Here is a 70492-nt window from a genome sequence, read left to right on the forward strand (position 1 = left end):
AAACCATTCCATGATCTCTTTAAATGACATCTGTGGGTTGTGGTTACCCCCACCAAGAGCTGGAGAAACTCCTTGTAACCATCACAAGATCTGCACTGTGACACCCAGAGAGGCTGCACCCTCCTCTTGGGGACATCAGCCAGTGTCACCTGCTCAGGGTGAGGCAGCAGAGTCATCCCCAGCTTTTGTGGCTGTGTCATTCCTGCTCAGGGAGCAGCTCTGTCCAGCACAAAGCCTTTAATTAGAGGAACAGAAGCTTTCCTGGCAGCTCCCTCTTAAGGACACCCACAGCAGGGAAACATCATGTTTGGAGAGAAAAGATTAAAAACGTCTAAATATTAATAAAGAGAAAGACAAAATGGGTAATTATTGCTGGCACTTATTGATTTGCAGTCGCTGGGGACTCGTAAAGGTCTGATTTATGTCTCAGTGTGCCGTGGCCCGGATCCATCACTTACGCTGTGCAGCACAGGGAACCACCCCGGGTTGTTGTTCAGGTGTTTTGTATTGTCAAACTAAAATCAAATCAAACTGGCAGTGAAAGGTGGTGCTTCTGGGTGCCCCATGCCCCCATCCTGTCAGTAGCCCTGTCTACACTCTGGAAAGATCCAGCACCAAGCCCCCAGCCTCAGGGAGTTCTTCCATGTGTTTCATTTGCAAACAGAAATTTAGATACAAGCTTTTGGAGCACAGGAAATAAATTACTGTAAGACTTAGAATAGCAAATGAAATAATACAAGTGAGCGACAATATGCTGCCAGCTTTCTCCTCCAGAAGGACATCAAGGGTCAGATGTCAACTCATTGCTTTCTCCCATACAATAAAACATCATTTTTACAGCTTTTCCTCGTTTCTCTTTGGCCAGCTCTCCCTCTCTCTGCTCACAGAATTGCTTTTTGTAGCACCGGGCTTTATAAAACACGTCAGGGTCCTGGAGCAGCAGAGCCGTGCATGACATTACCATAACATTATTCCTGTCTATTCAAACACCCAGCCTGGCCCAATTTACTTCACTTATAACTTTCTTCCCCTCCTTAATAATAATCCTTTTATGAGCATGGAGCAACAATAACTCTCCTTATCGTCCCCTCTGCGCAGGGCAGCTCGTGGAGCCCGGCAGGCAGTAGCTGCTTTGCTCAAAACTAGTTGTTTTTTTTTTTTTTTTTTTTTGCCTGGGGAAGCTTTCAGGAGCTGCTGCACCGATAATTAACTCTGTCCTCATCAGGGATCGACTGCACACCCTTTTATTTCCCCCCTAATTAAGGTGTTGCCCTGCAGGAGGGGACGCACTTTTATACCCCCCCCCCGGAGGAGGGTTTAGTGGGGGTACAGCGGGGTTTGGGGGAGACTCTGCTCGTGATACTGCAGAGTTGCCTAAAATCGTGTAAAAACCAGGGCAACAACCTAAAATCGTGTGAAACCAAGAGAAACACCCGAAAAGCGTGCCAAACTGAGGAAGGCACGCAGAGCACCTGCTAGGGATGGAGGGGAGGCAGCTGCAACATCGTCGAGCCTCCCTACAGGGCTGGGGGCGGCAGAGCCCCCCGGGACCGTGCGGCGGGGAAGGGTGGTCGCAGCCCCTCTGCGGGGGAGGGGGGGGATTTTGGGGGGCTCAGCACCCCCAGGGCCTCGAGCTGCGCCGGGGACAGGGCAGGGACAGCGGCGGAGCCCAGCGCGGAGCAGCAGTGGGCTCTCGTGGTGGAGCCATCCAACTGCACAGCGCAGGCACCGCCGGGGCTGCGCCTTCCCCGGCCCGCCCCGGCCTCGGCAGGCACCGGGAGCTCCTGGAAGGCACCGCTGGAGGAGCCCGCAAGGCCACCCAGGTGATTCTTGATGGTGGTGGAGGATGAGCAGCCCAGCCCAGGCGGGAGAGGGTGGCACTGGGGGGTCACCTTCAGCCGGCGGTGGTTTTACAGAGATGAGCTCAGGGGGAGCCAGACCACCCCAGGGGAAGGTCCCTCCACCTCTTGCAGAGCTCTGTACCTGGTGTGAGAGGGGGAATCACGTCCTTCCTCCCGAGTAAGGGCCCCCAGGAACCTACCAGGTCCCTGGAGGCAGCTGAGGACAGGGAAGGTTGGCTGGGCTCCCCTGTACAGCTGCACCTCACAAACCTCATGCTCAGGGAGGGATTGCTGTCCTGCTGAAAAAGGGAGTGACACTTCTAGAGGAGCAAAGGCTCTCTTTGAAGGGCTGAAAATTTACAGAATCATGGAATATCCACAGTTGGAAGGGACCCACAGGGTTCACATCCTGTCCAGCCCCTGGCCCTGCACAGACACCCTGACAATCCCACCCTGTGCATCCCTGGGAGCAGTGTCCAAACCCTCCTGGAGCTCCGGCAGCCTCAGGCACTGGAAGGAGCTTTAAGGTCTGCCTGGAGCCTCCTCTTGTCTGGGCAAACATCCCCAGCTCTCAGCCTGTCTCCATCAGAGAAAACTATTAGGTTTGACAAAGCCTCTTCACTCTCATTTCAAGCTGCCCTCTGCTCCCTGCTGTGTCATGGCACAGCTCCTGGTCCCAGGCTAACACCGTGTCAGCCCAAAATGACAAAGTTTGAAGATCTCCAGCTGTGCAGTGGAGCTCAAAATAACCTGGTGGTGCTAGTCTTTGCCAGATGATGGACAGGGAGAGTGGTGCCTCCAGGACAGCTCTGCACCCCTGGGAGCTCAAGGTGTGCCTGTGTCCTGCTCTGGAGCCTGGACAGCAGCTGAGCTGCAGAGCCAGGTTTGCACTCCTGCAAATGGCATTTTCAGCTGCTCTGGGCACTGACAGCATGGGGCAGGAGCTGAAGGAAGCACTACACACAGTGAACGCATGAAAGGCTTCAAGAATTCAATGTAACTTTCTGAGCTTTAAATGAACGGGTTCAGGTGCAGTCTAAACCTTAGAGGGGGAATTTTGTGTTCATAGTCACCACAGTGCCTATGGAGGTCCTGAAGCACGTCAGGAGCCTGCTGGGGTGTGAACAGGAAACAGGAGGAGACACGTTTTGTTTTTAGCACCAGATCTCATTTCCCTGCCTGGCAAGTCTCAGCTCGACCCCGTTTTTCTTTCCTATTTTCTTGCAGTGTTACTTTGTCCACCTCCCTCCGTGGCACTGATTTGCAGCTCAGCCATGTTTTTGCAGCATCTCCCGCCAGCTGGGGATGTTCTGATGGCTGGGGGTCACAGGCCTGGTCTGTGGGGATTTATTCCTGAAGAATCATAAATAATTCATGCAGGAGCTCCTCCAGCTCCTCCTGGGCAAGCCAGACCTGTCACCAGTGCTGGGATCTGTACAGCCACGCTGGGGACAGTGCTCAGGGGGGTCACAGCCCGGTGACAGTGACTTCTCCCAGCCTTTCCCTGAGCAAACTGGTGCTCAAAAACACACCTGGTCCCTGTCTTTGGGGAGAAAAATGAGTGGTTTGGAGGTTTGGAATCCTCACAGCTGAGGGGATAGCACCAAGTGGGGTCTGGCAGGTGGGTGCTGGAGTCGGGGGAAATTCACCTCCTGTGGTGTCAGTGATGGATTAAACACAGGGCATTTGGGGAGATTGGTTTGTTCTGCAGCTGGACTGGGGGGTGATGGGAGAAGGAAACCCCACGCAGGGCTCCTCGGGGAACCCCCTCATTCCTAGGGTATCAGATTTATTTCCTTTCCCTTGCGATGTTCCAGCACGGTTCTTCTGTTCTGCTCCATCCCTGAAAAGAAAAAGCATTAAAAAACCGGGAGCTGGAGGGATAACAGTCACAGCAGAAGGAAATGGCCTTCCCACCTCCCCTCCCAAAATCGGGCACGGGCTGGGAAACATCCGCCTCTACACCCGGAGCTCCGCGAGCAGCGGCAGCGAGAGGGATCATCCCTCCGGGAGAGCCCCGGGCTGCGAGGGAGGAAGCGCCAGCACAAAGCAGGGAAATGACTTGGCAGAGGTCACCTGGAGCTGGGGCCGAGCCCAGGAACAGCACCGGGGCTCCAGCCACCCCCCGCGGCACCGTCCCTTCCTCCCGCTGGGCTGAGGGGACAGCTCGTGCCACTAGAGTGACTTCGGTTTTGCTGCTCCTTGGGGCATTCACCATGACAAAGAAAAGTGATGACAGCAGGGATGCAAGAGCCTCACCTGGGAAAACCAGAGCTGTGAGGGGGCCTGGGAGAGATTGGGAATAGGTTGGGGGGACAAGGGGTGTCCATCAAGGCTGGAAAAGCAGGAGGAGAGGGCGAAGTGGGCACAGGACACCAAAGGCTGCTGGAGGCTGCCTGGAATGTCTGGGGACACAAAGATGATGTGGCTGGTGGGGCTCCAACCACACCTTGAGGATGCTCCATAGCAGCCAAGGAAAAACTCCATGCGACCTTCCCTGTCCTGAATGCCTTCAGTCAACTCGAGACCAAAGCAAACCCAGCCTGGGGTCTGGGGGCTCTGCAGGCTCAGGAGGAATAGATGGATCCCCTTCGGACTGTGCTGCCGATGTGTGCACAGCTGGCCAGCTGTGGTGATACTGGTGCAACAGCTGGGCAGCCCAAGGGTGGGGGCTCAGGGTGAGGCTCTGAAATAAGACCAAGAAGGGATTTGATGGCGCAGGAGTGACGCCAGGGAAATCAGTGCTGAGCCAAGCTGGGATGGAGCACAGGGAGCAGCCAGAACAGGCGGATGCAGGGATGGGGAGAGGCCTGAACAGACACAGGTCGTGTCTGCAACCGCCTCACTCCTTCCCTCGTGCCCTCCCGACTGTGTTTGATGTGACCACGTTCCTGCTGATTCATCAGCTCATTTTGGTGTGTCCAGCTGGAACTGGTGACATCATCACCTTTGTGCTGGGAAAGGTGATTTGGGCCCATTGCCCTCCAAAGGCAGAGCAAGGAGCAGGGATTGCACTTAGATTTAGGCAAAATGAGAATATGTCAAAGTCTGAGATGCAGAAGTGTGGGGAACAAGGCTTTGGGTCAGTGCAGGAGCAGGTGTCCATCACCTCTTCCCGAAGCACCAGAGGGTCCTTTGTGGTGGGTCAGGGACTGCAGGAATCCCACCTTCTGGGCAGTGTGCTCTGCAGGTGACAGCGGTGATGGTCCCCACGGGCTGAGATCGGAGGGCACTTCCATACCCGCTCGCAGCTGGGCCCGTGCCGCCCCACGAGCCCCCACCCCGCCCCGGCATTGCACCAGCCCGGTCCTCCCTTTTCCTGTAGGTGGGGTTTCCATAGGATGTCGGCCGCTCCATCCCCGGCCCGGCCAGCCGGCCGGTGGCTGCTCCGGGGACGGTCCCTCCGCTCCGGGGAGCGCTCCCGGCTCCCGCTCTGTCCCCGGTGATGACAGCGCGGGAGAAAACCATCAGCCCCGCTTGTGATTTCCCCTCCTTTCCACGCTCTGGCTGGAGCCCACAGCACTCGGAGATGGGAGAGGATGCCGAGGCGCTGCGGTGGCCCTGAGGACTCTGCGGGGATGCGGGGGCCAGCGGGACAGCCGATGGCAGCGCGGCGGGGCCGCGGGGGCTCTGCCAGCAGCGTGCTGGGGCTGAGCCGCTCGGCGCTGCAGCTGCCGGCGCTGTGGTGGTGGTACCTGTTCCTGAGCGCCGATGCCCAGGAGGTGGCCACGTTCACGGTACAGTACCAGGTGCTGGAGGAGGTGCCCCCAGGAACTGTCATAGGGAACCTGGCCGAGCACTTCGAGGGCGGCGAGAGCGGCGAGGCGGCCGAGACCTTCCAGCTGATGGAGACTCCCGGGAGGTTCCCGCTGCACGTGGGCAGCGAGGACGGGGTGCTGAGCACGGCCGGGCGGGTGGACAGGGAGCAGCTGTGCCGCCACAGTGATCCCTGCTGGGTGTCCTTTGACGTGCTGGCCGCCCAGAGCCCGGCCCTGATCCACGTGGAGGTTCAGGTGATGGATGTCAATGACAACGTGCCGCGGTTCCCCACGCCCGAGCTGGAGCTGGAGATCTCAGAGAGCGCATCCCTGCGGACACGGATCCCGCTGGATCGAGCCTTGGATGCTGATGTTGGCCCCAACGCCCGCTGCTCCTACGCCCTCTCCCCCAGCGAGCACTTTGCTCTGGAGGTCGTCTCCAGCTCTGATGGGACCAGGCACGCGGAGCTCATCATGGTTAAGGAGGTGGACCGGGAGCTGCACTCTTCCTTTGACCTTGTGCTGACAGCCACTGACCATGGGGAGCCTCCAAAATCAGGTACCGCTCGGATTAAAGTCATTGTCCTCGACTCCAATGACAACAGCCCTGTGTTTGCAGAGAGCTCCCTGATGGTGGAGGTTCAGGAGGACACCCAGCCCGGGACCCTCCTCGTGACGGTCACGGCCACTGACCCCGACCAGGGTCCCAATGGGGAGATCGAGTATAGCCTGAGCAGGCACGCGCCCCCTGAGGTGTTGAGCACCTTCAGCATTGACACCCGCACGGGCAGCATTCTCCTGAGGCTCCCTCTGGACTACGAGGAAACCCATGCCTACGAGCTGGACGTGCAGGCACGGGACCTGGGTGCCAACCCCATCCCAGCGCACTGCAAGGTCCTGGTCAAGGTCCTGGACGTCAATGACAATGCTCCCGATGTCCACGTCACCTGGGCCTCGCGGGTGCCCGTGCTGTCTGAGGCCCTCCCCAAGGACAGCTTTGTGGCCCTGGTGACAGCCAGTGACCCTGACTCGGGAAGCAATGGGCAGGTGCTCTGCTCCCTCAGCCAGGGCTCCGAGCACTTCAGGCTGAAGAGGACCAACAGCCACAGCTTTGCGCTGCTGACCAACGCCTCGCTGGACCGCGAGCGGCATGCCGAGTACAACCTGACACTGGTGGTGAGGGACATGGGGCACCTGTCCCTGGCCGTGCTGAAACACCTCACCATCTGCATCAGTGATGTCAATGACAATGCCCCAGCCTTCGAGGAGGCTGCCTACGAGGCTGCTGTTGCTGAGAACAGTGAAGCACCTGCCTTCCTGCTCACCGTCTGTGCCACCGATCCCGACCTGGGCTTCAATGGGAAAGTCACCTACAGGATCCTGGACCCCTCTGCTTTGGGGTTGGTCTCGGTCGACCCTATCACTGGAGATGTTTTTGCTCTCCAAGCTTTTGATTATGAGCAGGTGAAGAGCCTGGAGTTCCTGGTGACAGCAGAGGATGGAGGGCATCCCAAGCTGGCATCCAACATCTCCATCAGGCTGGCTGTGCTTGACCGGAATGACAATGCACCCATCATCACCACACCAGTGCTGATGGGAGGGGTGGCCACACTCTCTGTCCTGGTCAATGTGGACACTGGGTGCTGCTGGGTGGTCCCCGGGAATGGGAGCACCCAGGGGGCTGCAGCAGTCACCAATTCCACACTCATGTCGTGCCCTGCCAGTCCCTTGCTCTTCACCATCGTTGCCAAGGATGCGGACTCTGGCATCAACGGGGCTCTCCGGTATGATCTGGTGGGTGGGGATGATGCCAGGCTCTTCATCCTGGACCCCCTCCTGGGGCAGGTGTCCCTCAATGCCAGCAATGCCAGCAGCCTGGCCGGCAGCCAGCGGGAGCTGCTGGTCCGGGTGAGTGACCAGGGGGACACCCCCCTGCACACCCTGGCCCGGCTCCGCTTGCTTTTCCGGCATCACGGGGCCTTCTCCAAGATGTCAGCGCAGGATCCGGGCTGGCCCAGCCTCCCCGTGGTGCTGGTGATCTGCCTGGCCGCTCTCCTGGGCGGGTGCCTGCTGCTGCTGGCGCTGACCCTGTCCCTGCGCAAGAAGGACAAGAAGGACGGCATGGCCTACAACTGCCGGGAGGCGGAGGACGCCCGCAGGCAGCAGCAGCTCAAGAAGCCGCACAGGCAGATTCAGAAGGCCGATATCCACCTGGTGCCGCTGCTCCGGGGCCGCCCCCGGGAGCCGGAGCCCCCCCGGCCCTGCCAGGAGGAGCTGCCTGGCACAGCCGCCCCACAGGCTCCCCTCCACCTCACCCCCACTCTCTACAGGACCCTGAGAAATCAAAGGACACAAAAAGACTCAGAGGAGCAGCAGGGCGCCTTGGAGCTGCCCGTGCTGCAGCGCCGGCCCTGCCAGCCCCACAGAGCCAAACACCTGGGGAAGGAGGTCCTGGGCCCCCCCGAGGCCCCGCTGCACGGCAAGAGCTTGGTGAGGCCACCCCCGGGAGAGCCCCAGGTGCCACCCGAGCAGCCCGTGGGTGCGGGGGAGCCCGGGCAGTCCCAGCCCCACCAGCAGATCCTCAGGAGCCTGGTCCGGCTGTCGCTGGTGGCCCTGGCAGAGCAGAGCCCGACCGGGGAGTTCGCCATGGAGTCGCCCCCAGTGCAGGTAGGAGCTGCCCCGGGCATTCCCAGGGTGTGGACACCCCCAGTCCCTCTTTGTCTGGGCCTTGCCCACCCTGGGGTGGTGGAATGTGCTGCCTGATGGTCTTTGGTCCGTCTCTTCCCCCAGGCCTGGGCAGTGATGCCTCAATAGCCTGGGTAGGATGAACAACTCCCCCTCACCCCGGCAGGGTCACCCCACCAGGACACGCAGGAGCGGGGCTGTCACAGGGAGAAGGGGACAGTCCCACGGGCAGGGGACAGCAGGAGGGGTGTAGGGGAAGCTCGGGCCCAGGTGGGCTGCCCAGGGCTTGTTTTTCCCCGGTGTGGGGGTGCTGAGCCATCTGCAGGCGGAGGAAATGCTATAAAAAGGCCGGGGGGCTTGGAGGGATGTCCTGGCAGGAAGCAGCTTGAGTGGCCGGCCCGGGGCTCAACAGGCTTTTCCTGCCTTGCAGCAAATCTCCCAGCTGCTCTCCCTGCTGCACCAGGGCCAGTTCCAGCCCAAAACAAACTACAGGGGAAACAAGTACACGGCCAAGAACGGCAGCAGGTAAGGCTGGCTCCCAGCACTTCCCTTCCCCACGCCCCTTCCCCTGCTTCAGCTCCACCACTCCAAAACCTCCAAGGGCAGGAGACACTGGGAGACACAAGGGAAAGCCTCATACACTGAGACTGGAGGTTCTCCCTTCAGGGGCTGGTTGTGCTCCTCTGGTCCTGGCTCCCAGTGGTTTTCAGCTGCTCTTTGCCTCCTTCCTGGGGCACCTTTGCAGGTCCCTCCATACCCACCTGAGCTCCTCCATGGCCATATCTCTTGCCAAGAGCTTCGATGGTTCTGGGTGCTCAGGAGCACAGAGGGGCCCAGCTCTGGAGGCAGCAGCAATGATGAGTTCTCATCTCAGTGCCTGCCAACATGAGTTTGGGACACCTGACCCTGTGCCAGGGGGCAGATGAGTGAGGAACTGCAGCAGGGCTGGAAACGTTGAGATATTTGAACTGTGTGCCAAAGATATCCCCAAACTTCATGGTGTTCCCATTAACCCAGAGTAGTGTGCTCTGGGTGTACGCTGCTGAGGATGCTGAGTCTTCATCACTGCCCTGCCACATCCCCCTGTCCCCACCTGGCCAGGCCATGGGCAGACACAGCTTTCTCCACCTTTCTCACCTGCAGCTGCAGAGGATGGAGAGGGAGGGAGAGCAGCTCCAGGGTACCTGGGGTGCTCCTCACTTAGTCCTGCAGGAGGGAAGCTCCTCTGAATTCATGGGGAGGAGCCAACAGGTCCCTGTTTGCTCAGGATATGCCCCTGAATCCCTGGAAATGTTCCAGACCAGGTCAGATGGGGCTTGGAGCAACCTGGGATTGCAGAGGGTGTCCCTGCCCATGGCAGGAGGTGGAATGGGATTGGCTTTCAGGTCTCTTCCAACCCTCCTGTGGTTCTTGCTGCAGAAGGATAAAAACCCTTTCAGACAAAAAATATGGAGCAAAACTCATTAATTGATGGACACTCAAACATCTTTGATTCTGAGAGTGATACATGGGGAGGGTGCCCACAGCCCCTCTCCGGGGCATTTTGGGGAGATAGAGACCCTTCCAAGGGCTCATTGGGGCAGGGCTGTGCTGGGGGCTGAGGTGACCTGGCTGTTGTGACTCCTGGCAGGGCTGCAGGGCTGGACACGGGGCTGGACACGGGGCTGGACATGGACTGCCTGAGCACCAAGGACAGTGGGCATGGCGAGAGCGAGGCTGGGGACCGTGACTCCGACAGCGCCTTCGAGCTCTCCGTGCAGCAGCTTGTGGGAGAGGAGCTGGAGACTCTCCTGGAGCCACAGGCAGGTGAGATGACCTCGCTGCTGGGACAGGGTGGGGCTGGGTGGGCTCCAGCAGTGGGATCTCCCCAGGTAACCCACAGTAAGCCCATCTAGCTGGCCTGCAGCAGCCAGGGGCCACATTGCAGCTCCTGGAGGGGCTCAGGCAGGGGCAGTGCTTGGGGCAGCATGTCTGGACCATTGCAGGCTTTTGGTACCAGGCCAAGGGACTTGCTGAGCTTCATGTTGGATTTTCCCGTGTGTTTATGGCTGCTCTTCCCTCCCATGGACGTGTCTGCTGTGGTTTAGGGTTTAGTGATGTGTGAGCTTGGCCTTTGTTGTTGCCAAGGGGTGAGGCCAAGTTTCACATTGCAGCTTCCCACGCTGGCCTGAGCCTTCCCTTCATGGTCTCATGGTCCATGCAGAGTGAGAAAGGCAAACACTTGTCCTTGTCAAACCCCTCAAGATGTTATCTACCCTCAGAGCCCCACTGGGCTCCTCTTTCCTCTTCATCTCCTGTGACTAACCTGCTGCTAATTTTATCTTTTTTGAGGTGTGTGACCAGACTTGTGTGGAGTGTTTAGGATCCACTGGGGGTACAAGGAAGTTTTCTGGTTTGTTCCTCATTCCTGTCCTGCCCAAGCCCTGTTTGTTGTGACTCCCAAATCCCTCCTCTGTGTGGAGGGAGAGCCATCAACATATGACAGGTTGTTGTTCCCTGGGACAATTATCTGACAGTTGGTGACACAGGAATTCACCAGCCATCTTTTGCTTATGGCACTCAGCATAATCAGGTCCTTCAGCCACCCTCTGCTTTTGGGTGTTTTAGTAGAGTCAACACCAACATTGTCCCCTTTCCATGTCATTTATCACTGTGTTGAGCAGATACTCTGGGACTCTGCTAATGACCTCCCTTGGTGAGGAAGATTAATTATTCCTACCCTTACTTCCCAGCTTTTAACACATATTAGTCCCTACGGAACCTGGCTGTAAATTCAGGCATGGCTCAGGTCTCCTGCAAGCCTGGCTGGTGCTGTTCCACCAGCTCAGGTGACCTCTGCCTTCACAGAATTGAATTCTGGAATGGTTTGGATTGAAAGAGACCTTAAAGATCATCCCATTTCACCCCTGCCATGGCAGGGACACCTCCCTCTGTCCCAGGCTGCTCCAAGCCCCAGTGTCCAACCTGGCCTTGGACACTGCCAGGGATCCAGGGGCAGCCACAGCTTCTCTGGGCACCCTGTACTGGGGCCTGCCCACCCTCCCAGGGAACAATTCCTTCTCAATATCCCATCCAGCCCTGCCCTCTGGCAGTGGGAAGCCATTCTCCCTTTGTTCTAGAACTCCAGACCCTTGTTCGAAGTCATCCAGGACTCTCCATCCTGCCTTTCCAAATTTCCAGAACACAATTCCCCATGTGATAATGTCAGGTGCTCTGGGAGCAGCAGCTCCCTGGCTCTCTCTGCTGAGCCTTGCACAGAAGGATTTCTCTGAATCTTCCTGGGCTGGATTCACCTTCATGCACTTACAAACTCCTGTCACCATTTCCACCTCCCCTCCCTCTGATCCCGCATTCATTTGAAGCAGTAGTTAATGAACAGCAGCTAATAAACCAGGCAATTTCATATCTGAGTTCCTCTGGCACTCCGGGGTGAATACCATCTGGGCCTGACATTTTCTACATGTTCCTTTTATTGATTTGTTCTAAAAATCTCCTCTCTTGGCATTTCAATTTGAAAGAGTGTGGCTGACTCATGTCCTGTAGCAGAAATTTCATTGTGGAGCCTCTGTGCTCCTCCACAGAAGAGAAAGTCATTGAGCTTTGCTGCTGGGGTGGTTTGAATTCCAGAGCTGGGCATTTTTGGTGCTTTTCCTTAGGGACAGAATCTGCTACTTCTCCCCCTTTGCCTCCCTGCTCTTTTATTCCAGTAAGGAGCAAATGAAGGAGAGGCTGAGACCTAAAAGCTTCCTTGGATTCCAAGGTCCTGCAGCCAGGAGCAGGGAGCAAAGAGGAGTCCAGCTGCATCCAGGTGCACTGACATGCCCCGATCCCAGAAAAGGGACTTCTGGAGCTGCCCAGCAGCTCTGGATCTAGTCCTGCCCACACAAGGATAGAAAATCTGGGCTATAGTGAGGCTGATCCATGAAGTGCCATCTCCCGTGATTCTTGGATCTGGTAGGAAAAATCTGCTTTGGCCAAAGTCCTGGAAGTCCATAGGATCATTAGGGCTGGAAAAGCCCCCCCAGACCATTGTTTTCCAGTGCTGCCATGTCCACCACTGACCCCTGTCCCCCGTGCCACATTCCCATTCCTGGGATGATGATTCTACCACTTCCCTGGCCAGCCTGGTCCATGCCAGCAGGGAATGCTGAGGCTGTGTGGATTCCTGCTGGTCATGCCTGGCTGCTCTGTTCCAGAGGTGCCAAAGCCTCCCCAGGAGCCCAGACTCCCACAAAGGCGGCTGAGTGCAGCCGCCGGAGCGGCCGGGCTCCTTCCTCCTCTCCTAAATACAAACAGAGCCCTGGACTTGCATCCTGAGAGGGAGGAAGGAAGCACTGCTGGTGCTCAGGAGCATCCTAACAGCTGGCTGAGGCTGGCTGGGCCTTTGTGCTGTTCCCAGCGGGGGGACTGCAATCCCAGGCAGCTCTGGGATTGTTGATGCTGCGGGATGAACTCCCAGCACCGTCTGTTAGCTCTGATCCCCCAGCAGCCCAGCACAGCCCTCCCAGCAGCAGATGAGAGATAGAACTTTATGGATGATAAAAACAACCCCTGCTCCCCAAACACCATTAAAACAAGGCAGTAAAGAGTTATTGGTCAAATTAAACATACCTAATTATGAGGTTTTCATGGCCAAGGGACTGTCAGCCCAGCTCTCCCTGCAGAGAGTAAACCAGTTGTGCCTTGCTTCAGAGCTGAGGCATCCAAATATTCAGGGAATGAGGTGGCTTCTTGCAGACTGAGGGGGAGAAGGCTGCATGTTTTACAGCAAAACCTGCAGCACATTTGGGTGATGTCTCAAGGAACAGTCACTGCAACTCAAATACTGAGATGTGAAATTCTGGATGTGAAGTGACACAAAAGAATTTTGGGGTTTCAGCTGAAACAAAAATCTAAGGGATGTACCTGCTCATGTCTTGTTGCCAGGCTGGAGTCCCAGCTCTCATCCCCAGCCTGCCCCACGTCAGTTGTTTTCTGGAGAAAAAGGAGCAATTGCTTGGCTGGCTGAGGAAAGAGCCTCGTCTTAGCCACTAACTGCAGATCCCAGGTCCCAGCTGTGGCAGGGTATTGATCACCCTCTGGAATCAGCAGGATAAGAGCATTGGAATGGGGACTCTCCTTTCAGGTGCCACTTTTTAAGCCAGAGCCACACAATTATTATGACAGTGACATCAGCCCTTGCCACCCTGGGACTGCTGGGTTTTGTTACCAGTGAGTTTTGCTGCTCTCAACCCCTTTCCTGAACCGGGTGGTTGCTCTGAAGTCCCGTGGGGTTCTTGATTGTGCTTTGGGAAGGAACAATGAGGGGCTGGAATGCAGCCTCTGTGCACCACAGCACGGACTCTTGTTTACCAGCTACCTCAGAAAACAAGAATCTCTGTTCCCCTTCCTGCTGTCTGACGAGGAAGCTATTCCAGGCTCTCCCTGCTATGGGGTCCTTCCTTTATTTTCCAGGAGATGTTTATTCATGGACAGCTATAATCACTTCTTCTCTTGCCAACACTATTTTAAACATAAAGATTTCCTCTGCTGGTGTTTATCTCCTCAAAATAATGACAGGTTGCAGTCAGATCCCTGGAGAGCACTTGCTTCCTTAGGAGCAGCAACCCCCAGCTCTTGGGGTCTCCATTGTGTCCGTCTGGATCACTCCTGGTTTCATCTCCAGAGTTTTCCCTGCTGGTGTCATTTCAGCTCTCTCTTCCATAGGTGGATAATCAGATTTTTGTGTAATTCCCTTAATCAGACCCAGTAACAACCCTGGCTGTGCCTCCCTGCCAGCAGGGAATACCCTGACCAATCCTCTCTGTGATTCCAGTTGCCCATTTTGGGCCACAATCAAATTACTGGTGCACTAACGAGCCTGCCGCAGCCCCCAGCCCAGGCTCCCCCTGCTCCTCAGCTGTTTCCAATCGAGGAACAACTACTTTAGAGCTCAATTGTTCAGTCCCAGTCTCCAACCATCCAGCTGTGCATTTTATAATCCAGAATTTCATTCTGGTATTATTGTTTTCACAATAACCCATTTCTTCTCGGTCTCAATCTGCCTCCTTAGCAGCCAATTCCCACCCTGGAGTGACCCTGAAGGGAAGTCCACTATCTTTGTGTCCAAGGCTTCCCCCTGGAAAGCTTTTCATTGTCTGCTCCCCTCCGGCCAGTCCTAAGCCCTCCCTCTCTCAGGCTTTGCTAACAATTCAATGAAGTGCCAATTGAGACTGCAACAAATGAGAACGCACAGCCATTCTAATGGTTATTATATTAAAAACAAAACAAAACCCCCAATAGTTTCAAACCAGTTCCATTTTGTTTGGCTTTTTTTAGCTGCTGGTTTGCATGCTGTCACCGGTGATGTGTTTACATTCGTTCCTCTTAAAGGATTTTAGATATTTTCATTAATCGATATTTTTATTAATGTCCCTCCCCTTTTCTCTCCCGTGCTGTGCTCCCAGAGCTGGCCCTCAAGAGGCTGACAGCTGCAGACCCAGCGTGGGTGGCCCGGCTGTCCCTGCCCCTCACCAGCAGCTACAAGGACAACGTCTTCTCTCCCGACTCGCCGTGCTCCCCCGAGGACGAGGAAGCTGCAAGGCAGGAGAAACCAAGGACCTTTGAGACCTTTGGCAAAGGTGCTGGGGCTGACCCCGATGGCACTGGGACGAGGCTGGCCAGCACCTTCCTGTCAGAGATGAGCACCCTGTTTGAGATGATCCTGTCCCAGAAGGTGCAGGCGCACAGCGAGGTGGGCGCAGGGCTGCTGCGGCAGCTGTCGGCCCGTGGGCGTGGCCTCGGCCTGGGGGACACTGCTCCAGGGCTGTAGCAGCTCGGGGGCTGTGCCAGGGAGAGAGCAGTCAGAGAGTTGGGGTGTCCAACCCAGTCCCCAGCCCCAGCACGGTCAGTGTATGGCCCATGCCTAGACAGGTGTATTTCTTCCTTTGCCTCGCCCCATCGAATTTCTCCAACACTGATTTCACCTCTAGTTCCCCTTCACCTGCCTGTCTTTGCCTCCCTCCTCTCCCAGCCTGCTCTCCCAGTGCTCTGCCAACCTCCCACCCCAGCCAGCAGCACGAGGACCCTTTCCTCCCAGGGCAGGCCCAGGCAAGGAGGTTGTGAGAACAACCACAGCACAGTGATACATCCATGTGATCACAGACTGTGAAAATACCTGTCATGGACACTGCTGCAACTGGGTTCCAGGGTTTCAGTTATTTAAATAAAACACTTTTTTTCTAACACTACCCTCTCTGTCAGCAGTGTAGCTGACATAATATATGTGCAGAAAGCCTGAAGTGGCAGCTGGGGAAGGGGAGATGTGCCTGTTGTCTCCCATGGCTCCTTCCAGCTTTTGTGGTTCTGCCACTGGGAACATGGCATTTTGTAAAAGCCCCCAAAATCAGCACTGGCGTCTCTCCTATGGTTGCTCCATGCACCCACAACTTCCTTTTCCATTAGGACTGGATGTGGCACTCAGTGCTCTGGGCTGGTTGACAAGGTGGGGATCAATCACAGGTTGGACTTGATGATCTCAGAGGTCTTTTCCAATCTTAATGATTCCATTCTGTTTTCTCCTTTGAGGCCATGGGATTTTGGAGCACAGTCCTTATCTAAAAGCAGACACCAGATGGCTGGAGTCTGCCAAAGGTAACCTGGGAAAAGGGAAGTGTGAAAACACTGTTTTGAAATATTCAGTCACAGGCTTCACCCTTTTTATGGGTTTTCACTTTGATCTATCTGTCTGGGAGCTGTAAGACAGTTTTGGGATAATACCATGGGTGGGAAAACTAAGATATTGATGACAGAAGAAGCACAGAGGTGTTTGTGCCTCTGCTCTCCTGCAGAAGGGAAGGGCAGTGCTGACCCAGGGGCTCATGCAGCAGAGTGGGGATGGCAGGTAAGGGCTTCTGGGTTCTCGTGGACCATCTCAGGTATCCCACCTCTGTGCTTTTCCATGTACCTGAGGTGACAGTTCCCAGCTTTAAGTGTGTACACACCCAAGCCACAGCACCAGACAATCACACAGATCATTTACAGTAGAGTAAATGAGAAAGTTACCCCTTTCTGTTGCTCTTGGGACTAAATGACAAGAGTAATAGAGTAAGATTTCTCCAGGTGGAGTTTTTAATATCCACAATGTTCTGTTTTATTTCATATCTCCAAAATGCTTGTACAGATGAGCCCATGTCTGCCATCCATCCATGGATGGGTTTGGCCTGGCCTGCTCGTGCTGCTGCTCTACTAACACAAATCTCTTGCTGGTTTGTTTTGCAAACAAAACAGGTTCTTGCACCAAAACAATGTCAGAGAGCTAGATTCTAACTGAGATGCAGCTGTGCAAACCGTGAGGGAGGCATTTGTGACTGAGCCCTGTGGGATTCCTCTGCACCTTGGGAGCACAGGCAGAGGGACAAACACCCAGCACAACCTCACATCTCCCTCTGCAGAGTTGCTTTGATGTCCCTGTTAGAGGACAACTCTTACACAAAAATACCTTGTAACAGGCAGGTTTAAAAGGAGACAAATTCCTCCCTCCTGGTTCCATTTCCTGATTCTGCAAACTGCTTTCAAGCCCCCCCAGCCCCTCTCCCATCCTGACCAATGCGTAAGCATGCCTCTGGATTATCCCAGCATAGGAAATCCACCCCAGGAATTTCCTGTTCCTTGTATCCTGCTTGATAAAGGAAATGGTCTAAGAAAGTTTGGTCTGAGCAGAAGGAGAGAGCAGACCAGAAGAACAATCAGATGTGTTGATGGCTGGCTGTGCCCCTCCCTTGCTGCATGGAGAAGTTCAGGATGGGGCCATTGCCTTTGTTTTGCAGAGCCTGATCTACACAGAGCACCAGGGCCACAGGAAGCTGGGCAGTTTGCACCGATGCCCTTGAACCAGTTTAAACTGGTGTGAACAAATGCCTTTTTCCGGATTCAGCTGCCCCAGTGGAAGAAATTATCACACCAGCTGCCTGCTGCTGCTGCCTGCCAGTGGTGCCTTCCCGCTGGGAGCATCCCTTATCCACTCTGCTGCAAATGAGCTGGCGTGCTCAGCAAGCAGGGACACGATGGGTTTGGAAGCAAACCTTGCTCATTGTGTCTCAGAGAGGTGTGCCCATGGGAGCAGCTCCCTGCCAGGGCTGCAGGAGTAAGAGGGGGGACAGAAGGACACTGACACGATGCAGGATGACTGGGGACAGCTGTCACCTCACTGCTACAGGTGGATCTGTCACAGTCCATAAAAAACTCTGCCCTAATGATAAGAATTCACGCTCTTGCTTGCCCAGGTTTGAAAGCAGATTAAACTGCCATAATGGCAACACAGAGCCAGCCTACACTGTGCTGGTACCAGGAGCACTGTGGGGACTTGCCTTGGAGAGAGAGAGAATTGCCTCAGAGGGTGTGGGCCAGGACAATCCCAGGGTTGTTGCCAATGTCCCCATATGGTGGCACGTAAACCCCCCTGGGGGACCATGAGCAAAACATGCAGAGCTGCTGGAATTAGAACCCCAGATCATACCACTGTGGTGCAGAACCACAGAATGGTTTGGGCTGGAAGGACCTTAAAGCTCATCTTGCTCCACCCCCTGCCATGGCAGGGACACCTTCCACTATCCCAGATTGCTCCAAGCTCTGCCCAGCCTGGCCTTGGACACTGCCAGGGATCCAGGGGCAGCCACAGCTTGCTCTAATACTGAAATGCAGGTCCAGAAGCAACATCCCTGTGTGGAAGGTAGAGGACTTGGTGGTGTAGGAGACATCACAAGGTTTATTTTCAAACCCCAGGTATTTAAAAATGCCTCCTGTTCCATGAACAGCTTTCTCTTTCCATTCATTGACAGCCTGGTTCCAGCCAACCCAAGGGCTGCCTCTGCCTGCTTGTGTGACTTACTGCCTGCTCTACTGCCAGCACTGCTGGGGCTCCCAGCCCTGCAGCTCCAGTGGCACTGCCCTGGCTCCCAAGGCACGTCTCCATCCTGCACTGCTGAGCAGCATCACGTGCAGCCTGCCTGTGCTCCAGGAGTGGGGCAGGGTCAGGCCACACTGCCCTGGCTGGCTGCTCTGGAGACCTGCAGACACAGGCTCAATAGTCCAGAAATTGGGGCTGGAGGAGGAGGCTCTTAATCTTGAAGGGAATGGATGCTCTGTGTGCACATCTGAAAGTACAGAAAAACAAGGTTTTAGTGACACTGGCAAAGGCTGAACTTGATCATACAACCACAGAATCACAGAATACTCTGAGCTGGAAAGGACCCCTAAGGATCATTCAGTCCAGCTCCCGGCCCTGCAGACACCCCAACAATCCCACCCCATGCCTGAGAGTGTTGTCTAAATGCTTCTTGAAGTCAAGACAGGTTTGGTGCTGTACCCACTCCCCTGAGGAGCTTGCTCCACTGCTCAACCACTCTCTGGGTGAAAAACCTTTTCCTGGCATCCAACCTGAACCTCTCCTGACACAGCTCCAGCCATTCCCTCATGTCCCATCCCTGGTCACAGGGAGCAGATACTGGAGCTGGCCCCTTAGGAGGATACTGAAAACCACCATGAGCTCTGCCCTCAGTCTCCTCTCCTCCAGCTGAACAAACCAAGTGCCCTCAGCTGCTCCTCACAAGGCTTCCCCCCCAGCCCCTGTCCCAGCCTCATGGCCTCCTTTGGACACCCTCTAATGTTTTAATGTCATTTTTATACTGTGGCGTCCCAAACTGCTTGCAGGACTGGAGGGGAGGCTGCCCCAGTGCAGAGTAGAGCAGGACAGTCCCCTCCTGGCCCAGCTGGGCCTGGTGTCCCTCAGGACAGAGTTGGTCTTTCCAATAGAAATGATTCTGTGACACATCATACTATGGGAACAGATTCTCCAGCTGGACTGAAAGAACTGAGAAGGAGAAGTGGTGCCTTCCCTTCAGCACAAATAACTCCTTTGTGCTGTGGCCCTGTGTGACCCCTCCTGTGGCAATTCAGGCCCCCTTGTCCCGGGGTCAGGTTCCCAGGCAGTTCCCAGCCCTGGAGCCCTGCTGGCCCTGGTACCTTGCAGCTCCTGCTCCCAATCCTGCAGCCTCTCCCGGGCCTGTGTGTTCCCAGCGGCTGCCGACTGCCGGTAGTGCCTCAGTGCTTCCGCCAGGTTCTGCTGCACTCCCAGGCCCTGCTCATAGCAAACACCCACGTGGTACCTGCTCTGGGCATCCTGGCACAGCAAACAGCACAGGAAAGGAAACAGAGAGTCTTTAGCACCTTCTTCAGAGTCTACTGCTCTATCTTTGGTCATCTTCTTAAGTTTAGCTGCTCCATTCCTCAGTCTGTATCTTCAGTAATTTAGTCCCCTGAAGAGAAGTAGAATCTCTGTCTCTGCTCCTTCCTATCCCTTTCCAATTAAATTCACTGATATCCCTTCAACACCCAGGGCTGTGGCAGGGGAACAAAGGAGCAGCTGGCTCTGCAGAGCATCCCAGTTGTCTCAGAGGTCAGAGGTGAGGTGCCTTGGGCAGCCCCGACTGCGCCACATCCTGGTCCCACCCAAACTCTGAGCACACCCTGAGACTGCTCTAAGAGAGTTCAAGCCCAAGTATTGTAAAAACATCACAAATGGCACAAAAGTACTTACTGCCAAGGGCTCGGAAATTCCCCTTTAACACAAGAGTGCAGCACTCTCCTGCTCAGCCCCACCTCATTCTAGTCCAGAAGAAATCTCAGGCAGCAGAAATGAAGTAAATGAAGCAAATATGCCCTAGAGAAAAAGCACCTGAACCACTCAGACATATGTAACTGCTGGGAATGAACTGGAAAGCAAAGGTTGGCACTGCAGTGAAGCCAAATCCAAACCCATGACATGTTTATGTATCAGTTGTGCACTTCATCTTTGAGATGCAATGAGAGGCAAAGAGTCTCAGAGAGCAGGAAAGCAGGATGACACTCCTGAAGACATTACAAAGACTGCATAGACTTGTGGTCACACAGACCTTTCCAGCAACAAAACCAGCAGCACTACCTGAAGAGTATGACTGCCAGAAACATGATCTAAGCAAGGCTTAAAAAAAAAAAAAAGAAAAAGAAAAAAGAAAAGAAAAGAAAAAAGAAATAAAAGGAAAAAAAAAAAAAAGAAGGAAGGGAAAAAAAAAAACCCAAGTAAGTAGCAAGTTTTAATAAAGCCAGGAGAAAAGACCATATTGCAAGTGTTGCTGTCTGGGATGTAGCTGGTAGAGGCAAGTGAAGAACTCAGTGAGTGGGTGCTTTGCAAAATGTTACAAGTCTCGGTTTATGACAGCAATAAACTCCTTTAGAGATGAGATAAACACATTGAAGGATTGGCACTTCAGCTGTGACAAGAGATAGAGTTCAATCAGGAGAACTGCACCACCATCTCTAACAGGATGAACACCTCAGAGCCCAGACTGCAGCAAGGGGAGATCCCCAAATTAGCATGGCAGAGGTGACTGAAACACCCTCGGAAATCTGGAGGTCAGGCTCAGTTCTGCAACACAACTCTTTAATGGGGTTTATATTCTGTGGCTGCTTGTAGGAAATCGGGGAGGATAAAAAGTGGGAAACAAAGTAGAACATGGTTCTCGTGTTGGAAAAACACTTGTCAGAGTTCCCAGCTCTGCTCTAGCAGAGAGAACAACCAGAGAAATGCTGAATCTGTGACTTTTTGTGCTGTTTTCCGTTTTTCTGGATTTGTACTAAACAGTGCTGTCCTTGCTTCATCTATACCCAGCCTTCTTTCAGCCAACTAAACACAAATTCCAACTCCAGGGTAATGGGAAGTGAACCTTCCATGGAGCCCTTCTCCAGGAAAATGGGTACATCTCAGGGAGCCCACAATCAGCCTGCCCTCAAGGCTGAGGCTCTGCAGCATCCACAGCATCCACTGAGCAGCAGAGATGGGGAAGGATGCTTGAGGTCTGAGAACTCTGACCAAAACATGCCAGGGGTGCACCTGAGGACCTGCAGCTATCTGACAGATTTTGTATTATTAAGGCATTGCCAGTAAATGCCAATCATCTACTTAATGGGCTAACTCAATGGGATACCGTTCAGCATAAACCTGACTCCAGGCTGGAAAGAAGGAGCCAAGGACGAAGCTTAGGAGAGATCTTTAGCAGAATTAGAGCTAAATACTATGTATTGTGATGTCTGAGCTGCTGTGGCAAGTCAGGCCTTGCTCCACAAGACTGAGAGTGTCTCCATGCTGGAAAGAGGGTGAAAACCCAAGTGGCAAAGTTTACAATGATGTTATGCCATTCAAAATGGTCAAACTTACTATAAAGAATTAATTAAAGAAGATTTCACACAACTAAGGAGCGGGCAACACAATCACAAAGGATTGGATTTGTCAAATGCAAAGTAGTGCTGATAGCAAGAAATTTGGGTATCACACTGTGATAGTTCCCTGAGACCATCTCATCACTGCTCAGTGCCAGGCAAAGGGCAAGCAGGGCCAGGAATTATTGGAAGGGAATGCAGAACAAAGCAGAGGAGCTCATTATGTGAGATCCATGGCATACCTCCATCCTGAGTCCACTTTTAGTCCAAACACCTTAAAATGGTCAAAGGAGAATTAGAAAAATAGACAGGAGACTGACAGGAGAAGTAGAACAGCTTAACTACACAGAGACACAAACTAAACCAGCACTCTGCAGCCTGCAAAAGAAATGACTCAGAGAGGACTCACTAAAGGGCACCACAACCACAACTATTAGCCAGCAGAACAGGCAATAGCTGTTCATTATTTTCCATTGCACAAAAGCTGTGGGAACTGAAGTTAAAATGAACAAGTTCTTCAGGAAAAAACCCAACAAAAACAACTCTGGCCATTACAATGCAGCTGAAAACAAGGGGACAATGGAAAGAAACAGAACTGTGGGATGCAGAAACCTGGCTGCAAGACATGGGATCCACACTTCTGGTCCTCTAAATGCTCGTGGGGGTTCAAGAGAGTGCTGTGCCCACACTGTGGCACTGCCCTTCAAGAAAGAGAAGCCTGGGGGCCACTTGGGGAAGTGCAAGCCAGAAGATTCTTGGGGATCTGACATGACCTGTGAAGAAAAACAGCAACAATGGGGGAAGGCTGAATGGAGATTCAAATGCTTAAATATATTAAAGGTGCCTGAATTAAAAAATAAATCCAGAAATTTATAGTCTTTCCATCCTCTCTATAAAAGGAGAGAAACAATGGGCCAATTTTGAAGAACAGATTCAAGATAAACACAATGAAGTTCTCCAAGTGATGCAGTAGTGACAGATTTTGACTGAAGAGGGTGTAGATGCTCCATAATGGGAAACCTTACAATCCTGGAAGCTGGATACAGCCACTGGTGCTGCAGAACTCCTCCAGCCCAACAGGCTCTGTAGGGTCTGTGCCCAAGGCCAAGCTCCTCTCCAAGAGGCACCAAGGATCTACTCTGTCCCTTCACACTGAGCAGTAAAATCCTGACACAGGCTCCCATTTCCAAGAAAGCATGAAATCCTCCACCTGCAGATCCCAAGCCGAGGACAATCCTTGGCACAAGGACTACTTACCCCACTGTTTGCTGCCTGCAGCAGGTACTTCAGACCTCTCTTCTCCTGGGGCTGCAGCCCCCTCATGTAGAACACTCCAAGATAAGCCTGTGCCTGCAACAAAACCACGTGATCCAGATCAGCCAGGATTTTAATTATTTGGGTTTTTTACTGATTTTTCAAGCTGCTCAAATGCTGGGGTTACTGTGGCAGTGTGGTAAGGAGCCTGCCTGTGCAGGGCTCTTGGGAGAGGCAGGGCTGCCCTAAGAAAAACCAGCATGACACAGTAAACACAAAGAAATCCCATTTGAGACCCAGAGTATCATTTCAAACTCCCTGTGGGGGCCAGAGCCAGGGAATGGCTCCCACTCATGTCCTGTCCCCAAGACCCAGCAGATACACCCCCTGGCCAGTGAGCTCCAGCAGGCACTGCCAGCCTGGCATTCCCAGTACAAGTTGGCCCATGCCTAAATGCATTTCCTGGAGTGGGAAAGGAGGGCAGGAGACACAGATCTGCACAGATGAGTCATCTCAGAAAGCCACAGATACAAAATGAAGATCTGTTCTTGCTTCAAGCACTGCAAGTTCCTCCAGTACAGCGACCTGTACTCTTGGAATTGAGAGGGAATGAAAACTGAGCTATGTTTTCAAGCACAGGTCAGTTCTCCCAAGCCAAAGGTTTAATGTAAGAGCCCCATTAACAAGGGACAACCAACGCTGGCTCTGTCTGCAAGCAGGGCTGTCTCCCAGACACTGTCAGGAATATAAACACAGAGATTCAGAGAATGCTTTGGGTCAGGAGGGACATTAAAGATCCTCTAGTTCCACTCCCCTGCTGTGAGCAGGGGTAAATCCATTGGAGGGCTTTTCCTTCCAGTGTCACAGATGCTGCTTTCTAGGATGTGGCTCCAGCCCTGCAGTCAGGGCTCTGTGCTGGCTCCCTCCTCTGCCCTGTGGACACCAACCTCTGTGATCCCAGCCCCTGCTGCTCGTTCCAGGAGTGCCACAGCCTTGTGCTGCCTGTCCCAGCAGCTGCCAGGGCTGTGCTGGAGCAGGTACCTGGCGTAGCGGTACTGGGCCATGGGGTGATGGCTGCTGGCTGCCTGGCAGTAATAAAAACCTGCCTGAGAGAGAGAAATCCAGGTCATGCATGCCCTCACCATGACATGGCTCCCTTCAACCTTAACATCTCTGTCTAGACCCATCACAAGCTGCATCCCTCCCCAGAGCCCTCCCACACCAGAACATCAGCTGGGTCAGGTGAGACAGTGGACTGTGACTGCCCCAGAACCACCCTGCCTGCTCCACTCCAACTCCCTGAGCTGAGGGGGTGGCACTGGGCCAACCATGACTCAAACCAAGCTGCCTTTGCAGCTCTTCCCAGCTCCAGCAGTTGCTGGCCAGCTTGCACTAGGTGGCAGGCTGCAGTTACAGGAGCCAAGCTGGAGATCTGAGAAGCCCTGGGATGTGCGGTGGTGTCTTAAATACAGCAACATGACAGGTTTCTCCTTGGAACCCCACTGGGTGCTGGTAGCACAGCCTGTGCACCTGGAGAATCCTCAGAAGCTGTGGGAAAGGGATCTCAGAGCACCTCTCTGAGGGGACTGCTGACACTGAAAGCAGCTCTGCAAAGCTACAATTTTTGTTATTTCCAGCATTTTCTACTGAGTCTTCAGAGCCTGGGAACTGCCCAGGCTCCCCAGGGAATGAGGGAGGCTGCCAGAGCTCTCCTGCAGGGTTTGGACACTGCTCCAGGGATGCCCAGGGTGGGATTGTTGGCCTGGCTGGGCAGGGCCAGGAGCTGCATCAATGATCCCTGTGGCTTCCCTCCAGCTCAGGGTATTCCATGACTTTCCCACCCATGTAAAAGGAGCAAAGCTCCAAGCACCCAGCACAGATCCCTCTCCTGCTGAGCACTGCCCACATCCATCCCCCTGGCCCCGGATACCTTTTCCAAGTCCTTTTCTGTGCCCCTGCCGTGCTCGTAGCACAGCCCCACGTTGAACTGGGCTTTGCTGTAGCCCCGATCCGCTGCCAGTTTGAAGCAGGTGAAGGCGGCTCGGCAGTGCCCCACCCTCATGCTCTCGATGCCTGAGGAAAACACAGCCTAAAGCCACGGAAAACAGGGAAAAGCACAGGGCCACAACCCAGCCTCCAACGCAGCAACCTCCCCCACAGCCACTGGGCCTTCTTTGGCTCATGCCAAGTGCTCTGGGCCACTTCCAGCTGGCTCACCAACCCTCACTCCACAGTTTCCACAAGAAAAATGGCAACACTGCATTTTAGGGATTTTTCTGGGCTCGTGGCAGAGAGGGATCACAGGCTAACACAACGTATGGCTCACACAGAAACAACTTGCTTTTCAGTGTTGCAACTAGTGGTGTATATAGGGCAGGGACTTTTCTTAGCTCATTGCATCTTCCTTCTGCTTTTCTTAGAGTTGCAATCCTGCAATTGCTTTTTCAGCTTGCCAGGAAAACTGTGAGCTCAGACAATAAAAGAAGGATACAAGGATATGACATCTTGTGTTGCAAAAAAGATAGAGACGGCTTAATTTCCAACTACAGATGTCAGGACAACAGTGCAGGCTTCAAGAAAGCCTGGACTGAAATATGCTGAGATAAATCAGGTGGCACGATGGGACAAAGGGCAATAAATCTCTCCCAGCAGTTAAAATTGCTGAAAGGAGGCTCCAGCTTGGGTATTTGCCATCCCCGCCTTCTCACAAGACCTGCAACCATTTGGAGGTCCTCCAAAATGAGAAACCTGTGGTTTAAGGGCAAAACAAAACCAACTTCACATTACCAAGGATATTCAATGCAATGGAAATATCAATTCGGAAAATCTGCTGCAATTGGAAAGCTGCTTCCTCTAAATGCCCTCGCTGAGCTGGGTCACCCTGAGGAGTCAGAGAAAAAAGCTATTAAAGACAGCTAAATCATATCAACCCTAGAAGAGATTCTTGCTTGGAAACCAAGCAATGAGACCTGTTTGTGTGGTAGTTCAGTGATCAGGAGGGTGAGGTCATGTATCCACACAAAAACCTCCCTGTCCTACACAGCCACCTCGCTGGGAAGCTGTATGGACACTGCTCCCCTGCCCTCTGGCCAGGGGGCTTGGGGCAGCCTCTCAGGCATCAGCAGACCTTCCAGAATTCAGCAAATACCTCACCCTACTCAGAGCAGTCTGCAGCTCCTCCCAAGGGGCACCACAGGGACGGCTCCGAGCTCTGCTCCCTGGGACAGGGACAGCATCCAAGGAATGGCTGCAGCTGGGCCAGCAGGCTCAGGCTGGATTTTGGGAGAAGTTTCTTCCTCGAGATGGTGCTGGGGCACTGAACAGGCTCCCCAAGGCTGCCAGAGCTCCAGGAACAGCATGTGGACACCGCTCCCAGGGGTGCACAGGGGGGATTGCTGGGGTATCTGTGCAGGGCTGGGAGCTGGACTCATGATCCTCATGGATCCCTCCCAAATGAGGATATTCCATGATTCTAAGATAACTCTCCCCTCCAAAAATAACATTACTCCTTGTTGTCTCTCCCACATCGTGCCCAGAGCAGAGTCCCTGCCAAAACATCCTCACACCTTTGCACGTGCTTTACTCAATTCCAGCTGGACTGAGCACTGCCCAGGGCTGCTGAAACCCTGCAGGGCACAGCCAAATCCTCTCCTCCTGGGCCATGAACAGCCCAGCCCAGCTCCACCCCCGAGTGCCACCGAGTGGCAGCAGAGCTCAGTGCACACGGGGAATTGGGACAATGCCCCTTGGACCCACAGCTCCACTGCTGAGCTCGGGGCTACTCCCAAGAGGCCAAGACAGGTCCAATGCTCCTCTGTGAGCTGCTTCATGACTCAGCTCCAGGATCTTCCTCCAGCCCTGCACAAGTGGCACCTCCCAGGATGGAGAGATCCACGCTCACCCCTCCAGCAGAGCAAGCAAATTCCTCCTTGGTGCCTTTCGCAGGAACTCACCCTGTTAAAAACTGAATTTACCTCACTCTGCTAAAAACTGAATTTATCTCCACTCTACTCACAGTGTCCTTGAGCGATTGCTCAGCCCAGTGATTTTTTTAAAAAAGGGAATTATCTGCATCTAAGATGTGAATTGCAAAAAATTGGCAGGTTTAATCACAAGAAGAACAATAATATAATTTATGGCCTTGTGACTCTCGAGCTGATGCACTCTCTTCAAGCCCCAAGTGCTTCCCTCTTTACCAGACAAGAGCCAGCCCTGATTTGCAGCATTTGGAGTGACACCACCTTCCCTAGTCATGGGTTGTCTGGTAAACACCAAAATAGCAACAGCATGTAATCACCTAGTGAAAGATCGCATCAAAATGCAAATACACAGGAACACGCTGGTGCTGCTGAATTTATTTTTTTGTTTGGTTGCTTGGCTTGGTGTTTTTCCCTATTTTGTGTCAGTGCTTCCTGCCAGCAGCCCTGTTATACCTCAAAGGATGGATATGGCAGTTTTTAAATCCTGGAATTTTCTGGCTAAAGCAGAGGTCAGTATATCCCATCTCCCTTTCTTTTCCCCAGTCTTGTGTGTGAGTGTTGCTCAGGCTGTGCCTGGGGTAGCTCTGGGAAGGTGCAGACAGAGGGGGTGGAAAATGACACCTTACCTTTGCACTGTGGAGAACTGGCCCCACCCTGAAGCTCACAGGGATTTGGAACTCCCCTGCATTAAAAAAAAATTAAGAAAAAAGCAAAGTTTAGCAGTGCTGTATCTTTGCCTCTTCTCATCCTCTCTATTCTATAGCTCCTTCCTAAAGATCTGATCTCCCACTCAGTCAGGGACATCAGGAACAGAAGGAATCCCACCCAATCTGACCTTTGGAGCAAAGGCAAGCACTGGAATCCAGCCCTGTGGCTGCAGCTCCTTCAGAAAGGCCCCTGGTTTTGATCTGAAGACACACAAAGTAGAGAATCTCCTGCTTCTCCTAAATGTTCCAGTAACTTGTAATCACTGCTTTAAACCTCTGTGCTTCATTTCAAATTAAAGTGCTTCTACTCTGGGTTTCTGCTCCCAGGCACTGGTTCTTCTAGGTTTTTTCTTCTTTACTAAAAAGCCAATTCCTCCTTTTGAAAGTCCTGACACGACTAATCAGCCCCTCTTGATTCCTGTCTGTGACTCTAAAAAGACTGCACCATTCATGTCTTTCAACTGCAGCACTTTTCTGCCAGCCTTGGTTAATTTTATGACATTTTGCTACTATTCCTGAATTTCCAACAGGGTTGCTGAGGTGCAGCCCCTCTCAGCAGTGTCACAGGAGGGGTGACATTGCCTCCTCGTGCCCAGTTTGCCTTGATCAGAAGTGCTGCAGCTCCCAGCTTGCCCAGGGCATCACATCCAGCCTCAGCTGAGCTGCTACCTCCCCAACTCCTTCTCCAGGTAATTCCTCTGCAGGGTGCAGCCCTGCTTCTGCCAAGGGATGATCAGCCCTCTCAGGTACACTGGGACAGCCACATGTTCAGCTCTTTGTGACCAGTTTCAATCAGAATTATCTGACAGAAAATCTCCAGCCTGAGCTAAGCCACCTTGCTGAGAGCAGGATTGTGCTGGCAGTGGTTACAGTGGCATTTACTCTTGCCACTGTAACAGGACAATGACCTCCACAAGGAGGACAGACAGCCTGAGGCCAAGGATTTTTAACCTGAATCACTACAAGCAGCTGGATCCCACTGGACATTTAACTCCAGGTGCTGGAGGCAGGATCACTTTGAGCCAGAGCTGTGCCCTCCCTGTGTCTCCTTCTCAAGCTGTGTGATAGCCAACACAAGTGAAAAAATGTCCTTTTAGGGCCTGATTCCTCAATTCCTGGCACAGTTTGGCTCCAGGAGCAGCAGCACTGAGGTATGCAGCAGGCAGGAGTGCTCCTTGCAGTGCCTGCACTGTGCCACAGTGTGCAGGAGCCCTGACCTGTGTGCCAGCTGCAGCCTCATTATCCGCAGACAAACAATTCCCCCCGGCTGTATTCAAATGTGTCTTATCTGGACAGGCCCCACTCACCCAACAAGCAAGATCACTGTGGCAGACATGATTCCTATGCATCATTCCACCAAAAGTAGTATAATCTGTGAATTTATTAGCTGTGCTTTCTGTTTCTTTGCAGAGCAGGCATCAAATTATCTGATATTTCTCACTGTAAGGCTCTATCGTGTATCTCCCTTGTGATGTAATTTGGGTTTTTGCCACACAAACAACTGCAAATCCCATGGAAAAAAATGGTGTGTATTAAGAATTCTCCCACTACTTGTTTAAACAGCATTAGTACATCCACACTTGCAAGAAACTGTACATTTTGCACAGATGTCTACTCCTAAATCAGAAACTCCCCGTTTACCGTGAAAATGTTGTAATTTGGAGAAACCACTGAACTGTGAAAAATAAACAGCCACTAATTCTGAATTCTGTCAGCCTGGAGAAGCCCCATGTGCCCCTCTACCACTGGAAAGCCCTTCTCACTCAAATCTCCCCAGATCAGGGTTACCAATCCCAGAGAACATCTGGAAAAAAGCACAGGGACCAACTGGTCCTGACACCCAGTCCCAGCTCCTGAAGGATCAGAGAGTCCCAGAATGGTCTGGGTTGGAAGGGAACTTAAAGTTCCACCCAGTGCTTATACCCCTGCTATAGGCAGGGACACGTTCCACTGTCCCAGGCTGCTCCAAACCCCATCCAGCCTGGCCTTGGACACTGCCAGGAATCCAGGGGCAGCCACAGCTTCTCTGGGAGACCTGAATTCCCTCAGAATGACCTCTGAGGCTGGGCAAGCTAAATTATTATTCAGGTTATCTTTAAAAGATAGGAATATCACAGCTGGAATTTTCGGTACAACTTTATTTCTACTTCTTCAAACCCAGGCTATGATGCAACATGATTGCCCATCCTTTTTTTCCATGCAGTCTTGCAGCTTTCAGTGTTCTGGATGCCTAACACTTACATCTTCAGCAGTTAATAAATATTTTTGTCCCTCTTCACTGTTCATCCTGGACTAATCAAGTGTTGCTCACAGCTAGCTCCAAATGAGGAATTAATAATCTTCTCCTAGACAGCCTAGATTGCTCATCCCAAAACATCCACAAGAACTAAGTCACAACAAGAGCTGGCCAAAATCCAGCATTTCTGCCTCATGGAAAATTTCACTGTTTCCAATTGGTTTCATTGTGCTTTGAAATGAAAACACACTTTTGCAATGTCTGTAATCTCAGAATTGAAATAACGAATTTTACAGTTCTGCCAGGGGTAAAATACAACTCCCCAGGGCATCATTCAGCTGCTGTAACACTGAGACTGGCTGTAATCACCTGCTTGCTCACTCTGTGCCTTTAACTTCCATCAGAAAGCCTCTGAGTGAGGCAGGAATTGTATGGAAAAAAATAAGATGTGAACACAGAGCTGAGGACTTGCTGGTAGCAATACCCAGAATGCTACTTAAACCAAGTTTTAGGTTAATTTCCTGAAGTTTTCTTTTTAAACAAAGGAATAGATTTTGCTCCTATTGTGCTCCAATAAAATTGGAAGGGCTCTTGTGGAAAGGTGAGATGTTGGGATCCATCCCACAGATCTTTGTTACAACAACAGCAGATTGTCACTGCACATGGAGGAAACCAACACCAACAAGTATGGAAATGAACCAAAACACCCAGGGAAAGGGGAAGGACATGGAATTCTCTCCACAAGATCTCTTGCCATTGCTGGCAGTAGCTAACTGGAGCAGGGAGGGTACATTCTGCTGCACTGTGAGCTCTGTTCTCTCATGGCAAGCCTTTGCTACCAGATTCCCCTGCATCATCTGCCAGCCGTCTGTCCTTCCCTTCCTTCTGCTCTCCCCAGCTTCCTGCTGCATCCTCATTTTGCCAGCCTCACTCTCTTTCAGTAGCTAAACACCAGGGAAAAAAAATCCTGTACCTCAGGCAGGTTTTTCTGTAGAAAGCAAAATGTAGTGAAAGAAAGGGATCATCAAGCTTCACTTTCCACGGAAAGATTCCCAGGACTTCTCACATGACAAAACCCTGCATTTTTTCAGGCTCTTCAGTGCAAATTACCAAATCTCTTCCCCCTGACTTTTCTCCATAAATTCCCACAAAATGGATGCACAACATAATATGGAATGTAACCCGAGGACTTATGTATGGAGCAAAATCAAATTATTTCTGACATATATTATCTCTGACAAGTGACAGTTGGAGATGCTTGGGCAGAAAGGGTGAGGAGCAGGGATTATAAAGTCATGCTCTCCCTGGCAGAACTTTCCAGCAATCAGCTGTTCTCTGATCTGAGCAGGAGGCTTGACTGGACCAATTAAGTCTCATTTCAATGTGTAATTTCACCTAATTACTTCTTGGAACCCACTTGTACTTCTGGCCCTTAGCAGCGAGTTCCACAATTTACCTGGGCACTGGCCAAACACAAAATGCCTTTTGCTTTTTTCCAAACTTGCTACCTGACCCTTCTGTGCTGCTTTTTAACATCAGGATTATGAAAAAGACTGTCCCTATTCTCCTTCTCCCAACACTTTTAGTTTCACACAGCACCAGCACATTCTCTGCCACTTCTTTTTTTTTTAAGCTAAAGAATCAGTCTGTGTTTGGATGTAATTGTCTCCCTGTAATCTTTTCTCTGCAGATTTGTCCCTGTTTTTCAGGCACTGTCTTCTCCTTAAGTGTTCAAGATGTGGCTGCATCCCAGACTCACACGAACCCACAGCACTGCCTTATCCTCAGCTCCTTCCTTCACCATAATTAACATTTAATTGGCCTCACTGCTGCCGAGCACTGACTTAACCTTATCAAAAACACATCCATAGTGACTTTAAATGTTCCCACTGCAAGACAACTATTAATTTGACACTCCTCACTCTGCCTGTGTATTTGCAGCCACACTCCCCTGTGCATGCTCATTTAACCCACCTGGGGGTTACCCTGGCTTTGGTTCTCATGCAATCTCTGCCTGTGACTTTCAGATTTGACTGTCCTGAAGAATTTTGTACCATTTGCTGCTTCTGCTGCCTCATTTGTCACCTCTTGTTTCCAAATCACTGCTGACTGCTGAACAGAACAGGTTTAACAAAGGACAGGGGAATCCTACAGTAATGGCTCTCCACTGTGAAAACTTTCTTTAAGGAGACCAGCCAAGAGTAACCCCTCCATGTTCCCCCACATCAGCTTTAATTCTTTAGATAGCTTTGGTTTAGGTCCTGTCTGGATGATTTTCAGAAAGCTAAAAGCTGGATTATCTTGCTCCACATGCCTGTTGACTTCTCCAAAGAAGTCTTAATAGATTTACAACTCTCTCAAGTCTCTGCAAGGGAGCAAGCTGGCCTGAGAAATGGCTTCCTAAATCCTTCCAAGACCTTTGATACAGCCCACTCATCCCAGCATCTGACACCTCTATCCTGTAACAGAGTTTCTATCAAATTAGAATCACCTTTTTTGCAGTTCTGTGCCTCAAGCCAACACCCACCCACTCTTTTTTAAAAGCCAAGCTGTACAATCTGTCAGTGCTCATTCCCCTGGTCACAGAGCAGGTTTGAGCAGGGGATTACGGATCATCTTTGGAGGCTCAGTGATTTCCCAGCTTCTGAAGAACATCTGAACAAAGACCACGTGGCCTTAGTGACTTGTCACTGTTCAATTTATCAGTTTGCCCAAAAGCTCTTCCTGTTGACTCTCAGCAGGAGCTGTTTGTCAGACACACATTCACTCCAGGATGTCCAGCTGTGCCAACTGCAGACATTGCTTTCTCCACTTCTTCCCACCATTCCTCCCAGAGGACCATGTCCAGTCACCTGCCAGTGCTGGAGTGCTTCTTAATATGCTCCAGGCTAAAGCAGATGGGTTAAACAGTCTAATTGGCAGTTTAGGTAAATTAACCTGGCTGTTTTCCTGGAGTTAATTAGGAGACATGGAAACAAAGTGCTTCATTTGCCAACTGATGGGAATGGTAACCTCTGGCAGAAGAAGGTTTGATAAGCAGTGATGGGCAGTAGCTGAAATCAGCACAGAAGGAAGCCAAAATTCTGAAAGAAAGCAAAAAATGGGCAACAGCTCTGACCTTTTCTGCAGCACCTTCATTATTTAATTCTTCCCTGAGAGGGTGCTGAGGCCCTGGCACAGAGAAGCTGTGGCTGCCCCTGGACCCCTGGAAGTGCCCAAGGCCAGGTTGGACAGGGCTTGGAGCAAGTCTGGGATAGTGGGAGGTGCCCCTGCCCATGGCAAGGAATAAGAAGAGCTCTCTCTCATCCCAAACCAGTCTGTGGTCCTGTGATTTAGCCAACATCTGTGGCTGGTTTCCTGATGTGCCTCTTCTACACCACTACTGAATGTTGTCCCCTTGACACCTGCTCCAGCAGGCTTCCTGCTTCCAACAACTTTCCTGAGGCTATTATTAATGTTTCTATATCTAGTGAACTGTAGGCCTCATCTGATCTTCCTTGGTGTGACTTTAAACTTCCTACGTAGGACATGCTTTCCTGAGCAAGACTTCAATTTTGTTGGAGTCTATCTTTCTATTTTTATAAAACTCATTTTAATAATGTCTTTGATACCTCCTTCCACTGTCTTATCTATGGCAGAAGAGCTCAGAAATGCACCCTCATCTTGCAGGAAGAGAGTAATTCCTTCAGTTTCACACCATGAACACCAGTCTCCCAGATCAGTGGTGCAGCATCCTCCTGAATCCTTCTGGCTGCAAACATCTGTCCACAATAAAAGAACAGGACTGGATGCTGCAATCAGTCTGCTAAGGCAGAGCAGTGTTGGGAAAGCTGTTGTCACCTGCAGTTACAGCACAGCCTCGTCTCTGCCTTCAGGAGGCTTCTTTCTCCTGTCTCTGGACTCTGATTCATCTCTCTGAAATTGTGCCTTTCCACTCTCACCTGCCTCCTCAAGTGTCAATAAATGGCTACACGCTCCTCGGCCCTCAGCTTGCCTTGGGGGAACTCCCAGGTTCTTCTGCCACAAGTACCCTGCCCTGCAGCACACGGCACATACCTGCTTCTGCCCAGGGCTGGCTCTCTCCTTGCCCCGAGGGGATGCCTGAGGAGGAATTCTCTGCTACAGCCTCTGGACTTGCTTTCTGCAGGATCTGGGACCGCAGCTGCTCACCAGGACAGCTGGTTGAGGCTTCGGTCACCACTGTAATACAGAGCACAAAGACTGTGTCTGCTCAAGGCAACAACACCGGTCTGTGCATGTACTGAATGTCCTCTGACCACACAGACAATCAGGAGGGGAAAGTTCGTGCAGCAGAATCCAGAACAGAAAACAAAGGTAAGGACACACAGAATGGGACTGAACCAAATCGTTAAGAAGCAGAGATTCTCCCGACACTCTCCCCAGGGCCCGAGAGCGGCTGTCAGCCTCTCCCAGCTCTCTTCCAGCCTCATCAGGAATCCCACCCGGCAGCCCCCCGCCGCCCTCCCCGGGCCATAGCCGCTGACCTGCGGGCTGGGAGGGCAGCGAGGAACGCCAGGGAAACCTTCGTTCTGTCTGGGCGTCCGGCAGCGACCTGAGCCCCGCGATGTGTCGGAGCAGCTGCAGCAGCAGCGCGCCCACAGCTCCCTGCGGAGAGCGGGCACAGTCAGGGCACCAGCCCCGCTCCCACCCGGCCCCTTCTCCCCGGCTCTGCTCGGGGATGCCCCCGAGCCGTCCCCGGCGCTGCTCCTCACCCAGGTGACGGCCTCCCGCACGGAGTAGCGGGGCACCAGGCCGGGCAGCGCCTGCCGCCGTCCTCCTCGCTCCGGCCCATCCTGACACGAGGGCGCCCTGCAACGACCGCACACACACGGGCACCGTGAGGCCGGGCCGCGCCGCCGGCCCCGGGGCGGGGGACGCCCGAGCCGCACTCACCGCTCCGGACTGTGGCCGCGGCCGCCGCCCAGCCCGGGGGCACAGGCGGGGCGGGCGGGGGTGGGCGCGCAGCGGCCCCGGCCGAGCAACAGCAGCCGCCACATCCCGCCCGCCCCGCCGCCAACGCGCGGGCCATAGAGACGGGCGGGCGGCCGGGGACGGCGGGGGCACGGCGGGCCGGGGCTGCGGGCACAGCGGGCACACAGGGGACAGCGGGGACCAGGGCGGCTACAGGCGGCGCGGGCGGAGCGGCAGCACGGCCACGGAGCGGGGAAACAGCGGCACGGTCGGCACGGAGCGAGGATAGAGCGGCAGCAGCACCATAGAGCGCGGGTAGAGCGGCCCCGCCGCCATGGAGCGCGCACAGAGCGCCGCCCGCCCGGGAGGTCCCGTGTGCGCGTCCCGGGCTGCAAAACGTGGAATGTGTAAAACATTTCTGAAGAAAGGCTGGTCACTGGTGTTTGGGCTCTGTCTGCTCTCCAGCCTAATCAACAAGGAGGGTGATTTTACCCGTGAAACAGCAGCTCACAAGCTCTATGTGATGTCCAGGTGTTCTAAAGACCGATTACTTGTTGGTAGAGTCACCTTGCTAATGACGCTGATATTTCAAGAGTCAGAAATAGTTAACAATTTGTTCAGAGTGTAACAGGGAATGAGAAGGGGGTTATGAAACATTCTGCCTTATTGTTGAGGAATGTGGAATAAATTAAAATTAAGGAAGGATGTTCTTTGGTGCTTGATGTTTGTATGCTTTCAAGCCACATCAACAAGAAAGGATATTTAATCCCTGGAACAAATAGCACCTAACAAGCTCCAAGTGATGTCCAAGTGTTAGAAGGACACATGACCTAGAACCGCCTTGCTAAGGTTTAGGGCTGGACATGTTTCAGTGACCTCAGACCCGGGGAGGTTGAGAAAGCTTAGGAAGAAGGATGGTGGACATAAACACAGAATTTATAGAGCATGAGGACATTTGGCAGAACCCACAAGGTAAGGAAGAAACTGATAAAGCCAACTCAGGAACTGGGCTGAGATCAGCTCCGATTGGGTGGAAGGTAATTCCAGCAGGGGCAGGTCACAACCACTGACCCATGGCCCAAGAAACCACTGACCCAAAAGAAGAGAAAGACTGAGCGTGAGACTAATTAGCATGAGAAGCGAGAGACTCATTAACCAATAGAAGATAGAACACTAATTAGCAGGAGAACTAGATGACATGTAGCCAGTGAACACTGATGCCTTTGTTTGCTAAAATGTAAACTGTAAAGAGATCAAATACCTCGACTCCGTCTGGATCAGCCTTTTGCACACCGGGGAAAGAATGTGTTTTGGGATAGCAGGGAGAGTCCCTGGGGATCTGCTGTTGTTTGGGGTGCGGGGATAACTCCTCCTTGGAAAACATGGATAGGGACACACCCCAGCCTTGTCATACCCAGGTTGTTCCTGTGGCTTTGGGGTGTCTGTGAGTGCTCCCTGACCCCTGGGGGTGGCGAAGTATAGGAACCATGTTAATAGTGGGGAGTGCTGAAGGGTTCCTGTTCTTGCATTATAAACGGGATAAAGTGCCTTTTCCTTACCCAGAGCTGCACCCAACAGAGACCATTCCCTACCAGCCTGGGAACAAAACAGCTTCATGTCCTTCTTGCCCTGGGTTTCCATCAGGAGTAGGAATATTGCCCTGTTCACTCCAGCTGAACATTCTCGTTTATTTCTTTGTTCCATAGGCACAGGCTTTTGGTCATTCCAGCAGTTGTCTCTCTGGAATGTGGTGTTTTCTGTGCTGGTAATTCCTGTTATGAGCTCAGAATTGTTGTTCAGTATTAGCTGTGGTTTATGCTTGAATAGTCTCAGGTTTAATTCCAACTGTGGAAGATCCATAATTGCTCTCCTTCATCAGCCTAAACACTTGCTTTAAACGACCAAATTTCTCTTGGTGTTCCACAGTGCTTTTTTTTTTTTTTTTTTTTTTTTTTTTTTTTTTTTTTTTTTTTTTTGGTAGTGTCATATGGGACACAAATCCTTTGTCCTTTTCACCCCAGATTTGGCTTAATAGTGTAATTACAAAGTCATTTAGTTGCCTGTTTCACTAAATGTGTCTGTAATTGTCTCATGTTAGTAGACTGGTGTTTGCTAAGCTACTACAGTTTGTTTGGGGATGAAAATTACATGCAAAATAGAAATATCAGCATCTCCACTCTATAATCTTGCCTTAATTTTCTCTCTCATCAGGTTGATACCACTAATTAATGCTCCAAAAACTGAACCTACATTTGTTGGTATTGGTTCATCCATGATCTCCTCAGCTGATCACTGAATTTTTAATGCTTTGATCTTGGTTTCCTTTCAAGTCTCCAGGGGTGATCCCAGGTGAGGGATACTCTCTTCTTTTCTGTGACTGGCAAGGCACGAGCAGAGCTGGTCTGTTTGGATTCCTGTTGTGAGGATTCCCCAGGAGCTGCAGGGTTCATGGTGCAGTTGTGTGTTTGTGTCTGTGACACTGGAGAAGGAAAATCACCAGATGAAGGTGAGGGGATGCTGAGAGATAAGGAAGCAGCTCTGCAGGGAAGGACCAAGTGGCCCAGGAGGCCAGTGGGATCCTGGAGTGCTTTTTCAGCATGTCAGGGAGGGGATTCTGCCCCTGCGCCCAGCCCTGGGGGCATCTCTGGGTGCTGTGTACAGCTCTGGATCCTCAGCACAGCAGGGACAGGAGCTCCTGGAGCTGAGGGAGGGCCTGGAGCATCTCCGTGCCCAGGAGAGGCTGAGGGAGCTGGGGCTGCTCAGCCTGGAGAGGAGCCCCGGCTGAGAGGGGCCCTCAGCCCTGGGTGTCCCCGTGTGTCCCTGGGTGTCCCTGTGTGTCCCCAGGTGTCCTTGTGTGTCCCCAGGTGTCCCTGAGTGTCCCCAGGTGTCCCTGTGTGCAGGGAGGGCAGAGCAGGCCAGGCTCTGCTCCAGGCCCAGCAATGGCCCCAGAGCCACGGGCAGGGACTGAGCCCAGGAACTGCCTCTGCACAGGAGGCACAACTTGTGCCCTGGGCAGTGCCCAGCCCTGAGCAGATTGTGCAGAGAGGCTGTGGAGTGTCCTTCCCTGGGGATATTGCAGATATTCCTGTGCCCTGAGCTCTGGGATGGCCCTGCTGGAGCAGGGAGGTGGCACCAGGTGAGCCCCTGTGGGCCCTTCAGCCTGACTCAGTCTGAGATTCTATGAAGGGACCTGTCCAGAGCAAATAAAGCTGAGCTGGCAAAGCTCAGAGTTGGGGGCTGCTGTGCAGGAACGTGGCTGAAGGGGAAAATGTTGAAGAGAGAGTGGCTCAGGCTGAGGCAGGAGAATGTTCAGATTGTTCCACCTGAGGTTCTGCTGCTGGGGTTGCCCAGCTCAGCCAGTTTGTGTCCTTGCAGCTTGAAGGCAGAGTGGAAAGGACATTGAGGAGGAGGAGGTGACCAGCCCTGGGGAGTTGCTGCAGGTGCAGTGTCTTGCTGCAGCTTTTCTGCCTGCTGGTTCTTGTGTGCACCCAGGGGCGGTGGGGGAAGTGGCCAATGTCATTGCAGGGCCCCTTTGCAAGGTCACAGCAATCAGGAGAGGATTCTGCTGACAGAGAGAGGACAAACATTATGCACTCAGTGAAGAATTCTTCCCTGGGAGGGGAGTGAGGCCCTGGAGAAGCTCTGGCTGCCTCTGGAAGTGTCCAAGGTCAGGTTGGAGCAGCCTGGGACAGTGGAAGGTGTCCCTGCCCATGGCAGGGGATGGGACTGGATGAGCTTTAAGGTCCTTCCAACTGAACCCATTCTGAGATTTTAAGAGAAGGGTAAGAAGAAGGATTGGAGAATTTCGAAACATTTGATTTAACCAGACTCTTGGGAAGGTGATGGGGAGCTTTCTCCTGGAAACTGTTTTAAACAAGATGATGGTTGGGAACAGCCAGGATGGATTTAAGGACAATTATGCCAAAGAACCTGATTGCCTCTGCGATGAGACTGGCTCAGAGGCATGGGGAGAGCAGTGGGTGTTGTTTACTGGACTCTGCCACAAAGGTTCCCACGGTGTCATTTTACCGGTCTGGTGGGTGAGGTGTGGATTGAGTAAATGGGCTGTAAATTGGATGGAAACCAGCCTGGATTGCTGGGCTCAGCTGCTGGTCAGCAGTGGATTATCAGCACACAGAGTTTACCAGAAGGGGCTGAGAAGACTCTGCTTGTTATCATGATAATTTTAGGAAAACAAATACTTTGCTCCTGAGGGAAAGAAATACTGTGCTCCTTAAGAAATATATTTATTTTGGTTGGAAGAGGGAACCTGGCTGGTTGTGGAAAGCAAGCTAAAAATAGACATGGAAGTTCTAGAGGGTTATACACATTGTGAGCTCTTTTAAAAACCTTTGCAGTTAAAATCACTCTTTCAGTCACTGGTTTGGACACTCATTAATGCCCATTCCCCCTCAAACTGCAGAAAAAATGAATGTATTTCCAAGATTTTGATCATTTTTTGAGGCACATTTGGCACTGGAATTTCATTCCCTGGAGCTGGTTCATCTTGTCTTATAGTGACCTCCTGATAACTTAAGGTTTCATCTGCATTTTTATTTTTCTGCATCTTGAGCAAAGTAACTTAGTGGAGCATGTAAGCTTTGATAGATAATAGTTGTTTTTTAATCTAAACCCCGAAATTTATGGCCAAAAATCTCACCATCTCCCTTTGACCAAATATACTTCAAATAGTGTAATTACAGGGGATATCTCGTTTCACAGCTCACAGACAAAGCAAATGTGTTTGTTTTACTTTATTAGATTTCATATAATATGTTCATACAAACCCAGATGTGCATATACACACTCTGTCAATACTGCCAACTGCAATTTATTAAGTTTTATAAATTTTTTCCACTAGGTCACTGTGTTGTTAAACAGAGAGTGAAGGCAGGATCAATGCTAAAGATGGGAAGGCAAAATTTCTCGGTAAACAATCTCCGCTTTCTTTTAATACGTTTATAAGGGATATTTTTGAGGAAATCTAATTAATCACATGCCTGAGACCTCTCTTAAAGCAGTTGTACAATGAGAAAAGAGATGCGAATAAGAAAACAAAAGTATGTGGGCTATAGCTGTGGCTTGTGCTGCTGCTTCCCTGTTCCCTGAGTGCTGCAAAGCCCCTCAGTCAGTCACTGAAATCCAGAGCTGGAACTGGGAGCAGCTTTGGGGATAGATCTCGTTGTGATGAACTCGGAGGCCCTGGGAGAATCTCTTGGTGTTGACAGCCCCTGACAGTAAATGTCACATGGATTCTGAGGGAGCTCAGAGCCTTCTGGTGACTGCTATGAGAAGAGACACGGTGACAGCAAACCTGATTGATGAGCCGTGCCACGAGGACAGGGAGCTCTGGGTGGTGATTGTCTGTAATTTAATGGTCCACGGAAGTTATTTCTGGGTTTCCACAAACAAGCCAGGAGAGTTTTCACAGGGGAAGGGTGTGAATTCGGACTGAGGTGCTCAGCACGTCCTTGTTAAGTCAGCCCTAACAGACTTTAAAACTTAACGGGCTGCTTTAGCTGCATGCCCAGAGCTCTAATGAAACAAATGGCACGTGGAGATGGTCAGTCCTGCAATTACCTTTAGGAATGTTCCTTTGTCAGCTTCTGCCTCCCCTTTTTAGTGCCTTGTCCTCGTGGCTGGGCCGTGTGATGTTGGTGATGGAGGCTGTCCCTGGCTGTGACACGGCCCTGCTGTGACACCGGCTTGTCCAGTGACGCTCCGGGCTTTCACTGCGAGTGTGAGACCTCAGAGCCCCTCACCCAGCCAGGCATTGCTGGCCCTGACCAATTAAATTGGCCTCTCTCTTATTAAAACCCCTGTGCAGGCTCTGGTGTGTCACAGATCTTTAAAATCTCCATTATGAATTCCACTTTCTTGTGGGTATTTTTAGTTTCTACTTGAAGAAATGATTATTGTCTCTTGCACTTAAACATATCAGTTTCGGCTCTGCAGACATTTCCTCTGGGTCATTGTCAAAGACCTGATCTGACTTGAACTGCTGAATCCTCAGGGAGGATTTCAACACAGCTCCAAGGGCTCGGACATTGGAACTGTGCAAGGAGGAAGAGGGAAAGAAATCCAAACCCTCCCCCCTTCCCTTTGGTTAGGCAGGAGCACATCCCTTACAGATTTATTTGGTTGTGCCAATTTAATGTGATTTCTTCTGAGGGCCTGGAACCACTCAAGGAAGGCTGACAGGTTTTATCAACAGAATGGAAACTGAAGTGATAAGGTGAGAGTTGTTGACCTGATAACTAACAAACAGAAAACTCCAGTGTCCCTCCAGCTAAATATTGCACTCCTCAGGTAAGTAAACGATGGCAGCAGCTGTGGTCTTGTCGCTGAGTGAGAGAGTGTTTGAGTGCGGAGGAGCAGGAGGTGAACTGTGAAAACAAACACATTCACTTTGCCACAGACTATTTCCCTCCATTACTTTTAATGAGAGCTAAACTCCAAAATGCACAATGGGACAATAATATTGTGGGGAGAAGGAACTCTGTGTGCAGCTCCAAAATTCCAGACACCCGGTTGCAATTAAAATGGTTGCTGGTGTATTATTAATGGCTCACCAGGAGTTTGAGGCTGTTATCAGGCTTGGGACCAACTGGTACAAGTCAGGGCACAAGTGACTGAAAGGCAGAGCTGAGCTAACAGCCTGAACCCAAAATGCTCAGAGGAGCTGGGAAATGAGAGAAGTGTGAAAAGGTGAGAGGAGCCGTGTTAAAACACATCCCTGAAGGGGCTGGCAAGAAACAGCTGGGTCACCATAGGCAGATGTTAGTAAACACAGCCTAAGTGTGTGTGTGGGGGGGTTATTACTTTTATTTGTTTTAATTCTGAATTTGTGGTGGGGGAGGACAGCTGTGAAAGGAAGTGGAGACCTCTAATGAGCTACGATTTCGAGATAATGGGCACAAAGAGCACTGCAAGCCTTTGATTTCTCCTTTCCCCTTATATCTCCCTGAAAGCACGCTGGGATTATGTAGGAAACGGAGCTGTCACAGTCCTCGCAGAGCCCTCGGAATTGTTGCCTGACAGGATATGAAGGCTTCAGCAGCTGAACAAAGAGGCACATGACAGAGCTCGTGTTCAGTGTCCGTCTCCCCTTGCTGGCACCTGGCCTGCTCGGCACAATTGGCAACGACAAATGCCAAGCAATCCCTTCCTACTCAGCCTCTCATTCATGCTAACTCTGTTTCTCACATGAAAGCAGTTTTGTACTCCCCATGTTTGTCATCCTGCCATGTAGCTTTTCTTTTTGCTGTTATGAGTTTCTTTTTGTCTCAGGTGAGGGTACCAGAGATGCCTGGCTGTTGGAGAAGCAGAGCTACTGTGAATGTAAACAGGGGCAGGGCTCTACTTTTCTCTCCTAAGAATTTGACACTTTGGGATTTTTTTTTTTTTTTTTTTTTTTTTTTTTTTTTTTTTGCCTGCTCTTGAGCAATGGGGTCATATATTCATAGAACAAGCTGTTATAACGTTGAGATGCATTTCCTAAGTTGTGCAAACTAGCTCAGAGCCCATCACTCTGTGTGTAGAGTGTTGCTTTTTGTGGATGGCCAGATTACAGTTGTCAGGGCTGAAATTTACCTTCCACTTTGTCATGAGGCTTGCTCAGTGTCATGGTATCTTGAACTTTTTGCAGTAAATATTATCCTAATTAATTTAGTTTTTATCAGAAAACTTCGTCACTTCTCCCCCAACTTTTCAAATCGTTTTTGAGCACATTGAACACACCGTGGACTGTAATCCCCGTGGGACTCCACTGCTGATCATCTTCCACTGTGAAAACTCTTCCTTTTAGGATAATCTTCTTTTTCCAATGCTAAATTGGAACACTATGAGGTCCTTACCTGTAGTCCCTGGCTGTTTTAGTTTATTTAAAAGCCTTTGATGAGACCTTCTATGCATGAGGCTTCTGGAAGCTTGGAGTGAGTTGGAAATGCAGGGAAAAATTCTCAGCTGGAACTCTGCTATTTACATGCTTTTGACTCCTTCAAAGAATTCCAGTAGATTTAGGAGGCTTGGATTCCTTTTACAAAAGTCATGTTTACTTTTCCTTAACATGTTACTTTTATTCATGTATTCACTAATTCTGTTCTTTACTGGAGCTTCAGCCAACATGACCCATATGGACATTGGGCTTAGTGGTCTGAGGCTTCTTGAATCGCCACTGGATTTATTTTAAAAACCTGATTTCTTATTAGTTACCTTCCAGTCCTTTGATAATCACAGCAATTTTCAGCAAAAGGTTACGTACTCAGGGTATTAGCTCAGTGATGATTCATATTTAACATTCTATAAAAACCTTCTGTGAATTCCATCAGGCGCCCAGTGAAACATTGTTATTCCTTTTATCGGCTTTGTAATCTCCTCTTAACACCCTTAAATTAAGACGAGCCTTCTGTGAAGGCCTTATAAACAAGATCCTGGTTCTAGAGTTTCCAGGCTTCTCCAGGTGAACAGAGGTTTGAAAACAACCCCAAGAAATTGGGATTTTTTTGATTGCATCGTGTTTTCTTAGTGTTCCTTCCCACACCTGTGTGGCTCTTGCAGTCTCCTTGCTCTTGATGTGTTCAAGAAGGATTTAAAACAGTCTTTTCTATTTCTTTAGCAAACTGCTTCTAAACTCTTTCTTCTGTCTATGTTATTGTGCTTTTACATTTAGTCTGCCAGAATTTATGTTCTTTTTAGATTTCCTTTTTCAGACACAACTTCAGCTTTTTGCAGGATACCTTTTAACTTCCAAGAGCCTCCCTGATCCTGCTGTTTTATGATGCAAGCTTTTTGTTTTCCTCTCAAGTCTTTTTTTTTTTGACAGGTTATATGCATTTGCTTTGAGCCTCCAATATAAAATCCTAAAATAGTCTACCTGCCATCTGAAAACATTTTACCTTTCTGGCTGCCACTCTGAGCGTTTTCTGTAACAAATTCCCTCATTTTCCAATTTTCCTTTTGCTGGAATCAGGCACAACCACTTCATTTGCCAACATTGCTTCATTTCAGTGGATGCAGTCATGAGTCAGATAAAAGGATTAAGGGTTTAGCCTAACCCAATCTCTGAGAAGGCTGGAAACACCAGCCATTAACATTTCACTAATGGTAATTTCCCTGATTTCATCACCTGAGGAACAGGCAAAGAAGCAGCTTGCCAAAGCTGGTGATGGTGGAAATTCCTGTCCTGGAACATCCAATTCTGTCTGCAGCCTACAACGGACCAAGTGACAGAAAATTGGGGAAATTAAAACAATCTGAGCTTATTTATCACCACAACACTGAAGTTTGATACTAATTGGCATGAGTGATTTGGTGTTGGTGGGAAGCAGAGTAAGCAGCAGAGGCACAATGACAATGTCCAGCTGTCACATCAGCAGATCAGGAGTGATCCAGGGTGAGGGACAAGGTGTGAGAGCAAGAGGTTCTTCACACCAGAGAATCATAGAATGATGGAATCCCAAACTGCTTTGGGTTGAAGGGACCTTAAAAATCAACCCATTCCTCCCCCTGCCATGGGCAGGGACACCTCCCACTGTCCTAGGCTGCTCCAAGCCCCAGTGTCCACCTGGCCTTGGACACTGCCAGGGATCCAGGGGCAGCCACAGCTGCTCTGGGCACCCTGTGCCAGGGCCTGCCCACCCTCCCAAGGAGCAATTCCGGCCCAATCTTCCCAATGGCAGTGGGAAGCCATTCCCTGTGTCCTGTCCCTCCAGCCCTTGGATATTGTCTCTCTCCGTGTTTCCTGCAGCTCCTTCAGGCCCTGCAAGGCCACCCTGAGCTCACCCCAAATCTTCTCCTCTCCAGGTGAGCAGTCCCAATTCCCTCAGCCTTTCCTTATGGGAGAATTGCTCCATTCCTCTGACTGTGCCAAAACCTTCACAGAAGTCCAAATAACCAAGAGTTTAGACCTCATGACTTCAGTTCTCATTTAACACAGCCTTGGGGATGCTCTCACCCACAAGTGGGTACAGGATGATTTGGAATCCAATTCTTTCTGTCTCTGCAATGACTGCTCCTTGCAGAAAGCATGAAGTGCTCATGGACAGCTCCAGAGCTGTTTGGGCTCAGCAGTGAGCCAGGCAGGTAAGTAAAGCCTTCCCTCAGATGACAAACCCCTGTGAGGGTAAAAGGCAGCAACACTCGGGGACTGCAGAGCACCTTGAGCCACCCCACACCATGACAGTGGCACTGCTGAGTGGCACTGAGTGCTTAGCAACGGCAAGAGTGATGGGGATACAGATGAATTGACTGTTTTCTGAGCAAGCTGGGTAGGAACAGAAGTAATTAGCTGCTAGCTGATGAAAAGGCATGCTTAATTATTAGTATAATTATAGATATAATAGACCAGGAATTATTCAGTAAAAGTAAGAAGGCCAATATGTTACAAAGAAGGTAATGGGAATGGAGGAGAGAATGACAGCACTGTGAATTCTTGAGAGGAGATGTAAAGAATTAAGATGATAAATCAGGGATCTTTTGGGTTTCTACTCTCTGACAGATCAACTCAATTTAGCAGTGGTAGAAGGGTACACAGAGCTAACGAGGTCTGTGACTTGCATGATTTCTTTTATATAAGAACCCCTATATATAAGGGTTTATATAATGTTGATTTAACTGATGGAATGCCAATGAAATAGAGCTGTGCTTTCATAAATCTCAGAACCTGCACAATTTCACAGAGATATTTGCTCTTCTTCCAGCACAGCTATTTAATTCCATGGATCCTGCAGGAAGCTCAGCTGTAGCTGCTTCTGATCAATATTGGTAATTGATTGTAATTGTTTGATAAAGCAGGACTGCTTTCCCTGACACCCTGAGAATTCATCTGGCTCAGAAGGTCGTGTTAGTCAGCCTGGCCACTGCAACTTCAGCTGCTTTCCATGGGAAAATGGCTGGAGAAAACAGGCTGAACTGCACTAACAACGGGAATACATGGTTGATGTAGAAGGTAGAGTCACTGAAATGGGTAATCTGGGCAAGATTAAAGTATTTGAAGATTTCTTTCTGATGTCAGAATGAACACAGGGAGGGCTGGTCCTGCCTTTGTGCGAGGGACTGGATGGGATGCTGGAGGCAGCAGGAGTAACCTGGTGTCTCTGAGAATCAGCAGCTGAGAGCCCCAATACGTCTACAATGCTTTCTAAAATTGTAGTTGTTTCTATAATTCTGTCAGTGGGATGGAAGACTGGCACCAGCAGCTCTGATCTGGATCCTGTGAGTCTGAGAGAAGCAGGGCCAAAGGATTACAAACCCTTTTGCCCATTGCGGTGGTTGGGAAGGAAAATCAAGATACAAAGATTTTATTGAGTTAGTATTTGAGAACTAATTATTAAAATGGCTTTTGATGGATGAGCTGTGAGTCATGTTGGCCTGGCAAATAGCATTTTGATAAGGTGTTTGTGAGACAGGGAGTCCTAAGATGGTAAGATGAACATAAACCACTAACCTTAATGATGATGTTAGTGCAGAAATTATACAAATTCTGTGTGAAACTTCTGGGTACATCTGGACAAATTGGGGACAGACAAACTCTATTCAGCCTCAGCTGGGCACAGAACCCATGAAAAGTGAATCTGGATGAACTCTCAGCTGATCACTCAGTCCATCTCCTCCTTCCACAGCAGAATCAGAACTGCTTGTGACCTTCCTGGCATGTGCAGAGAAGTTGCTCCACTTGCATTTTTAGCAGACTTTGACCTGGCACTGGGCTGTTCCTGCACTGTCAGGGCTGTTCCTGCACCTCTCTATGCTCTGCTCTCTGTTGAGCACCTCCTGTTCTCAGTCTCTTGATTCAGGTTGTGTTTCCATTGTCCTGCTGCTTTGTCTGTTAGCCTTTCCCAAGGAGCAGCACCCAAACCTGGCTGTGCCTCTGCACTCAGGTGTTGCAGAGGACCTGGGAGATGTCTGACAGGTAATTCTGCTCAGAGACCTGCTCAGGATAATAACCTCTCTCTGCTCAGGATAATAACCTCGGACAGCCTGTGATCCAGCAGAACCTTCAGATTATTTGTTTTTCCAGACTGCTTTCTGCCAGCTGGTGTCAGTCCTGTATTTGTGCACTTTACTCCTGCCCAAGTAAAACCACTCTGCTTTTTACAAGCTTTCTGTATTTATAGACTTGTCCAAGTTGTCAAAACTTTTTAATACTACTCTCCCCCATGTATTTGCAGCCGCTCTTCACAGATTTAATCTTGGCAGATTTAATAAATGCACAGTCCATTCCCTCATCCAGGCTATCAATAAAATATTGAATGGATCTTCTGAGCAGCTGAGTAACCATTCAATTTGTCCTTTGCATTTCACAATGAACCATTGGAAACTGCTCTCAGACTGCAGATTCCAACCAGATTTGTGCCAGGACTTCAGCCAAGGCATTCTTCACTTCTGGATGCCACGTGGGACCATGGCAGGAGCCTCAGGTGTGTGGGATCTGCTGCTTCTTCCTTATCCACAAAGTCTCATCCATTGGAGAGCAGAATTGGATTGCATCAGCTTGTTTTGTCCCTGAGGGATTCATGTAGACAAGACTCATCTCCCTGTTAGTTTCTATACACTTAAAAAACATTCTAATTATTCTGTTGTTTTACTTTTCCTGAGTGTTAAAGCTTTTGATATCTTACCTGTCCTGTTTGACTTGTGGACAACTCCCAGTGTTTGAAAGTGTGAGAACTTTGTCGACAGTTGGGAAGACAACAGATCCAAACGTCTCACTGGGAGAAATGCTGTGCCAAATGTGAAATTCCTGTGATAATTCACAGAGTCACAAGTGGTTTTCAAGAGGGTGGTGGAGGAATGTTTTGACAAAAAGAAATTATTTCATTTCAGTCTGAGAAATGATGATGCAAATCAGCATGACTTAGAAAAGAGATTTCAAGGGAGTCTTGAGATAATTCTGATCAGTTTGAACTGCAAGTCTGAGCAGCCTTGCAGAAATTGTCTGGTAGATCAGAAATGGAGAAAAAATTCTTCCCTGTGAGTGTGGGGAGGCCCTGGCACAGGGTGCCCAGAGAAGCTGTGGCTGCCCCTGGCAGTGTCCAAGGCCAGGTTGGACACTGGGGCTTGGAGCAGCCTGGGACAGTGGGAGGTGTCCCTGCCCATGGCAGGGGGAGGAATGGGATGATTTTTAAGGTCCCTTCAACCCAAAGCAGTCTGTGATTCTATATCAAATATGGCCAGGACCACATGAAAGAAATTGTGAAAGAAGAAGTTGGAAAACCCAATTTTGGGGTGCACAGACTTTTTTGCTATAATAGATTGGTAGTGAACATCTAAGAAAATAGAGCTAGAGATTAGACTAAATTTCATAACCTTTTAACCCAGAGAGCCTGGCTCTTGTTTGCAGAGTGTTTTCTGAACTCTCCTACAGGCTCAGTGTTGACAGGAGCTTAATCACAGTACAGGGTGACCTTTGCACAGCTCAGTGAGAAGTGCCCCTGTGCTGGGCTTTGGAATCTCCTGCTCACCGCACACATGCGGCTGCAGGTTTGATCCCTCCAAAACAACGGATTATCCTGGGCTCTGTAGCACTTGTGGAGTGTTTGATACTGTGTGGGTGGGAAGTGCATGCATATTTATGTGAACACTCCAGCAGATGAGTGGAGGAAGAAAGAATAACCATTGCAGTTGGGATGAACGATTTGCTGTTATTCAGAAACACTGATTTTGCCTGAATTTGATATTTTACAAAAAAATATCACCCAGCAAACTCTGAGCTATGTGTGCATTGACAAGCCTTTGGGTCAGTACCTTTTCTGCTCTGCATTTTTCTTATGTAGAATTATCACCATGGGAATGCCTTGAATTGTTTGGAATAACCCTAGAATCCCAGACTGGTTTGGAGTGGAAGGGACCTCATCCAGTGCCACTCCTGCCATGAGCAGGGACACCTTCTACTATCCAGCCTGGCCTGGGACCTGACAGGGATCCAGGGGCAGCCACAGCTGCTCTGGGCACCTCAGGGCCTCCCCACCCTCACAGGGAAGATGGAACTGCTGGTGGAGGAGAAAAACCAAAAATGTCATCAAACTCCCAAAATAGAGGCAGATGTATTCCATGCAGGAATATTGAAATGTTAGCAGGGGCTCTGTTGTGATTTTTCCTTTTTATCCCCCATCTTCTGCAGTAGAGATCCCCTTCTGCTTCCTCATCCTTACAGCTTAAGGAGCTGCAGAAGTATTTTAGAAGCATTTGTGTGTGGAGAAGTGTTCTTCCTTGCTAGAATCTTTCTTTTTTTCATGTCCCCTGCACAGGCAGGGTCGAGAATGTTCCTAGTGACGAAGCAGATCCGTGAGAATGTTCTGAGGAGAGGGGTACAAGGCAGTGTAGAACAGATTTATAACACTGAGGTGAGTCAGTTCTTACCAGACAAGGGCTCGGGAGTATTAACTCCCAGTGACTTCCACTACAAGGCAGCTGTTAACATATTACTGTGAATTGGTTTAGGGGAAAAAAAAAAAAAGGATTAAAATTGCATAAGTAGATAAATTTTAAAGCGACAGAAATAATAATGACATGAAAATTGGCTGCAAGACCTGAGCGACAGTAACAATGGAGCGTTTTAAAAATAAATGGGTAGCCAGGAAAGGGTGCAGGGAGAGAGGCTGCCTGCAGATCACAGAGGCACCTGAGCTTGACAGTTTCTATGACTGCACGAAACAGAGCCACAGCCAAGCCCCTGCTCTCACCAGCACATTCTCCTGCACAACAATCAGCCTCAGCACCAGGCTGCTGAGGAGAAGCCTCCCACTATTTAGTATTCATTAGAGATGGCATTTTTCAGATTGCAGTGCAGAGTGTAAACAAGCCACGCTGGAGGGAGAGTGGAGAGCAGCTTTTCTCCCAGCTCTGATTTATTTCTTGTTGGTGTTTGCTCACTCCACAACCCTGTGCTAGCACCAATTTTGAGGAGCTGTCAAGCCAGCCCTGTTTTCCAGCATTCTTTGCAAGGAGCCAACCCACCAGGAGGCACAGCACAGTCCCTGCAGCAGGACAGGAGAGTGGCTCCCTTGTGGGGCTGCAACATCTGGCAGGTTTGTTTGTGGGATCTGCCAGCTGCCTGCTTGCTATTCCATGGCCACTGCAGCTTGGAACCTGGTCTGCATGAGGAGGGAGCCTGTCCCCAGGGCTGGGCACGTGCAGCTCTGGGCAAAACTGCCTGGACACATCTCTTCTTGTGTTTTCATTGAAATAGACACACACTTCCTATCCACACAGTATCAAACACTCCACAAGTGCCAGTGTCCCAAGTACCCTGAGTGTGGCTAGCTGCTGTCACATCCAGGCAGGGACAAGGCACCAGGAGAGCAGGGCATGGCCCTCACTGCATCTCCTCTTTTGTTGCTGTGAGATTGTTTTTTTTTCCAGGGAACCTGGATGCCAGTCACCCAGAAAAGATCCAGGGGTGCTTTTCCAGCAGCTGTGAGCCATGAGTTCCTGTAAACCATAATGCTGAGCACTGGTAGCTGTGCTGTGGGAGCTCTCACCCCAAGCTTCTCACAGCCCCCAGATCCTGTTGTTGGAGCCACACCTGAAATGCTGAGAAAAGGCCATATGTGACAGCTGTAGTCCCTCTCTACTCTGTGTGAGTGTAGGGATCCTGGAATTACAGGAGATCCTTCCAGCTGAACGTTGAGTTCACATAATTCTGCTGACACAGGAGCATTCCTGCTTTTGAACAGGATTTTTCCTTTGGGAGTTGCTTCTCTGAACTTCCTCCCTGTCCTTTACCAGGCCCTTTTGGATGCTGGTGCTGGAAGTTCCTTTGCCCACCTCTCCCAGCATCCAGGGCCCTTGCTCCCTGCAGTGCCAGGGCAGAGTCCTCCCCATCCTTCCCTTTCCATCTGGAGGTGCTGCTCATCCTTCCCTCCACAGCCTCCCTCCTTTGGAAACCTTGGTGAATACCCCTCTCCTTTTCCAGAGGGATTAGTGACATTATCTGAGGAATATCTGATTTCCCCCCCAACTCCCTCACAGTACCACCTAACTTAAAAACGAGACCTATTCAAAAGTGCAGGAGCTTCCTAAAAGGAAATTAAAAGCAGCTGCTCTAAGGATGCAGGAGATGAGAAAGGAGATAAACCCACCCTATCTGAAGCTCAGAGCAATATATCACTAAGTGAAATAATTCTACAAGGGACCAAAAAGGCAATATTCTAACAGCAGAGTGGAAAGAGAGTAGTCAAAATCAGGGGTTTCTGAGCAAATAAAGAAACTATGGGAAAAAAACCCACAAAACAAACCCATTAACTGTGAAGCTAAACCTGTAGGGCAGGCAAGGGAAAATTTTAAGGTGCAAACTCACTAAAGGAATCATAAAAATATATTCAAAATTGCCAGAATCCTATTTTTCCAGAGGTTTGGTAAACAGATGACCAGTCTCTAATAGGATTTCCTGTAGGAGAGGAAAGTAAAGTGAGCTTTGTGTTGATGCTGTCTGTAGTTGAGGGAGGTTGTTCTCCCATGAGAACCAAACTTATGGGGACAAGTGTAAGGAACCGTCTCAAATTAAATGACAATAAAATTCATTTTAGGACTAATTGATAAGATGAAGAGTCAGAAATTACCAAGACCATCTGGTAATCACTCAAGAGCTCTGGAGGAAAACAAATATGCAATTATGGAGCTACAATAGTATGTAACCTGTCACTTAAATCAGTTTCCCTGCAGGAGGGATGGAAGTTGGGAGATGTCACAACAATCCTGGAGAAGGTCCCCAGGAGTGAAGTGCAGAACTGCAGATGGGCACGGTGGAAGCTGTGCTGAGCAAGGGAGGAGAAATGATAAACAGAATAAATGGATAAACCCCAACGTATTTGGGATTTTTTTTCTAGTGAGAAACCACAATTCACCTGTTTGAGTTTGTGAAAGGGTCCTGAAAGGTCATTAAAGGACCTACTCAGAACTCCACCAGAAGTGATGTCATGGATGAGACCATGGTTCCCCTGCCTGCACTCTCCACCTGTCATAGATATGACCAGAGAATCCCAGAATCCCAGAATTGTTGAGGTTGGAAGAGAGTTCCCAGCCCATCCAGTCCCAGCTGTGCCCCATCCCCATCTTGTCCCCAGCACAGAGCCCTCAGTGCCACCTCCAGCCCTTCCTTGGACACCTCCAGGGATGGGCACTCCAAACCTCCCTGGGCAAAATGGGGAAATTCCTGCTGATGTCCACCCTGAGCCTCCCCTGGCCCAGCCTGAGGCTGTTCCTTCTCCTCCTGTCCTTGTTCTCTGGCAGCAGAGCCCGACCCCCCCGGCTGTCCCCTCCTGTCAGGGACTTGTGCAGAGCCACAGGGTCCCCCCTGAGCCTCCTTTTCTCCAGGCGGAGCCCCTTTCCAGCTCCCTCAGCTTCTCCTGGTGCTCCATTCCCTTCCCCAGATCTGTTCCCTGCCCTGGACATGCTCCAGCCCCTCCAGGGCTCTCTCACAGTTTGGTGCCCAGACCTGGATACAGAACAGGAGTCGGGCCTCACCATAATTTTACAAGTCTCACTCACATCCTCCTCGCTCTCTCCAACTGAGGAGCTCCTTTAGTGTCTCTTCCAAAGCAACAACTGAAAATCAGCATAATGTGGTTGATGGTTCTTGACAAACCTTGTGATGGAGCTGTAAAATCTCTTGCCATGGGATATTATGGATGCTCCAAGTTTACTTGTGCTCCAGGGGTAGCGGGAGAAGTTAATGGAGGGAAGTTAAAGCAGAACCTGTTCAACAGTAAAACCAAGGATTGTGACTCGCCAAGTCCCAAGACACACATTGTTGGGAAGCAGAATAACATTCCAGGAAAGCGCTGCTGCATTCCTGGTGTGTTCTGAAACCCCTTCCCCGAGCATCTGGATTGGAAAGCTGCTGCTGGAGCAGGGGAACCTTCACCTGACCCAGCGCAGCCTTTGCTGTGCTTTGTTATGTTCTGTCAGGAGCAAATGAAAAGCGGCTCGGAATGTAAACACTTGTGATGGCTCCTCTCCCCACTACACAGGCAAACAATGAATTTTTATTTGAATGCTAATGAAGATCTCACCACGAGGCTGCTGGGGCTCAGCGAGCACTAGAAAGAGGAAAGCTACATGGGAGAAATAACGAGAGGGTCTTTAGAAAAGGATGAATATGTATTGGAAAGATTGATGTCATTAACCACTCACGGGTCAAAAATACACTTCAAGCTACTGATGTAATTTGAAGTAGGTAAACAAGTCTAGGGAAGAAAGTTTTCTTACAATTGGTGCATCTGTTGTGATCTGAAAAGGAGAAATTTGTACTTCTTGCATCGCTTTAACTCCAAATGATCTGGGCTTTGTAGTCAAAAAGCAGGTCTTTTCACAGGCATCTAATCTGGATCTCTTTTGGTTTTTGGATCAGAGCTGAGACAAGCTCCTTTTACAAATTTGTGCTGCAGTCTACTAAAAGAGCTGTTCCTTGCCAGAAGAATATTACACACAGTTCTAAGAAAAATGAACAGAGTCAGCTCGTTTGAGAGCTAACTGATGCTTACTCACAACATTGATAAGCCTGACATTTACTGAGGAGTGCCACAATTCTCAGGCCAATAAAAAAATCCCGAGAGGATGTGTGGTGGGTGTTTTTTTTTTTTTTTTTTTTTTTTTTTTTTTTTTTTCAGTGATGCTTCACATCCTATTGATTCAGGATGAGTTTCACTCTTCTGAAGTGTTAGACTAGTTCAGCTCCTCCTGAATTCCACACAGCTGTACCAGCCTGCCTTGGCACATTTGTTAATGGCCCTGGTGTGGTTAATGATGCTCCACAACTTGTCAGGGCCTCATGTGTCATTTTTCATTCCTGTAGTGTATTAAAAGCACTTGTGCAAGAATTCTTGGTGCCTTGATTGCAATTAAAAATGATCCTTGTAACGATGCCACTTAACACCTTCACAGAGGAGCCTGAGCTGGGAGGAAATTCCTGTTTGTGACATCAAGGCTCTGCCTGGTGCCCTGTCTGTGCTCTGTGTGTGGGAGCATCCACAATTTCAGGATTCCTCAGGATTAGCCCTGCCTGAAAAACACTATCAGAAGGCTCTCGAGTGCTCAAGTAGATTATGTCAAGCAGTTCCCTTTTGATCATTATTATAAAGAAATGTTCAAATAGTTCTGGAATATTAGTGATGCAAAATTTTCATTACAGTCGCTGTGATAATTAACTCCTGCCATATCATACTCCTTATCTGGGAATTCCATTATTCTGCTTTTATTATCATTTTGACCAACTTTCAATGTACAAAGCTGTTTCTCTGTCTCATCTTTTATCTTTTTTAAGTAGACAAGAAACCCGAACAGTGGCAAAGAATTTTCTGACAAAATTATTTTTCAGGGAAGAAAAAAAATCCTTATTTATCAAAACTTGAACTTTTCACAGGAACATATGTTCCAGATGTCAAGAGTTGCAAAATCCATCACTTCAGGTGGTAGTTTGTTCCCAAATTTAATCATCACTGCTGTTAAAAAATGTGGGTTTCATTTCTGCTTTGAATCACTTTCATTTTTCAGTCCTCAGTCTTTCTTCTGTCTTGGCGAGATTAAAAAGCCTGGGTTGATATTTCCCCCTTGTGAAAGTTCTTATGGAATTGCCCCACAATTGAGCTGTTTAAGCTTCCCAGCCACACATTCTCCTCTCCTCATATCCTTTTTATGGCTCTTTTCTGCCCCCAATCCAATCTTCCCACAGTGTTCGATGGGAGCACCAGAATTGGGTGTACTGGGGGTTTCATTGCTGGACTCAATGATCTCAGAGTTTTTTTCCAGCTCAGTGAATTCTCTGATTCTGTGAGATTCTGTTTCAGTGCTGCTGGAGGCGAGTGGATTCCTGATTTCTGACCGCTCCTCCCATTTAATCTCGCTTCACTTTGAATTGTGAGGAGCTCTGTGCCTGCTGAGACCCCTGAGATCTGCACTCCAAGAGGAGTTTTGTGCTCCAAGAGCAGCCCAAATTCTCTTTTGGTTCATCCCCTGTCTCTCCTTGAACTCGCTCCTCTTGTAGCTTGCAGGAGATGAAGCAGGAGCAGCCTCTCGGTGCCTGCTCAGGGTCTGTGAGCTCTGCACAGCAGCCTCTGCTCCTGGAAATTGCTTCTCTAACCTTTTTTTCCCCTTTGTGCCATTATAGCCATTTATTTTATGAATAATAGAGGGGCCCATGTTTGGTATTTCACCTCTCAGCATTAAGCACTCAGTCTCCTTTCTCTGGTGACTGATGAGGTAGCTCTGCTCATGTATTTACATTCTCACTGCCAGACACTTTCAGTGTATGGTCTTTTCCAGTAAGAATTTCAATCTGACTAGATTCCTTAAAACATTCTCTTTGATATAAAAAAAGAATCTTTCACTTTTATGATTTACACTCACTTTTCTGTAGTTTATGGCCATATATTTTAGTACTCTGTTGGGTTTGTCACTGGGATTTGCTGTTTGCTGCTTATTTTATGGCCTATGTTTTATTTCATCTTGCTATTTTTTCCCTTTAATTTAACACCTCCCCTTTTTATATCCATGTATTTATAGTTCTTAATTAAGGGTGCAGCTTTGTTTAGCTTCTTAGTCAATTTTGATATATAAAATTTCACCCATTATCTGTACTAAGCTCTTTCTCGGTACTGGCTCGATACACAGAGTATTTGTGTGGTACCAACCCTCAGCAATCTGTTCACCCTTAGCTCATGACAGACTTCTCCCAGCTCCTACTTAATTAAACATATCCTATATGTTTTCCTCAGTCTGATTTCCCCAAATCTGATTTCTGTGGAGTTCTGATGGAGCCCATCACCTCCGGAGAGCATCTCCTCCCCCTGTGCCTAATTGGAGCTGTGTGTGGAACTGGGAGCATTTCAGAGAAACTGCCAACAGCACCCTGGGGCTAAATCTTCAGCCAGCAGCCCGACTTTGCCTTCCAGGATCCTTCACTTGCATTTCCCTTTAGGATGTGTGACATGCAGCAGGACCTGCTGCTCCTCCGCAGCATTTCCCACCCAGGTGTCTCGGGAGAGGCCCCTTTGTGCTCTCCCTGTAAGTCAGCAAATCTGTCAGCACTCGTGCAGTTGCTCCGTGCTCCTGCTGTTTGAATCCCCGGCAGCACAGTCGACCAAAAATTCTCAATTTAAAATGGATTTTCAGTCAGAGCCTTCCTGGAGCTGGCAGCCTGCTTCTCCTCAGCTGGAAGGCAGCTTCCTGCTAATTTAACACCGTGTTCCATGGCTGCCCTGTCCCTGGCAGTGGCCAAGGTTGGACAGGGCTTGGAGCAGCCTGGAAGGGTTGGAACCGTGGCAGGGAGTGGAAGAAGATGAACTTTAAGGTCCTCCCAACCCAACCCATTGCATGATTCTGAACTGGGCTCAACTATTTATTGTGAGAGGAGAGCAGAGGGTGAGTGAGGCCTTGTCCCTCTCGTCCTTTTATACTGGGTTTGTGCTTTAGATTTGTTCTCTCTTTGTCTTCCCAGATTAGCAGCTCTGGCCTCAAACTGCTCTGGGGCTGTGCTGGCAGAGCCATGTGGGCAGTGCAGGCAGGAGCTGAAGCAATTACTGAAGCTTTAGTGGCTGCCCTGGAAGCTCCTGCAAGGCAGGTGAGATCACTGAGCTCTGTCCAAGGGCAAACACAGTTCAGTCCTTTGAAAAAGACAAACCAAGGAATGAGGGACCAGAAATAAGTCCGAAAAATAAATATTATGTGATCAATTTAAAGCAAATGGGAGATAGAAAGGCAAAGACATAGATTTAGCAAGAATTAATCATGCAAGCTCACTGTAATTTCTTTCCTTGAGAAAATAATGTCTATGAGATGAAGAGGAGGCAGCAGATGGGACATATTTTGCTTTAGGAAAGCTTTTGAAACTGTTCCACATGATTCTCTGAGAAGCAGACTAAAGAAATATGGTCTGGATCAGTGTGCCCAGCATTTCTGGCTGGGCCAGACACTTACCTTGTTTCTGTGTGAGGCAGAGCCCATCTGCTGCAGCCCCTGCTCTGATGGATGTCAGTGCCTTGTGCAGGCACAGGAACGGGCCTGGGGCAGAGATTGATTGATTTTGTGAGGGCAGGTCCATGAGCAGAGGCACTGGGTGGGCTCCCAGCAGGGCTGGGCTGTACTTGCCCAAAGCAGCCCCTCTGGCAGCCCTGGATCCAGCCAAATTCCTGGTCCTGGCAGCTCAGAGCTGGCAGTTCCTCATGCAGAGGTTTTCATTGTAATGTGGATGCCCTGTCAGGCTGGAGTCTGAGCTGGAATCCTGCTGGTGTGTCCTGGTGTTCTGTTCGGTTGTTTAATTAATCATTGGTGGGATTTAACAAAGAGCTCGCTCAGAGTCTGTGGTGAAACCAGGATGCACTTGGAAGGTCGGGATCAGATTTTCTAACCTGGAGAAGAACATGATCAAAAAATCAACAGATAAATAGAAACGAGTGCTTTGTACCAGATTTATGGAAGAGGAAACAGATACCAAAATATATAAAAAAAGATCCAACTGCCTGCCTGAAGCATGCCAGGAACAGACATGGGAATTAGAGAAAATAAAAAATTGAACAAGAGTGAGCAATCACCAAAGTCTCAAACCAGGAGGTGTTAATGAAATGTATTACTGAAACACGGGGGGAAAAAAAGCTTCATTTTCTGCAGTGCTTTGAGCTCTGCTGGACTTGTGTCCACACTTGGTGCTAGAGGGAGCTGGTGGTGTGAGTGATGTGGGTACCAACGTCAGCTGCGAGTAGGAAAAAGACTTGGAAGTGAAATCACTGAGTTATAAATTGTCACAGCAGCAGACAGGCAGATTCTGAGTCGTTGGTGAGGTAGTTTTTACAGGGGAGATAAGCTATATAAATCAACATTGCAAACTAGGTTTTAACATTCCAAAGCAAGGAGGGATTTTTATAGCTGGCAGTTGTGGAAACCCACCAAATAAACAACTACACATGGCTCCAGATCCCAGCTCCTCTTTAAGAGAAAGAAGAAAATTCATGCAATTTAGAAAAATAGAAGGAGCTGAAATCAATAACATCGAGGAAGGAAATAGCAAAGAACGGGCTCAGCAATTAAAGTCCCAGCTAAGCAGGTCCCATGAAAAATGGGCAATGAGATCAATAAAAAATGTAAAAATATATCTATACAAATGCTGTAACTTTGGAGCCCCAAAGAGGTGAACTAGACTGATTTTAAAGGAAATTATTGACATAATAAATGCCTCAGAAACTTGGCAGAAGGGTAGGAAACTGTAATAATAGGGAACAAATTACAGAGGAAGGCTGGGAAGGGGTACATTAGTGGTGAAGCAGCGGAGGGCATGAGGAATTGTCCCTAAATGAAGTTCCAGCCGAGGACATTTTGGAACAAATCAATAAAAGGAGCAGTCAGAAAGCAACAAGATAAGATGATACTTGATCAGGAGCTCTGAAAGACCTCAAACAGTAGATTAAGAGAAAGCTAAATGTAGCATGAAAAGTGTCACTTGAGTTGACCACACTGCAAGAGGGATGGACAGTGGCAAACGTGTCTTCAGCCTTGAGGAAAAGGTCTCCAGGACAAATGGGGGAAAGCAGGGATCAGTAAATCTCCCTTCAGCCTGAATAAGTGGGTAAAAACTACAATAATAAAGAAGAGAACCAGGAGGCAATTTCATAAATGTGATTTATTTGGAAGAAGTCATTACAGTTCTTGCAGAAGGAGGCTGTGTCTCATAAATCTCTTGGAGCTCTTTGGAGATGTCACCCAGCTCGTAGGTAAGGCTGATGCAGCTGATAAAGTGCACATGGACTCCCAAACAAATGTCAATAAGTCTTTCTCTAAAGACTCTTCAAGTGGTTAAGCTAAGGTAATCAGATGTCCTCTGTAAGGAAATAAAGTTGAGATAAAATGGGACAAAATGTGGGAGGAAAGCTCAGTTTTCCCAGAGAAAGGAGCTCTGCAGATTAGCCATGATCAGGAACTCATCAATGATTTGGGAGGAGGGGTGAAGGTGGTGCTGGCAAGGTTTGGAGGTGACACAAAATCAGCTGGGATAGTCCAGTGTGACCCTGGGAAGGGAAGCAGATGGTTCCTGTGGCTGTCACAGGAGCAGCAGGTGGAAGTCAGAGCTAAGAAATGCAGAATGATTTGTCTGGGAATATCCATATTCAATTCTATATTATACTTAATTTAATAGCATTATTATCACTCAGAAACAGAGCTGCTGTAGGAAAACTCCATGAAAACATTGGAGCAGTGGCCCCAGCACTAAAATATTCCAGCTGAATGAGAAAGAAAATTTCAGCAAAGGGGAAAAAAAGGAAAACATGATTATGTGATCATGTCACTGTATAAATGTTTGGCAAACCCACCTATTGATTAATATCTGGAGTTCTGTTCATTCTGTCTCCATAAAGAATAAAACAGAGCTAAAAAGGATGGGTGGGAGTTCTTTAACTCAGAGATTGAGACTCCTAAATTTAGGTTTCTACCTGGAGGTGTCAATCTATGAGGCAGAGCAACTCCAAGAGGAAATCAAATCTTTTTAATCTGAATTCCACCCACAGAAAGTAGGTGAGGACAGAATGAGTTTGGGAACAGGGCAGGAAATAGTCAGGCATGGGACAGAAACCTTGAGATGTCCTAGCTAGGAAAAAAAAAATAAGAGGAAATAGGAAAAGTTAAGATAAGAATAGGAAAAGTTCAGGATACCCCATGAAATTATGAGGCATCAGGTCTAAATCAGAAAGTCAGATGTTCTCATATAACTGATTACTAAATTGTACTGCCTCGGGCTGGTCAAAAGTAGAAATGAATTAAGAATTCCTGGGAAGCTGATGGGCACTCATTGTCCTGCCAAATAGAATTAGGGAGGCTCCTTCAGCTGTCAAAAGGCAGGCAGAGGGACCTGGGAATGACCTGGAGCAGATGAGGAGGACAATAAAGGCAATTTTCAGGGTAGAACAGACACTGTGAGTGAGGAACTGGGGAGCATCCCAGCAGCAGTGGGGCACCAGGAGGAGAGAAGTACAGCTGGGATCTTGGGAGCAGGAAGTGTGGGATGTCCCAGCATGGGCTTTGGGGAAGGAGAGGGAAAAGCAGAGAGGAATCCTGTGGAGAAATTTTAGAAAAGAAAGGAAGACCAGTGACAGCCATAAACCAACATTCCTTGCAGAGGGAATGAACAGGGAACCAGGAGTGTTTGCGGCCAGGATCTTTAGCAGCTCGGGGCTGACTGGTTTGAGACCATCCATGAGCACTGCAGCTCCTCCCAGGGATCCTGGCTGGGCTTGCTCCAGCCTGGAGGTGGGAATGCTGGCACTGGAATTCACCTGCTGACTCTGGGCTTTGCCAGATGCTTTTTGAGGACTGAAATTGCTCAACCCAGCTGATCTCCCTCTCTCCAAACCCCCTGTTTTCGCTGGTGAGCACTGTTTCATTATCAGAGAATCACACAATCATTAAGGTCAGAAAAGACCTCCAAGGTCATCAAGTCCAGCCTTTGGTTGAATTCCCCCATGCCTACATCACCAAGTGCCACATCTCCTCATTCTTTGAACCCTTTCAGGGATGGTGACCCATGTCCCAAAGTTCCTGTCACTGAAGGGAACCTGAGTACAATCCAGAATGATGCAAACACGGAGATTTTAGATGGATTGGCTCAGAGGAGCAGCTAACAAGCTCTGCAGGGCTGTGGAGAGTAAGGCTGGAGAACATCTCCAGCTCCTCCACATGGGGGAGAACTGAATTATGGATGTGCCATTGTAGCTCAGTTGGTTTAGTCTAAAACTGTGTTTAGTGATCCCAAACTTCCCTCTTTCCATCGTGCTTTTGTTTTCCACGTGGTTCAGCTGTATTTTCATCCTTCATTTCATGCTTTAGAGGAACACTTGCTCCTGTTTGGAGTTTCTGTGCCAGCTGTCCCCAGGGTGTATCCACCTGCTCTGGAATGGTTGCAGGTATTTGCTGTGTGCTTGGGCAGCCAGGGGTTTGGCTCAGGGATCTGGAAGGACACAGAGTGCTCTGGGAAGCAGGATTCCTCATCTGCAGGGTGCAAACTGGGGGAATGATGATTTAATTAGATTGGGAGCACTACTTAAAAGCAAAATTGGGATCTAATGCAGCTGCCTTTAAACTGCACTCCCGTGTTACATAAGGAGCCCATTATAACATCAGAAGTGGAAACCTTTAAATGAGGGGAAATTAGATGGCAACTTTATTGTAAAGTAGGTCGAGCTGCAACATGCTAAAATCACAGGATCAGGGAATATCCTCAGCTGGAAGGGACCCCAAGGATGATCCAGTCCAACCCCTGGCTCTCCCCAACAATCCCCCCTGGGCATCCCTGGAGTGGTGTCCAAACCCTCCTGGAGCTCTGGCAGCCTCAGGGCCATGCCCATTCCCTGGGGAGCCTGGGCAGTGCCAGCATCCTCTGGGGGAAGAAACTTCTCCCAAAATCCAGCCTGAGCCTCCCTTGGCCCAGCTTCAGCCGTTCCCTGGGTGCTGTCCCTGTCCCAGGAGCAGAGCTGGAGCTGTCTCTCTGCTTTTCCAAAACCCTTCAGTACTCTGAGGGTTTTTTTTCTTTAAAGTCAGGAATTATTCATTGTGGGTCTATTGGGGTTGTTCTGTGCAGGGCCAGGAGCTGGATTTGATGATCCTTAGGGTCCTTTCTGACTCAGGATACTCTGGAATTCTGGGATCCTATCCATCTACTCAAAGTTAAAGTTCTGTACATTGTGCTGGTGCTGATGGAGGAGGTACCATCCTCTCCCAGAACACTCCAAATCCATGAGCCTGGTAGAAAAACACTGTAGCTTCCCTGTCCCTCAGGGAACTCCTGCTTTGTTAAGGAATCTTTATTTATTTCTGTTTTATTTATCAGCCAAAGACCACCCTTACGAGTCCCTTTCTCCCACTGCTGGATAAGACTTAAGCAGTTTTCACTCAGTCCCCAGTCCCCTTTGACCACGATGAGGCTGCCCAGGAGCCTGAGACAGATGGAGCTGCCCAAAAAGTCTTTTTCCCCCCAAAAAATGGGTGGGATCCACCCTGATCTGGTGTAGCCCCAACATAGCTGAACTGTCACAACCATGGGGGTGTTATGGAGCTTTTTACACTGAAGAATATTTCTTTTACAGCCTCTGAAAGGAAAAGATTTGTAATTACAGGGAGAAAAGGGAGTGCTGGGAGTAATCTCGGAGCTTTGCTATGCATATGGATGTGCTTCAGTCTCTGGGTAGGGATGATCTGCTTTACATGAGGACTTGTCACCAAAGCAGGACGCTGAGCTTACTGCCTGATGCTCCGTGTGAATCCTGGCACTGCAGGACTGTTCCTGGCATTTCTGACCTAAAAAATATTTACCTTTTTTTTTTTTTTTTTTTTTTTTTTTTTTTTTTTTTTTTTTTCCTGTAAATCAGAACTACTATCCATAGAAAAAATTTAATAAGGTATTTCAGTGCCTGTCAGGGAGTTGCCAATTGAAATCAGGGTCAAACTGGTAGCATGGTTCTGGACTTAATTAGATAGGCTGCTGCTTTTGGGGAGAAGTTATTTTAAAGAGTTGGACACTGGGGAATTTTCTGCATGGAGTTAAGAGGAAAACAGCTTTAAAATTTGTTTCTCTATTTCCTAGAAAATGAGGTTTCTATATGGTTTTGGATTGTTCAGCCAAATGTCTCTGCTTTTTCATGATATGTTTCACAACATATTTGTTACGTCCAGACATAGAAAGTTAGAATTAATCAAACCTGAAATATTTATGGAGAAAGCCATTTCACGTCCATCTCTGTCATGAGACTGGCTGCTCTGATAGGGATTAGAGGTTGTTACACTAATGACTTAGACTTTTGTCTCATTGCCAGAGCAGTTTCCCAATTTAGAACCTTTTCTTCTGATTAATATTTGTATTCCTCCCACAATTCCTCTTCTTATAGGAACTCGTACTGGGAATTATTCCAGACCTACATAATGTCTCTAAAATCTTTTTATCCCTCTGTTTGCTGATCAGTGGAAAGGATTTTAATGCCAGGTTAGGTAATCGAGATAAATCCGAACTTTATCTAACTTTATCCCTCGACCATGTCTTGGATATTCTGGAAACATTTTTTGTGATCCATAAATAAATTCAAGTAGGATTTTGATTAATCTTTTCTTTCTGCTCCTCTCTTTTTGGTGAAGCCTCATTACGTTAATGGGAAATCCAACAGAGTTTTACAACTTCCACTCTGCACAGCCTTGTTTAGGGCAACGCTTTTTGTGGGGGGTTGAAAACATCAGGGAGTTGTTGCAAAGGGGAAGTTTGGTGCAAAAACTTTTGGATTTGGGGTGGTCTTTGGTGCTATCCTGAAGCAGAAAAGGCTTCTGGTATGTCTCAAAGCTTCCTAGCCCCCTCAGCTCTTTAGAGCTTACACAGGGGTGTAAAGTGAACAATGATTTAATTAATTTCACTTCTTGCTGGAGAAAACAGGGAGTTAAACTTGTTTAGAGTAGCTCTGTAGCTGGCACATGGAGCCAGCAGAGGTGTGGGTTTGGGAGAGGGAGGGCTCCTGGCTCTGAGATCCACAGCACAGCACTCCTGGCTCTCTCTGTGCACATTTTGGGACATTTCATGGCCACAAACCAGCTTTGCATAGTCCCTGGGACAAGTGTGCAGCCAAGGAACAGCTTCACAAAAATTCGGGTTAGTAACTCCTGCATGTGGGCAAGAACAGAGCACAGCCTGAGCCCAGAGCTTCTTCTGTTTGACTCTTACCTCCAGCAGAAAGTTCTGAGGTGACCAAGAAGTCAAAGTTTTGTTACGGAGAAGAAAACTTTGGTCCGAGTGAATGCCAGGTGACATCCCTGTACCTCAGAGCCACCAAAGAGGGTGGGTCCAGTTTGTCAGGAGAGCTGGACCCTCAGTGGAGATACTCCAGGACCTTCTGAAGTCAGTCCTGTGCCATGTGCTTCAGGATGACCCTGCTGGAGCAGGGGAAGCAGGTGACCCCCGGGGTCCCTCCTTCCCTCCCCACTCTGTGATTCCCTGATTCCGTGTGGCTCCAAGTTACACTTGCCTGTGCTAATGACAGGCTAGAAAAAAGTCCTCCCTTGCTGTGACCCAGAGCTGCTCTTTCCTCAGATGGTTCATTGAGTCCTGTTGCTCCCCTTGTGGTTGAACAGATTTTGATAAGTTGGGCATTTCCAGATCTGCTGCTATTAACGTTCAGGAGGCCTAGAGCTGCTCTGCCAGCGGTGCCAGCGCTTCCAAGCCTGCTGATTTCAAACCCTCACTGCTGAGAGATCCCAACATCCCTCTCAGTTCCTAATAGACTGGAAAGTATTTCATCATCTTTGAGCAATGAAAGCAAATCATCCTTCTTTCCAAATACTGACTAAAAGTCTGTTTGAACCCTTCTGCATTTTCTGCATAATCCTTCCCAATTCTCCTGTCTGCACCGAGCAGTGACCCCATACTGTTGCTAGGATTTCTTCTGCAAACATAACTTTCCTGTGCTAAGCTCTGTCAGCCATGGATTTTATTCTGAGGTTTCTTTGTTTCCTGCTTCTGTTCATGTAGGTCAGGAGTTTTTCCTGGCGATTGATTTACAACCAGCTCGATGTCGTAGCAGTGTTTGACATTTTGGGGCTTTGTTTTCTTTTGCTGATGTCAGCAACAAACTTTGTCCATGCCACTCAATTTTTTTAAGGTTTCATGCTGAGTGTTTGACTCTGTGATATTTTTTAAAGCATCAGGTGAAATGGCAAGAGGATTAAGGAAAAGACACCATTTTCCCAGTGCTTTTGATACATATCTATCTCTGTATAATGTGTTATTATGTGTTATCCATCAGGAACTGCAGTGATAGGACAAGGGTTCAGCCTAAAAGAGGGGAAATTTAGGTTGCATATATGGAAGAAATTATTCCCTGTGAGAGTAGGGAGCCCTGACACAGAGAAGCTGTGGCTGCCCCTGGATCCCTGGAAGTGTCCAAGGCCAGGCTGGACAGGGCTTGGAGCAGCCTAGGACAGTGAAAAGTGTCCCTGCCCATGGCAGAGGTGGCACTGGATGGGCTTTAACCCACCCCAAACCATTCTGGGATTCTGTGATTCCATTTTTAATGTATTTATTTATATTTATTATGTAAATAAACCTCGAAATAGGAATGTCAAATTTGCCAAGCCAGAGTCTTAACATTTGAATGAAAGGCTTGAAATTTAGGAAAGGAATAACCCCAATGAAAAATGTGGAGGATTTTTTCCCCTTTTCCTCTGAAATGTGCCTGTGTTCTGAGGCTCTCTCCATGTCAGCCTGTGGATGTTCAGCTCTGGATCCACAGAGCCCTTGTACAACAGCAGCTCTGTTCCTGGCTGGAGGCAGGAGCAGGATTGTCCTGCAGGGCAGAGCAGAGGAGCTGGATGTGCCAGCAGAGACCACAGCCAAGGCAGGAGGGAGTATTTAGAAGATAAACAGATGTAAGGTAGGAAGAGAAACAGAAATAGCTGAAGAGGCACAGGTGGGACCAGGAAAAATCTGCAGCATAGAGGTGGAAAATTGGTGCTTTTCCACGTGTGATGCCTGTTGAGAGTGTGGGATGGAGCCCAGCACCACCCTGTGCCTCCAGATTCAGCCAAATTAAAGTCTTTATCAAGGGGGACAACATCCTGTTGATCTCAGAACCCCCTTTATTTGTACATCCCAGGCCACAGAAGGGCATGAGGACACTGCCATGCTGTTTTCCTCCTCAGCAGTGTGTGGGGAAGAGCTCAGGGCTACCTGTGCTGTGCCCCTGTCATCCTGATCCATCCCCAGCAGGGCTGCAGGTACAGGAGATCATCCCTGAAGTTCAGGTGACCCTTTCCAAACCTTTCCACATTTCCCAGGCTCTCCTGTGCCTTGTGCTCCATCCCCAGCTGTCAGAGATCCTTTATCAAATCTCATTCCTTTATCAGAGCTGTTATCTTCTCTTCCCAGCAGCCTCCTCATGGAGTCACAGAATCACAGAATGGGTTGGGTTGGAGGGACCTAAAGCCCCTGCAGTCCTACCCTGTGCCATGGAAAGGACACCTGAGCCAGCCCAGGTTGCTCCAAGCCCTGTTCCCCCTGGCCTGGCTGGTTCCCTGTGCTGGATGGGCACGATTCCTGCCTGGGGAGATCTACATGCACAGCTGCTCCTCCATGGCCCAACAGATCCCTGTGTCCCCTCCCCCTCTTCACTGGGGTTTGCTTTGGACTGCAAATGTTGGTGGCCACAGGCCAGGAACTGTTAATCAGACAATTAGCCAGGAAAAGTGTGTTTATTTGTCCTCTCTGTTCAGCTTTCCCACAGCACTCACCACGGGCCACAGGAGGTGAGCAGGGAGAGCCCCTGGTCCTTTGCTTTGTCTGAGCAGGATGATTTTTGTGTTCTTTGCACCTGAAAGCCCCTGGCTTTCTTTTCTTACAGCTCCTCTTGCAGCACTTCCAATCTGCAGGGCTTTTCCTTAGTGAACCTTTCCTTGTTCTCCCACCACTGTGTCTCTTCATTTTCATTATTAACAGATGGAGTGTAAGTCCCAGTCCTTCCCTCCCATCCTTCCTGCCAAGAGGTCTCGGGGTTTATTTTCTGGATATTTAATCTTGCACTGCTTTTCTTCCACCGGTTTTGATTAATTTTATTCAGGTGCATAAAATTATTTTCTGAGTGACACTCACCATAAAAAATCCTGTGGAAAGCTAAGATGCTCTAACCTGATTCCAGTGAGAACATTTCAGGCATCCTTCTCCAATTTGAACTCCATGATTATTTTTCTGTAATCCACTTTTAATTGCCAGTCCTCTGCATTCTCCTGGTTCACACGAGGTGGCTGCTGGAGAATATGGAAATTCCATGGAAATGTCAGGACCATCCTGTGAAACAGCCTCTCCAGGCAAACCCATCTGGGGTGCCACATCCTGCCACATTCAGAGGGAGCTGCAGCGCTGCTGGGCTGGGGCTGTGCAGCTCTAATGAGCCATTGCAGCAGCCAGCAGCTTCCCACTGGATTTGCTGCATATTCATGTGGCTTCCTTCCCCTTGTTCCAAAATTCTTTCTGGTAGATTAACTAGGAATTCTCAGTTGTTCTGTCAAGTGCTGTGGTGCCCAAGGATGGTCCTGCCCTTCTCAGTCCTGGCTGGAGAGTGGGGCTGGTGTTTGGAGGGGTCTTCTCCTGTGGAGCCAGGCTGGGAGAGCTGGGGAGGACAGGAGGAGGCTCCAGGGACACCTCAGAGCCCCTGCCAGGGCCTAAAGGGGCTCCAGGAGAGCTGGAGAGGGACTGGGGACAAGACCTGGAGGGACAGGACACAGGGAATGGCTTCCCACTGCCAGAGGGCAGGGCTGGATGGGAGATTGGGCAGGAATTCCTCCCTGGCAGGGCGGTCAGGCCCTGGCACAGGGTGCCCAGAGCAGCTGTGGCTGCCCCTGGATCCCTGGCAGTGCCCAAGGCCAGGTTGGACATTGGGGCTTGGAGCAGCCTGGGACAGTGGGAGGTGTCCTTGCCCATGGCAGGGGTGGCACTGGATGGGCTTTAATTCCCTTCCAACCTGAACCATTCCATGACTCCAAGAAAATATAATTCTCTCCTATCTATTCCATCTCATTTTGCCCATCACTCAGAGCTGCCTTTGGATCTGATGCCCAGTTCCTAAGACAGACAGTTATTTAGGGGCAGGGTGTTTATGAATGGCCAATGCTGTCACTGTGGGTCAGGGAAATCCTTCTCATCAATCCATTGCAGTAGCTTGGAAACTCATCTTCCTTTCCCAGTGGTGCTGGCAGGAATAAACCCCTATGTGATTGAACCACAGCCCACTGGAGGTGGTCAGGGTGTCCCTGTGGCTGCCCTGGGCTTTGGACTGAGTTTTGGCAGAGATTTTGGCTTGTCCAGCTGGGGCTGGAACTCTGTCTCCTGAGGAAGGGAAGCTGGGCTGGGCTGGAGCAGAGGAGCACCAATCCACAAATGCAGTGTTCACATCTGCCCCTGGCTGGGTGAAAACAGAGCTTTCTCTCCTATTGTTTGTAAAGGAAAAATGCCCAGAGTGTCTTTCCTGTTATTTCTCTTTTCCTAGGTGTTTATTGCTAAGAATAAACTGCTACTTCACCTCCTGCCTGCCCTCCAAGCTGCTTGGGGCCAGCAGTTTAGACTTCAGCTGGAGCTGCACAAAGTGAGTGACCTTGTTTTCAAAGGAGTAGGAACTGGATTTTGCCTTCATTTACCCCTTCAGGAGCTGCTCCAGCAGGGAAAGGCCCCTGTAAGAGGTTCCTTGCTAGGAAGTCACACACAGGAAGGCTGAGCAGGAGTCAGCCATGCTGGGATAGTTTTCCTCTTGGAAATAAAAGGTGGAGAGAGCCACAAGCTGAGACAAGATGATTTTTGGTTTATTTAATGTGTTGTTTACTTGTGACAGGTCTCTGGAGTAGGCCTTGCCCCCCTGCTCCTCGTACTCAGCCTGTCCCACAGCTCCTGCATCAGTCTGGCCACTAAAACACATCCAAAGCAAAGAAATTAAAAGCTGTGGGGGAGGTTTGGGAGAGCCTTTCCTGTTTCCTTTGCTTTTGCACACAAACTGTGCTATTTTGGGTCCTGCCCCAGCCTCACTGCTGTGGAGTGGGGCTGAGACTCCCCAGGGCCCACAGAGCACATGGAAGGAGCTCCTGAGGGCACCAAAGCACAGATTGCAGGGAAAATCAGCTTGAGAGCACTGGGACACCCTGAAAATCACATCAAGGCCTCTGAGGGCACTGCAAAAGAAACAGAGGGGCTCCAGGGGTATCCAAATTCTCCCGAGGGCCACAGTTGGTGCAGGACAAACAGAGCAGCTCTGGTTTCCCTCTTGGCTCTCCCTCTTGCCTCTCCTCTTCCCTTTCCATCAAGGGAACACAAAAGTAAACCAAGAGCTGAGGGAAGCAGAGGGAAGCAGAGGGATTCAGGGCACTGAAAAGCAGATGGAGGCATTTGAGGGGCCCTGGTGGCACCAAAATCCATATGAAAGCACATGAGGGATCACCATGAAAAAACAGAAGCCTCTGGGGATACGGGACAGGCACCAAACCCAAATGAATTCCCTGTGTGAGAGACCAGGTGGGTTTTTTCAGCCTGAGTCCTGGATCTATCCTCTCTCCTCCATGGATGTGCTGGCATCCAGGTTTCAGATGGATTTCACGGTGCGTGAGCATCCCGGGAGAATTTCCTGCTTGTGGAAGAGAAACATTCCCGTTTCCACTCGGATCTTACAATGCCTTGTCAGTGACAAAACATTCCCAAATCCTCTCATTTATCAAATGGCCAATCCTGTTAACAGCTTAAGAAACATAATTACCTGCAATCTCTTCTGCTATTCATTTTCTGCCTGTACTTCCCTCTTCCTGGCAGCTTCCCAGGAGCCAGGCAGGAGCTGCAGCCTCAGCACTGCAATTCCCTCTGCAGTGGGAATCACGGTGCTCCCAGAGGCTTTATCTCCCTGTTTGGAGCAGCAGGACTCAGGTGAGGGGGGAGGCACCAGTTGGGTGCAGCTTTGTGGGCATTGGCTGCCTTGGAAGTGCTGATCCCTCCGGATGGTGGGAACATCATGCACCAGGATCTGCTTTTAGGGTGGAAGAGATCACAGCGAGATTTCATGGGATCATGGGATGGTTTGGGTTGGAAGGGACATTAAAGATTAGTCCCATGGGCAGGGACACCTTCCACTATCCCAGGCTGCTCCAAGCCCTGTCCAGCCTGGCCTTGGACACTGCCAGGGATCCAGGGGCAGCCACAGCTGCTCTGGGCACCCTGTGCCAGGGCCTGCCCACCCTCCCAGGGAACAATTCCTTCCCAATATATCATCTATCCCTGCCCTCTGGCAGTGGAAAGCCATTCCCTGTGTCCTGGCATTCCAGGCTCTCTCCATCTTTTTGGGAATCTCCCTATAGGAACTGAAATTCTTGTAGCAACGAGGTCTCCCCAAATCCTTCTCTTGTCCAGACTGAATTCCCTTGCATTCCCTGGTTTGTGGTGGAGGTGGCTCTGGGAGAAGCAGCAGGAGAGGCTGGGGCAGCTTTGGGTGCTGGAAGGGGTTGTGGGAGCTCCAGCAGCAGCAAAGCAGAACCTGAAACACCAGGGGACTGGTGATAAGGGGGAAATCAGAATTACCTGGAGCCAGTGCGAGCCTCCTGGTTATGGCACTGCTGCAGGGAGCTGATTTCCTGACTTTTTACTACCTTTCCAACTCCTGAGAGTTGGCATTCCCAATGCCTTGTTTCGCCCAAATCTCAGGGAGGATTTAGAAGAGCAGTGTTTGCAGGCTGTAGATTTGCTGCCTTCCTGAAAGTTGGTTCTTCATGGAACATCTCAATCCAAGGAGAACCCTCCAGGAGCAGAAACCAGAACCAGAACATTCCCAGCTCTGTCCTTGCCATGGCTTTTGTGCCTTAAAACTCTTGTAGCATGCTGCCTCCTCACTGTGCAGTAACTGGCCAGGACAAGTCCTGTCTCCTCTCTGTGTTCAGACCTGCCTTGGGTTGGGAAGGATTTTTCTGATTCCTGCTCCCCTCCTCTCTCAGCTATTTTGGATCCTCAGTGTTTTGGATAAATGATACACATTCCTTCTGACACTTTCATATGTTATTTTTAAGTAGTTTTTTATGCTGCTTGCCAACATTTTCTCCTTGCAGTTCTTTGAATTTTGTATTTTAAACCCCCATGAATAAACTGTGTACAAATCACAAGTGGTTTTTTTTTTTTTAATTTATTTATTTATTTATTTATTTTTATTTTTTTAAGTCAGGCGACATCTTAAGGGATTTGGGGTTTTTGGATCCTAAGATACTGAATTCAAGAATATTTTGGTCACTATTATAGAATAACCCTTTCTTAAGAACAATTTGAATCTCAAATACTGCATGTGGCCAGAACTGCCTAAAAAACTGATTTTCCTTTTCAGCCACTCACAGACCGAACATC

General features: G+C 49.6%; 2 protein-coding genes across 2 annotated transcripts; one reads left to right on the forward strand and one right to left on the reverse strand.

The window, feature by feature from the left end:
• Positions 1 to 5228: 5228 nt before the first annotated feature.
• On the forward strand, positions 5229 to 15105 carry PCDH12 (protocadherin 12). The gene is made up of 4 exons (XM_083871734.1): positions 5229 to 8266; positions 8715 to 8809; positions 9915 to 10090; positions 14731 to 15105. The coding sequence occupies exons 1-4, from the start codon at positions 5381 to 5383 to the stop codon at positions 15093 to 15095; spliced, it is 3522 nt and encodes a 1173-aa protein (XP_083727860.1). The 5' UTR covers positions 5229 to 5380; the 3' UTR covers positions 15096 to 15105.
• A 1292-nt stretch (positions 15106 to 16397) lies between these two features.
• On the reverse strand, positions 16398 to 34962 carry DELE1 (DAP3 binding cell death enhancer 1; the record flags this gene model as incomplete). Its single annotated transcript, XM_083871470.1, has 12 exons — positions 16398 to 18417; positions 19286 to 19442; positions 22775 to 22867; positions 23719 to 23877; positions 24702 to 24844; positions 25559 to 25652; positions 27378 to 27433; positions 33751 to 33894; positions 34200 to 34320; positions 34428 to 34524; positions 34609 to 34791; positions 34841 to 34962. The coding sequence occupies 12 exons, from the start codon at positions 34960 to 34962 to the stop codon at positions 18161 to 18163; spliced, it is 1626 nt and encodes a 541-aa protein (XP_083727596.1). The 3' UTR covers positions 16398 to 18160.
• Between the last annotated feature and the right edge of the window lie 35530 nt (positions 34963 to 70492).

Source organism: Zosterops lateralis, assembly GCF_965231275.1.
Source record: "Zosterops lateralis genome assembly, chromosome: 14".
Classification (NCBI taxonomy): domain Eukaryota; kingdom Metazoa; phylum Chordata; class Aves; order Passeriformes; family Zosteropidae; genus Zosterops; species Zosterops lateralis.

What these genes read in the sequence shown, in the direction of transcription:
- PCDH12 (XM_083871734.1), top strand. Translation starts at nt 5,381, where the DNA reads ATGCCGAGGCGCTGCGGTGGCCCTGAGGACTCTGCGGGGATGCGGGGG. An exon ending in TGGAGTCGCCCCCAGTGCAG is followed by an intron (nt 8,267 to 8,714) that starts GTAGGAGCTGCC and finishes CCTGCCTTGCAG; the next exon opens with CAAATCTCCCAGCTGCTCTC. An exon ending in TCTCCTGGAGCCACAGGCAG is followed by an intron (nt 10,091 to 14,730) that starts GTGAGATGACCT and finishes CTGTGCTCCCAG; the next exon opens with AGCTGGCCCTCAAGAGGCTG.